A 72,089-nucleotide genomic window follows, 5' to 3' on the forward strand; every position below is an offset into this window, starting at 1 on the left:
ATGTCAAATTTTTCGGCGCTCGCTTTGCGCATCACAGACCTCGGTGATTTTAAAATGTTGGCTACGGCCCTGCGTGCTGCCTTCTCCTCTGGAACTCGAGAGAGCCCATCGTGCACTCAAACCCAAACCAGCTGAGGGAGAAAGGCCCAGAGCAGTGATCATCTGTTTTCATAAGTTTCAGACTAAGGACACTGTAGTATTTCGTTCATTTGAAAAATCAACACAGCCAACAAGAGCAAGTGATGATGAAGTGTGCAAAAGTGTCAGAAAAAGCACTGAAAGCTACCTATTGAGGTATTTCACTCACGTGACCAAGTCATGTGATGCTGCCATTTTGGACGTCACGGCTCAAATCAGTTTGAGTGCGAGGAAGGCGACAAACGAAAAACATAAAAGAAAAAGGAGCGAGATGCAGAAAACACCTTCACTATCCAGCGACGTAGGGCATTTACAGGGCGAGCAGAGGGAGAGGTATTTGCAAAAATTGAGGTTAGCAGGCTTAGAGAATGACGTTTACCTGCTTCCACCAGGATTGTTCACTGACGTAAGGAAGTACACGAAGCCCTCGTCTTTACCTGACTTCGGCCCACATGATCTGTATACCTATGTCGTTAAAAACCCATCGCCATACACAGGTATTGATCTGAAAGCGTATACGAGTTTGGATACCTACAAATATTTTGTGTCAGGCTGGGTAACATGCCTACATCAGCGGGTCGTCCCTGGAGCCGGTGGTCGCCATCTTTATTACAGCTAAGGTTTGTTCACATTTTCATTTACTTTTGGTCCTCAGGATAAACAAAATGTTATTAAATGTCATTGAAAGAACTTCTTAGTCTGTTGAGACATGGCCCGTTATAAATTTGCTGTTACCAGGCAATGACTAAGAACTGTATTATTAGGGTCAGTGTAGTTGTAGCAGTCTATTAGCAACTAGCTGTTAGCACTAGCTAATGTCAACAACATCATAGCTGGTATGTTACTGTAGCAATGTTTACGTTCAGTAATTTGGATGACTGTTAAAACCTTTCAGTCTCAAGTTTTTCCTTTACTGGATTTACTAGTTTACTGAGCTAGCGCGCGCTAGCCAGCCTGTCGGCCGGGAGCTAGCGCGCGCTAGCCAGCCTGCCGGCCGGGAGCTAGCACGCGCTAGCTCAGTAAACTAGTAAATCCAGTAAAGGAAAAACTTGAGACTGAAAGGTTTTAACAGTCATCCAAATGACTGAACGTAAACATTGCTACAGTAACATACCAGCTACTGTTGTTGACATTAGCTAGCTTGCCGTCCAAAATGGCGGACACCAGGGCGTCACGTGACCCTGTGACGTCAGGTGAAATACCTCAATAGTGGCTGAGATAGTAGCTAAGTCTAAGAAGCCACACACGATTGCTGAGACGGTCATACTGCCAGCATGCACAGCCATCGTAGACAAAATGCTCGGCCTGCAAGCAGCAAAAGAAATTGCAAAGGTACCACTGTTGGCTGTACAACTGGAAGGCGAATCAATTATATGTCTGCATAATATCTGAAGAAGAAACTAAAAGTAGATAAACTAAGAACACACTGTCTTTTCAAAGCACATCTTGTGAACGAACCACTCAAATTTTTTAGTTAAAATATCTTGCACATGGAGTACTGGTGAAAGGAAAGGGCTACATTTCTATTGCACATTTTTGGTATTAAGATTTAACATGGGGCGGCATGGTGGTGTAGTGGTTAGCGCTGTCACCTCACAGCAAGAAGGTCCGGGTTCGAGCCCCGTGGCCGTCGAGGGCCTTTCTGTGCTGAGTTTGCATGTTCTCCCCGTGTCCACGTGGGTTTCCTCCGGGTGCTCCGGTTTCCCCCACAGTCCAAAGACATGCAGGTTAGATTAACTGGTGACTCTAAATTGACCGTAGGTGTGAATGTGAGTGTGAATGGTTGTCTGTGTCTATGTGTCAGTCCTGTGATGACCTGGCGACTTGTCCAGGGTGTACCCCGCCTTTCGCCCGTAGTCAGCTGGGATAGGCTCCAGCTTGCCTGCGACTCTGTAGAACAGGATAAAGCAGCTCGAGATAATGAGATAAGATTTAACACAGCATGTTAATGTTAAAGTCTAAAATGGCCACTGTACATTTAACACAGCATGTAGGTCATTTAGACTTTAAACACTTTAAAAAAGAATTTAAAAAGAGAAATCAAGATTTCAACTCTGTATGTGCCTTTGTGGATCTGTCTCCTGTCTAAATCTTATATCACAACCAACTGGCACTGAGAATAACACAGGTTATTAAGTTTATTGTGATAATATGAGACAGACAGCTGAATGTCAGAATACATATTCCATATTGTTTTGGGAAAAGAATAGTTTAATTTGGAACCAAAAACCACAACCCCTTAAAAATGCAACATGTCATTTAATGACAATAAGGTTATACGTTTTAATATTATTATTTATAATCTATTCCATGAACAGTGAGAAAAATATAACTATAATTACAACCCCGATTCCAAAAAAGTTGGGACAAAGTACAAATTGTAAATAAAAACTGTTAGGACTGGGACTGTTTTGGCCTCTAGAGGCCGCTGTTATTTCATTTTCGTGTCATGTTTGTTTTGGCCTTTAAAGGCCGCCACTGTTCCTGTGTTTTGTGTTTGTGTTAATTGCCTGTTTAGTCCTGATTATTTTCACCTGTGTTCAATTTAGTTTGTGTATTTATACCCCCTGAGTTCAGTCCTCTTGTCACGGAGTCTTTGTGCTGTTATGTTTATCTCCAGTTTCCTCTGTACCGTGTTCTTTGTTTTGCACTTTGCTTTTCTTTTGGACCTAAGTATTTACTGTGTTTTTGGATCTTCTGAGCGTTCTGCATTTTGTCTTTCCTTTTGTTTTTGGACTTTGCACCTTTTGATATTTTCATTTTTGTTATCTTCTGTGCTTTTGGATTTTTTTTTTTCATCGGATTGTAAATATTGTACATAGTGTAAATAAACTGTTGTTTGATACTTTTTCTACTTGCGCCTCTGCATTTGAGTCATCCCCCTGGTGGCCTAGTGGGGGTTTGCTGGATTATCACACCAACGAACCAGGTTTGAATCCCAGCAAATCCCTAACAAAAACAGAATGCAATAATTTACAAATCTCAAAAACTGATATTGTATTCACAATAGAACATAGACAACATATCAAATGTCGAAAGTGAGACATTTTGAAATTTCATGCCAAATATTGGCTCATTTGAAATTTCATGACAGCAACACATCTCAAAAAAGTTGGGACAGGGGCAATAAGAGGCTGGAAAAGTTAAAGGTACAAAAAAGGAACAGCTGGAGGACCAAATTGCAACTCATTAGGTCAATTGGCAATAGGTCATTAACATGACTGGGTATAAAAAGAGCATCTTGGAGTGGCAGCGACTCTCAGAAGTAAAGATGGGAAGAGGATCACCAATCCCCCTAATTCTGCGCCGACAAATAGTGGAGCAATATCAGAAAGGAGTTTGAAAGTGTAAAATTGCAAAGAGTTTGAACATATCATCTACAGTGCATAATATCATCAAAAGATTCAGAGAATCTGGAAGAATCTCTGTGCGTAAGGGTCAAGGCCGGAAAACCATACTGGGTGCCCGTGATCTTCGGGCCCTTAGACGGCACTGCATCACATACAGGCATGCTTCTGTATTGGAAATCACAAAATGGGCTCAGGAATATTTCCAGAGAACATTATCTGTGAACACAATTCACCGTGCCATCCGCCGTTGCCAGCTAAAACTCTATAGTTCAAAGAAGAAGCCATATCTAAACATGATCCAGAAGCGCAGACGTCTTCTCTGGGCCAAGGCTCATTTAAAATGGACTGTGGCAAAGTGGAAAACTGTTCTGTGGTCAGACGAATCAAAATTTGAAGTTCTTTATGGAAATCAGGGACGCCGTGTCATTCGGACTAAAGAGGAGAAGGACGACCCAAGTTGTTATCAGCGCTCAGTTCAGAAGCCTGCATCTCTGATGGTATGGGGTTGCATTAGTGCGTGTGGCATGGGCAGCTTACACATCTGGAAAGACACCATCAATGCTGAAAGGTATATCCAGGTTCTAGTCTTTTGGATTGCTACTGGCTAGGTAACTAACGTTAGCTGATTTGACTGTGTTTGAGTATAGATATTGAGTACCGGTGAAATACCAGGATGTTTTAAATCAAACTCTGGCTGCCTCTGTCAGGAAACTAAAACTGGGTTGCCAGTGGATCCTCCAGCAGGACAATGATCTGAAGCACATGTCCAAATCAGCACAAAAATGGTTCACTGAGCACAGAATTAAGCTTCTGCCCTGGCCATCTCAGTCCCCTGAGCTGAACTCCATTGAAAGCTTGTGGGGTGAGCTGAATAGGAGACAGCACACGAGAGGGCTGAGGACCCTGGATGATCTGGAAAGACTGTGTAAAGAGGAATGGTCTCCGATGCCCTGCTCTGTATCTCCAACCGTATAAAATGTTATAGGAGAGACTCAGTGTTGTTTTACTGGCAAAGGGAGATTTTGCCAAGTATTATACAGGGTTGTTTTTGTTGAAAATAATTATTTCTTGATGAGGGATTTGTTTTTCCTCTGAATAAATTTATTTCAATTAAAGACTGGATGTTTCTCATTTTTGTAGCGCAAGATGAAGCAACGTCACCAAAATGTGTTTTTTTTTTCTTCTCACCCCCTTTCCAGGGGTTGCCAATAATCATGATGGGTAGTGTAACTTAGATTATGTCAGGTAAACAAATATTCATATTTATTAAAGTTATGTATTCATAAGAAAGTAAAATATTTATCATTATCAAACTTTGTATACATTTATATGAGATTAAAGCTAAATTTGTATTGTTCATCTGTCTTCTATAAATATGCAGGCCATGTCCTTTCCCTGGTGCTTTTACTTTCAGTTGTACAAAACTGCAAGATTGGTTTATCAAAACGTATAATTCACACTGCAACTTTGAACAACTCGGGTGATGCATTGGATTCTGAATGCTATTTTTGTACATAAATGTGCAACTTACAAGTAAATTAGCAAAATGTGAATATTTTAATAAAGGCAATTAAAAACAGAATTGTAACACCTAGAAATTTACTTAATTGTTTAACTTTACAACAAGCACTTTTTTTTAAATAAATTTTCATTTCCAAAATGACAGTATAAACAAAATATGAAAAAACATACTTAGAAAGTGATTGCAGAGGGTAAGCTTAAATATACTAGTGCATCTCAAAAAATTAGAATATTGTGAAAAAGTTCGAAATTTTCCATCAGTTATTGAAGAAAGTGAAAATGTTATACATTATAGACTCATTACACAAACAAATGTTTCAAGCATTCTTCAACTTTAATCAGTATGGCATACAGTACAAAAACAAAGCCATCTCAAAATTTTAGAATATTTAATTTCGAGTTTGAGTAAAACAGTATGAACACAGTGTATCTCTCGGTCTAGTTCAGTACACACAACCACAATCATGGGGAAGACTGCTGACTTGACTGTTGTCCAGAAGATGATCACTGACGCCCTCCACAAGGAGGGTAAGCCACAAAAGGTCATTGCTGAAAAGGGTGGCTGGAAAAGGTGCACAAGCAACAGGGATGGCCGCAGTCTTGAGAGGATTGTCAAGAAAAGTTGATTCAAGAACTTGGGAGAGCTTCACAAGGAGTGGACTGAGGCTGGTGTCAGTGTATCAAGACCCATCACGAACAGACATCTTCAAGAAAGGGGATACAACTTTCGCATTCCTAATATCATGCTACTCCTGAGCCAGAGACAATGTCAGAAGTGTCTTATCTGGGCTAAGGAGAGAAAGAAATGGACTGTTGCTCAGTGGTCCAAAGTCCTCTTTTCAGATGAAAGTACATTTTGCATTTAATTTGGAAATCACGGTTCTAGAGTCTGGAGGAAGAGTGGAGAGGCACAGAATCCAAGGTGTTTGAAGCCCAGTGTGAAGTTTCCAGTCTGTGACGATTTGGGATGCCATGTCATCTGCTGGTGTTGGTCCACTGTATTTTATCAAGTCCAAAGTCAACACAGCCATCTACTAGGAGATTTTAGAGCACTTCATGCTTCCATCTGTTGACAAGCTTTTTAGAGATGCTGATTTCCTTTTCCAGCAGGACTTAGCACCTACCCACAGTGCCAAAACTACTGCCAAATGGTTTGCTGACTATGATATTACTGTGTTTGATTGGCCAGCCAACTTGCCTGACCTGAACCCCATAGAGAATCTACGGGGTATTGTCAAGAGGAAGATGAGAAACACCCGACCCAAAAATACGGATACGCTGAAGGCCACCATCAAAGCAGCCTGGGCTTCAGTAACACCTCAGCAGTGCCACAGACTGATCACCTCCATGCCACACCGCATTGATACAGTAACTCATGGTAAAGGAGCCCAACCAAGTATTGAGTGTATAAATGAATATACTTTTCAGAAGTTGGACATTTCTGTATTGTAAATCCTTTTTGAGATTGATCTTAGGGAATATTCTAATAATTTAAGATACTGGATTTCTGATTTTCATGAGCTATAAGCCATAATCAAAATTAAAACAAAAAAGGCTTTAAATATTTCACTTTACATGTAATGAATAGGGCGGCACGGTGGTGTAGTGGTTAGCACTGTCGCCTCACAGCGAGAAAGTCCGGGTTCAAGCCCCGTGGCCGGCGAGGGCCTTTCTGTGCGGAGTTTGCATGTTCTCCCCGTGTCCGCGTGGGTTTCCTCCGGGTGCTCCGGTTTCCCCCACAGTCCAAAGACATGCAGGTTAGGTTAACTGGTGACTCTAAACTGACCGTAGGTGTGAATGTGAGTGTGAATGGTTGTCTGTGTCTATGTGTCAGCCCTGTGATGACCTGGCGACTTGTCCAGGGTGTACCCCGCCTTTCGCCCGTAGTCAGCTGGGATAGGCTCCAGCTTGCCTGTGACCCTGTAGAACAGGATAAAGCGGCTAGAGATAATGAGATGAGATGTAATGAATATAGAATATATGAAAGTTTACCTTTTTGAATTAAATTATGAAAAAAAAGGAACTTTTTCATGGTATTCTAATTTTTTGAGATGCACTAGTATTATGAAAACTATTAACCTACTAAAGTATTTTGATATGAAAGCACATTTTTAATTTAACCAAGTGTCCTGTATCATAAATACACGTCTGCCATTTTGCAACAAACTAAAATACCTCTGGATCCCCTACGTTTGTGTGAAGCCCCAAATGTTTACAACATCTCGCTTTGCCCCTGATTAACACATTGTTTTAGAGGAACAAAATGAAAAACGTGATCAATACAAAAAAAGCAAATGTTTAGATAACTTCGTATAATTTGTAACCGAAGTTACGATAAACTTTTCAATGACCGTATGATTCAACCAGAGCAATAGAAAATACATCCTGATGAAACTCAGAGAAAAATATAGAAATGTATGAGAAAACAAAGAGGATGGGGTTTTATGCCATTTTATATTTTAACGCATGTATTGGAAAAAAAGTAAACCATGACTGTTTTGGAATAATAAGCATCATTTAAGAATAACCTACAGTGCTGAAATGTTACTCGAATAAAAACTTAGTTTGCCCACATAAAGTAGCACTAATCATCGATCAAGCATCCACAGAATACAGCTTGTTCTGTGGTTGACATCTCTGCATGTTATTTAAAAGTACACTGGTCACCACCAGCCCTCTGCATACAGGAAAGCGTCTATTGTGGTATCATGACTCATTTTAGCACGTCTCAACATCGAACTTAGACCAAAAAAAGGCAGCAAGTGTGACTGAGAAATACAACACAGCAATGCAGAATAAAACAAAGCACACGCTAACCATCTGCCTTAATGTGTAGTGCATCAAGATGCTTTTCTGCTCACCGCAGGTATAGAGTGGATATTTGATTTACTGTCGTCTTCCTGTCAGCTTGAACCGGTCTGGACACTCGCCTCTGTCCTCTCTCTTCAGTGAGGCATTTCTGCCCACAGATCAGGCACATTCCCCTCCCCTGCATGGTAGAAGCTCCACAGTGTTGTGCATGAAAACCCCAGATCAAAAGTTAATGAACTGTCTAAATAGGTCACCGACGTCACATTCTCATGTAAATTGAACATTAAAGTTCTTGATCTGCACGTGCATAATTTTATGCATTGTGTTGCCCCTTAGCAAAAAGTAGTATACTTAAAGTTCATTTTGTAAAGTATTCTGAAGTGTAAGTATAAGTATATCAAGTGTACTACAGGCCATGTACTTCAAGTGTATTAGAAAGCATACTAATTTAATACTTCTTCGGACTAAATTGGAACATTTTAAGTTTATAAAAGTATACTTTCAAGTCCGTTTTAAGTTTACAAAAGTACACTTTCAAGTATACTCATTTATATACTATCAATGCAGTTGGTATATCCCTATTGTGTACTTGAAGTATATCATAAGTACACTTATTTATGTACTGCCATTGTACTAGTTATATACTGTAAGTATACAAGAGGGATATACCAAGTACATTTACAGTATAGATATAGTATAGATGAGAGTACTTAAAGAGTACTTTTGCTAACTTAAAAGTAACTTTGAAGTATACTTTTATAAACTTAAAATGTTCCAATTTAGTCCGAAGAAGTATTAAATTAGTATGCTTTCTAGTACACTTGAAGTACATGGCCTGTAGTACACTTGATATACTTATATGTACACTTCAGAATACTTTACAAAATGAACTTTAAGTATACTACTTTTTGCTAAGGGAAACCAGTATAAAAATGTCATATAGGCTTGCCATTGAAAAGTTGTGTGGGAAACTAAGTAACTGCTTTTGGTCTTACAACCGTTTTTTGGTTGATGGAGTTACGTACCACAGTAAAACCTATGACAGACTAAAGAAGAGATTCAACAGTGCTGCATACTTGAAAGATGGTACATTTTGTTGTATTATAGAATTGGTTGTTTAAACAAATATGTTCACATGAAATCTCTGCTTTTTGTCCATGTCGCAAACTATGTTGTGTTTTAGTTGACGTACTTAGTAAATCAGGCAGGCCTGTATGTAAAGATTCGCAAATAAATGTACAAAGTCATTTTGTATATGATGTTCAAAAAACTGAAACTGTTCATGCTGTCTCGCCTGACATGATCAAAACAAAATGTGTCCTTGTTGAAACAGCTGACACACTGTACATAACACCATTGCCAAACCCTTTTGAAAGGGACTAGTTAAATAAATAAAGTCAAGCCAAACTTTTTTCTGTTTTCCTGTTTTTGTGTATGATGAAGTGTAAGGTACATGAAGATAATGCAATTCAGTACACATAATGACTAAGTGTTAATCTCCAGAATTATAATAAGACATTAAACAAGACATGCATGTTGACGGTTGGGTTGGCTGGTAATGTTCATCATGTGCTGTTGAGTAAGGCTGCTGCAGAGGGGATGAAGGACTTTTTGTTTATAGTGGTACATTGTAGCGCCAGCCTGATGGGAGCAGTTGGAAGGAGTGATGGAGGGGGTGAGAGGGGCCCTCTGATCAGGTTGGATTCCCTAATCACTTACCAGCTGTATAGCTCAGCTAATGTAATATAAATTATCTCATCTCATTATCTCTAGCCGCTTTGTCCTTCTACAGGGTCGCAGGCAAGCTGGAGCCTATCCCAGCTGACTACGGGCGAAAGGCGGGGTACACCCTGGACAAGTCGCCAGGTCATCACAGGGCTGACACATAGACACAGACAACCATTCACACTCACATTCACACCTACGGTCAATTTAGAGTCACCAGTTAACCTAACCTGCATGTCTTTGGACTGTGGGGGAAACCGGAGCACCCGGAGGAAACCCACGCAGACACGGGGAGAACATGCAAACTCCGCACAGAAAGGCCCTCGCCGGCCCCGGGGCTCGAACCCAGGACCTTCTTGCTGTGAGGCGACAGCGCTAACCACTACACCACCGTGCCGCCGTAATATAAATTATAAATATAATATATATATATAAAATATAATGTAATATAAATTATAAATATAATATATACATATAGTATAAATATATAAATTAAACGTTGAGTCAATTAATGAGTTGACCTTATTGTGCTCTTGAAGCAAGATATATGCTAAGCATTCCTATTTTGTGGCAAAAAGATTTACAAAGTATACTTAGGTCCAAGTATAAGTTTTAGTATTAAAGTAATGTATAAGTGTAAGTCTTAGTATTGATATAGGTCTACTTATACTTTTTTATACTTGGTTCAGTATAAACCAAGTATACTTCCCTGTACTATGTTGTAAGTGTATCAAGAATTAGTTTATAAGAAGTAACCTTCAAGTACACTTCCTCGATTTTAGTATAAAATAAGTATACTTGTAGCACACTTGATTAAACTTCTTTTTGCTAAGGGGCTGCCTCATTGCCGTTATAAAATAATAAAATGGCCAGTCAGTTTTCTCTTATAAAAACCTTCAGTAACTAAAGCAAGTACATGCAACATCAACGATTCTCCAGCAAGTACATTTACAAACCGCATAAAAAAAAAAGCCACAAGCAAATGTTAAGACTCATTTTTTTTATTAAAAAAGGGGAAAAAAGATTTCATAAACAAGACTACCAATTCGGGCGGCACGGTGGTGTAGTGGTTAGCGCTGTCGCCTCACAGCAAGAAGGTCCTGGGTTCGAGCCCCGTGGCCGGCGAGGGCCTTTCTGTGCGGAGTTTGCATGTTCTCCCCGTGTCCGCGTGGGTTTCCTCCGGGTGCTCCGGTTTCCCCCACAGTCCAAAGACATGCAGGTTAGGTTAACTGGTGACTCTAAATTGACCGTAGGTGTGAATGTGAGTGTGAATGGTTGTCTGTGTCTATGTGTCAGCCCTGTGATGACCTGGCGACTTGTCCAGGGTGTACCCCGCCTTTCGCCCGTAGTCAGCTGGGATGGGCTCCAGCTTGCCTGCGACCCTGTAGAACAGGATAAAGCGGCTACAGATAATGAGATGAGATGAGAAGACTACCAATTCAGAATGAAGAAAATGGTGGGGGGGAGGGGGGAAATGTTCACATGTTTGAAAATTGGTCATCTGTGTCCACTTCTGTCCATTCCTCTTCCATCGCCTTACAACTTAACTCCTCAAACAAAACAAAAAAGGCCTGGGGTGAATTCAGGAATCAAAGTGAATCTATACATACTTTTCTTCAATCTGTTCTTTAAGAATGAACTATGGGGAAACGAGATGGAAGGACACAGTGACAGAAATGGAGAGAATAATTTAATAAAGCACAAGGAACAAGGAAGGGAAAAAGAAAAAAAAGGGGGAAAATACACCCCTCACTATGGGTAACAAAAAAGCTTGATGAAATTTACAAAAGAAAACCTATTTACCTATTTAGGTTTACAAAAGAAAACCTAACTCTACAGGGTCAGAGGCAAGCTATGTACGAGAGGCGGGGCACACCCTGAACAAGTCGCCAGGTCATCACAGGGCTGACACATCGAAACAAACAACCATTCACACCTACGGTCAATTTAGAGCCACCAGTTAACCTAACCTGCATGTCTTTGGACTGTGGGGGAAACCGGAGCACCCGGAGGAAACCCACGCGGACACGGGGAGAACATGCAAACTCCACACAGAACTCGGAGCTCGAACCCAGACCTTCTTGCTGTGAGGCGACAGCGCTAACCACTACACCACCGTGCCACCCGTTCCCACTTCATCTAATTTTTTTTTTTGACACAGATCAGAGAAGTAGCACATAACGTGATTAAGCTTCCTCAGAAAACCACCAAAAAAATAAATAAATAAAACAAACTATGAAAGCTAACAGCTTATTTGCTTCACTTCATAACTACTGCTTGGAAATAAAGCCATTTCTCTCACTATATTAAAAAAATGCAGCATGTTTATGCAGATATAGTTTAATAAGTTTAAAAAAAAAGTTAAAAACGTACAAGACACTCCTCTACTGAACTCCATAATGGGAAATTCAGGTATTGCAGCAGCTCAAGTACAGAGTAAAATATAGATAAAATGTAGGTTAAATTATTACCCCCCACTCCAAATTTTTTTTTGAATAAATAAAAAATGTGAAAAGTGTGGACAGCCAGTTAAATTCATCTTTATTTGTATTATTAATCAATTTGTTTTTTTTAAATCATGTCTTAAAAGTAATAAGGGACTTAGTTGAGCGGCTCTTGACATTATGGATCACTACAGTTGTGGAACAGGGTTACTGCATTTTTTTTTTTTATTCCCTGAAAGATACCATTTCCTGATATTTACTAGATCTCAAAATATAGAAATTCCACTAATTAACTTTTGACAAGGCACAGCTATGAACTGAAAAGCATTCCAGGTGACTAAGCTGGATAAGATAATGCCCAAGTGTGCGCAAAGCTGTCATTCCACAAAATCATGAAACTGGTACTGCGACTCAAACCATACCGGTGTTCTTACACCCCTATTTATATTTTACAATAAAGAAAAACAGGCCGACTGAAAGAAACCAAGACAATTTTTGTTCACACATTTTTGTAAGCTGGTGTCCACTCTGAACTAACTGAACCACCCTGACATAAGGTGTGTCCACTCAGTAACGCCCTTATTTGTTTTGAATTTTTCACACTCACCCATTCCGTCACATTGCAGAGTGCACTAGACGTTGGCTGTAGGAGACAAGTACTTCTGTAAGGAGCACCCTGGAACCTGCACACAGATGCAAAAAACAGTTTGATACCAAGTTCCTCAACAGAAAACAACCCCCACCCCACCCCGGCTCATGGTTGTTACAGTCTCACCCCAGATCTCGGAAAGGGACTTCGAACTCAAGCTCCTCCTTTGTAAGCGTCTCAACTTTCTCAATGAAGTTCTTAAAGGCCGATTTGAGCTTGTGTCTCATTTCACGCTCCATCTGCTCAGCATACAGGTCGTCTCGGTCGTGCATGTGTTGGTGCTTGCCCAGGTCTGTAGTGATCTCTCCCACCTCTGTGTAGAATTGTACATCTGTGTGGCGTTTCTTCCCAAACATGATGGCATTCTGGACACACACAAAAAAAAAGTGAGGAAAGATGGAAAAAGACTGCAAAAGTGTTTGTTCTCCCTCATCCTTGGTTCAATCACACATTATATAAGCACTGGTTACCGCTTGCCAGGGCATATTACTTAACCAGAGCTCAACCAACCAATCTAATTTTCAGGGTCATCTTATGATTTGAGTTCCATCTAACCAGCTGTTGTTACAGCTGCTTTTTGGAAGACAACCTACTCTTGAAATAATGTGTAGAAAATACATTTTATATTAAAAGATATTAAAGCAGATACGCAGAGCCATGGCCTCACTTTCGTTTATAAATGCCTTGAGACCTCAAGAATGGCACAGGAACAGTTTTAAGCGTTAACAATAAATCTAATATAGTAATTTTTATGATTAAAGTGATTCATATAGGTAGCGGTCTGAGTGAATGACCTTGATGTCCATAACGTCACAGCAGGAAGTCTATCAGTCTCATCGCCATTTCCGCTATACTAAAACAGAGATGACTGCAACTCCGATCCTCCATTTTGAGCTAATTTATCGCCATGCCACGCAGATGTTTTTGGCCAGTGCAGCAACACGACATAAGGTGGATTTACGTTGCATTCATAGCCCAAGAACGTTCAAACTGCATAGATTTGGACATGTTAAGCGAGAAGTTCACAGGCACATTGGGCAGCTACGAAGTGGTCTCTCATCTGCACATTTTACTGAAGACTCATATGAAACCTCTGATATGTTGAGGAGCGTTGGCTATAAGCCCGTATTGATGGAGGGTGCAGTACCAACAATTAAAACTACAAGAAAAGGAAAGTGAGTTTAGTTGCACCAGTTTTCCCGGAGTGAGCCGAGGGTTGTTAGTAAAACCCGGGACGGAACATATCGCTCGGGCAGTGACCTCCCCGTGGCTGTTGCTAAAACTGGTGACGTTCCATTCCATCCCTGGTTTTAGTAATTGCCTGAGCCGAGCAGTAATGGCAGAGTACTCAGTCATGGAGAATGAGTGGAGCAGCCATCTGATTTCTCTGCTGGATATTGCTGCCATCTCGCCCAAACGTGGAAGAAGTGAATGAACGGAGAACTGAATGAACTGAAAGTCAGATTGTTTCGAAACAAATCAGCCACAAGGTCGGCCTTCAAGAAGCGAGAACACAGATGGGTAAACTCCAACCGTCATTTGGATATAAAACACACACGTTGTTTACCTGCATTTAGATTAATACATGTAACTTGTGCGTTTAAGTTACTGGTATAAGATTATTTAATTTGCTTCAGAATGTGATTGTCTCAGTTCATCTGATTATTCAATTAGCCTTTTACGTTTTATCAGTGAAAATGCATGCATGTACATGTGTGTTGCATAAGTTATAACACCCATCCTGTTTTAATGAGAGTCAACCCACAATCAGTGAAGTCAAATCAGTCTTAGTTGAGCAAGTCGGTGACGGGATTTCTTACTTTCACCATAAATTTATTGATATCACTTTGGTCTATAGCTGTCAAAGGCCTCGGCCTTAAAACCGGTTCCTGCTGTGACGTCACGCACTCAGGGCTGGCTGGCTCAGAAGGGCAGCTCGAATGCCAACTTTGCGGTCGATTTTAACCCTCAAATATCTCGTCTCGTCTCGTCTCGTCTTCTTCCGCTTATCCAGGACCGGGTCGCGGAGGCAGCAGTCTAAGCATGGAAGCCCAAACTTCCCTTTCCCCAGACACCTCGGCCAGCTCCTCGGGAAGAACACCGAGGCGTTCCCAGGCCAGCCGAGAGACATAGTCCCCTCCAGCGTGTCCTGGGTCTTCCCCGGGGCCTCCTCCCGGGGGGACATGCCTGGAACACCTCCCCAGGGAGGCGTCCAGGAGGCATCCGAAAAAGATGCCCGAGCCACCTCAGCTGGTTCCTCTCGATGTGGAGGAGCAGCGGCTCTACTCCGAGCTCCTCCCGAGTGACTGTGCTTCTCACCCTATCTCTAAGGGAGCGCCCAGCCACCCTGCGAAGGAAACTCATTTCAGCCGCTTGTATCCGTGATCTTGTTCTTTCTGTCATTACCCAAAGCTCATGACCATAGGTGAGAGTCGGAACGTAGATCGACCGGTAAATTGAGAGCTTCGCCTTTTGGCTCAGCTCCTTCTTCACCACGACGGACCGGTAAAGCGACCGCATCACTGCGGAGGCTGCACCGATCCGCCTGTCGATCTCACGCTCCATCCTTCCCTCACTCGTGAACAAGATCCCGAGATACTTAAACTCCTCCACTTGAGGCAGGACTTCTCCACCAACCTGGAGAGGGCAAGCCACCCTTTTCCGGTCGAGAACCATGGCCTCGGACTTGGAGGTGCTGATTCTCATCCCAGCCGCTTCACACTCGACTGCAAACCGCCCCAGTGCATGCTGAAGGTCCTGGTTTGAAGAAGCCAACAGGACAACATCATCCGCAAAAAGCAGAGATGAAATCCTGTGGTTCCCAAACAGGATTCCTTCCGGCCCCTGGCTGCGCCTAGAAATTCTGTCCATAAAAATTATGAACAGAACCGGTGACAAAGGGCAGCCCTGACGGAGTCCAACATGCACTGGGAACAGGTCTGACTTACTGCCGGCAATGCGAACCAGACTCCTGCTCCGTTCGTACAGGGACCGGACAGCCCTTAGCAAAGAGCCCCGAACCCCATACTCCCGAAGCACCCCCCACAGAATACCACGGGGGACACGGTCGAATGCCTTCTCCAGATCCACAAAGCACATGTGGACTGGTTGGGCAAACTCCCATGAACCCTCGAGCACCCTATGAAGGGTATAGAGCTGGTCCAGTGTTCCGCGACCAGGACGAAAACCGCATTGTTCCTCCTGGATCCGAGGTTCGACTATCGGTCGAATTCTCCTCTCCAGTACCCTGGAGTAAACTTTCCCTGGGAGGCTGAGAAGTGTGATTCCCCTATAATTGGAGCACACTCTCCGGTCCCCTTTCTTAAAAAGAGGGACCACCACCCCAGTCTGCCACTCCAGAGGCACTGTCCCCGACCGCCACGCGATGTTGCAGAGGCGTGTCAACCAAGACAGCCCCACAACATCCAGAGACTTGAGATACTCAGGGCGGATCTCATCCACCCCCGGTGCCTTGCCACCGAGGAGCTTGCAAACCACCTCAGTGACTTCGGCTTGGGTAATGGACGAGTCCACCTCTGAGTCATCAGCCTCAGTCTCCTCAGTGGAAGACATGACGGTGGGATTGAGGAGATCCTCAAAGTATTCCTTCCACCGCCCGACAATGTCCCCAGTCGAGGTCAACAGCTCCCCACCCGCACTGTAAACAGTGTTGGCAGAGTACTGCTTCCCCCTCCTGAGGCGCCGGACGGTTTGCCAGAATTTCTTCGAGGCCGACCGATAGTCCTTCTCCATGGCCTCCCCGAACTCCTCCCAGTTCCGAGTTTTTGCCTCCGCAACTGCCCGAGCTGCAGCACGCCTGGCCTGCCGATACCCGTCGGCTGCCTCAGGAGTCCCGGAGGTCAACATGGCCCGATAGGACTCCTTCTTCAGCTTGACGGCATCCCTTACTTCCGGTGTCCACCACCGGGTTCGGGGATTGCCGCCACGACAGGCACCGGAGACCTTGCGGCCACAGCTCCGAACAGCTGCGTCCACAATGGAGGTAGAGAACATGGTCCACTCAGACTCAATGTCCCCCGCCTCCCTCGGAAGCTGGGAAAAGCTCTCCCCGGAGGTGGGAGTTAAAGACCTCCCCAACAGAGTGCTCGGCCAGACGTTCCCAGCAGACCCTCACCATACGTTTGGGCCTGCCAGGTCTGTCCAGCTTCCTCCTCCGCCAGCGGATCCAACTCACCACCAGGTGGTGATCAGTTGACAACTCAGCCCCCTCTCTTCACCCGAGTGTCCAAGACATAGGGTCGGAGATCAGATGACACGACTACAAAGTCGATCATCGACCTCCGACCTAAGGTGTCCTGGTGCCACGTGCACTTATGGACACCCCTATGCTCGAACATGGTGTTCGTTATGGACAAACTGTGACTAGCACAGAAGTCCAATAACAAAACACCACTCGGGTTCAGATCGGGGAGGCCGTTCCTCCCAACCACGCCCCTCCAGGTGTCACTGTCATCGCCCACGTGAGCATTGAAGTCCCCCAGTAGCACAATGGAGTCCCCAGTCTGAGCACCCCTCAGTACCTCTCCCAGGGACTCCAAGAAGGCCGGATACTCTATACTGCTATTTGGCCCGTAGGCACAAACAACAGCAAGAGCCCTCTCCCCAATCCGAAGGCGCAGAGAGGCGACCCTCTCGTTCACTGGGGTAAACTCCAACACATGGCGGCTGAGCTGGGGAGCTATAAGGAAGCCCACACCAGCCCGCCGCCGCTCACCATGGGCGACTCCAGAGAAGTGGAAAGTCCAGCCCCTCTCGAGGAGCTGGGTTCCAGAGCCCAAGCTGTGCGTGGAGGTGAGCCCGACTATCTCTAGCCGGTACCTCTCAACCTCCCGCACAAGCTCAGGCTCCTTCCCCCCCAGCGAAGTGACATTCCATGTCCCAACAGCCAGCCGCTGTGTCCGGGGGTCAGGTCGTCGAGGCCCCTGCCTTCGACTGCCACCCAATCCACACTGCACCAAACCCCTACTGCTACCTCTGTGGGTGGTGAACCCACAGGAGGTCGGGCCCACGTCGCCTCTTCGGGCTGAGCCCGGCCGGGCCCCATGGGCAAAGGCCCGACCACCAAGCGCTCGCATACGAGCCCCAACCCCGGGCCTGGCTCCAGGGTGGGGCCCCGGCTGCGTCCTACCCGGGCGACGTCACGGTCCTGGATTTTTTCTCCATAGGGGTTTTTTTGGTGAAAAAAAAAAAAAAAAAAAAACCCTCAAATATAATTTTTTTAAATTCCCATTTCATGCAGCATACAAGAGTCAAGGATGGAGATACTATCCACTCAAATTTATTAAAAAAAAAAGGTTCTGCGCATCTCCTTTAAATAGTTGTTTTTGCTTGGTATTTAGGCTAGTCTATTTCAAATGTGCAGTGAATCAATAGTTCGAGTTGAGCAATCATTCAAACATCTACCTTGAAATTTTAACTACCATAGTCTGCTACAATAGGGTCAGAAATTATTATACATATTCTTCCTTCTTGCAAAACTGGTCAAAGAATCAGCAAGAGAGAATGGTGACCCCAAATCTAACCCAAAAACTAAGACAGCCATTTTATCAAGAACTCTGCAGCCTTACATTACTGATCTTAATAGCCTGATGAAAACGGCATCTCTAGACAACTGAGAAGGAAAAAACACAAACACTAACTGCTCCAAACTGTAGCAACATTTCCAATTTTACTGACTAGTTTCATGCTTGGGAAACCATGTGGAAATTGTCCTGCACCAACATAAAAAGCATATACAGATGTGCACCTTGAGGTGGAAATGCAATACGATGATCATCTCTCCATCACATGGCTGGAATATGGCGTGCTTTATGTTGTTGTACAGGATGTCTACTTTATCACCGCGCACTGATGTGAAACGGAAACCTGTGAACAGGCAGATATGTTAGAATGTGACCCATCACAGGTGACATTACCATCCATGTGGAAGTTCCTTTTAACAGAAGACACCTACCTGTCCTTTATCAGCGAAAGCATACGTAGCCGCTTGTCACAGCTACAATTTACAGGTAACGAGTGTCCATAGTGCTGTGCAACCAATGACTTTAAAGGAAATGGTGCAGCCAAATTATTCTATTTATATACTCAGTCAGTTAAGCTGTTTTAGCTAGTCAGTTCGTGGCCAACATCGTGTGTTTTGTGAATTATCTATATTTTCACATTTGCACTGTTAAGAACAACTTTATTCATCACATGTACACTTGTGAAATTCCTCTCTGCATTTAACCCATCTGAAGCAGTGAACACACACCAGAGCAGTGGGCAGCCATGCTACAGCACCCAGGGAGCAGTTAGGGGTTCGGTGCCTCGCTCAAGACTGCCCCATGTTAACCTCTCTGCATGTCTTTGAGCTGTGGGGAAACCGGAGCACCCGGAGGAAACCCACGTAGACACAGGGAGAATATACAAACTCTACACAGAAAGGCCCCCGTCGGCTGCTAGGCTTTCAGAAGACTGAAATTTTTGTTCACTCTTGGCATATAATACATTGCCAGATATGGCTTTTTATTCTCTAAACTGGTTTAGGTTTGCATCATTAATAGGGATTGGTATTACAACCAAGGGCTTAGCCAGAAACCCATCACCCAGTCATTGTGACAGGCAGTTGCCAGTGGGTGACGGGCCAAAAATCTGACATGACGGGAATTTTTTTCGTCCTGCCCGTCACTGCTTTGTTAAAGCATTTACTCTCTGATCCATTGTATATTTTCGTTTCCATGGGAGATTTGACAACTCGTTTCATTTTTGGAGTGGTTATGGAAAAGACCGACTGCCGAAATACAGATACATCATTGGTCAATTGTATCATGTGACCAGCACAGAGTGCGTTCGCACCAGAGAACAGCCGACTTTGTTTCAAGCTATTCCAAAGATGATAGCAGGTGATGGCGAAAATCACAGGGTTTTTTGGGGGGCTCGTTGAAAGAAACTGCTTCCGTTTCACATGAGGGTCCTGTATGACCACCACCGTGTGAATTGACATCAGCATCAGAGAGCGAAGTGGAACAAGAAGAGTCGCCCGGGGGGGAAATAGTGTATTATTTATTTCCCCTGACAAGAGAAGAGGCAAAGCACATTGGTCCTTGGACAAATGGAGGGACTAGAAACTTCAGGTGAGCCCAAACAGATCACAATTCTCTTTACTTCAATTTCTTTCTTGCTAAAGTTTTCATATTTCACCATTTAGCCACTAGACAGTTCACTGCTAAGTGAAACCCCAATTACAAGTTGCAGGTGTTGAGAAACTTTATGCTGGTTAATAAATGACCATAGTGATATTTTGTATGCTTCGTTTGCATCATTTTAGCAGAAACCCCACATTATGGTACTGCCAGCATTTATTACGATGTCAAAACCTCCTTTGAAGCATGAAAGTACAGTGGGGCAAAAAAAGTATTAAGTCAGCCACCAATTGTGCAAGTTCCCCCACTTAAAAAGATGAGAGAGGCCTGTAATTTTCATCATAGGTACACTTCAACTATGAGAGACAGAATGGGGGGAAAGAATCCAGGAAATCACATTGTAGGATTTTTAATGAATTAATTGGTAAATTCCTCGGTAAAATAAGTATTTGGTCACCTACAAACAAGCAAGATTTCTGGCTCTCACAGACCTGTAACAACTTCTTTAAGAGGCTCCTCTGTCCTCCACTCGTTACCTGTATTAATGGCACCTGTTTGAACTCGTTATCAGTATAAAAGACACCTGTCCACAACCTCAAACAGTCACACTCCAAACTCCACTATGGCCAAGACCAAAGAGCTGTCAAAGGACACCAGAAACAAAATTGTAGACTTGCACCAGGCTGGGAAGACTGAATCTGCAATCGGTAAGCAGCTTGGTGTGAAGAAATCAACTGTGGGAGCAATTATTAGAAAATGGAAGACATACAAGACCACTGATAATCTCCCTCGATCTGGGGCTCCACGCAAGATCTCACCCAGTGGGGTCAAAATGATCACAAGAACGGTGAGCAAAAATCCCAGAACCACACGGGGGGACCTAGTGAATGACCTGCAGAGAGCTGGGACCAAAGTAACAAAGGCTACCATCAGTAACACACTACGCCGCCAGGGACTCAAATCCTGCAGTGCCAGACGTGTCCCCCTGCTTAAGCCAGTACATGTCCAGGCCCGTCTGAAGTTTGCTAGAGAACATTTGGATGATCCAGAAGAGGATTGGGAGAATGTCATATGGTCAGATGAAACCAAAATAGAACTTTCTGGTAAAAACTCAACTTGTCATGTTTGGAGGAGAAAGAATGCTGAGTTGCATCCAAAGAACACCATACCTACTGTGAAGCATGGGGGTGGAAACATCATGCTTTGGGGCTGTTTTTCTGCAAAGGGACCAGGACGACTGATCCGTGTAAAGGAAAGAATGAATGGGGCCATGTATCGTGAGATTTTGAGTGAAAACCTCCTTCCATCAGCAAGGGCATTGAAGATGAAACGTGGCTGGGTCTTTCAGCATGACAATGATCCCAAACACACCACCCGGGCAACGAAGGAGTGGCTTCGTAAGAAGCATTTCAAGGTCCTGGAGTGGCCTAGCCAGTCTCCAGATCTCAACCCCATAGAAAATCTTTGGAGGGAGTTGAAAGTCCATGTTGCCCAGCGACAGTCCCAAAACATCACTGCTCTAGAGGAGATTTGCATGGAGGAATGGGCCAAAATGCCAGCAACAGTGTGTGAAAACCTTGTGAAGAGTTACAGAAAACGTTTGACCTCTGTCATTGCCAACAAAGGGTTTATAACAAAGTATTGAGATGAACTTTTGTTATTGACCAAATACTTATTTTCCACCATAATTTGCAAATAAATTCTTTAAAAATCAGACAAATGTGATTTTCTGGATTTTTTTTTCTCATTCTGTCTCTCATAGTTGAAGTGTACTTATGATGAAAATTACAGGCCTCTCATCTTTTTAAGTGGGAGAACTTGCACAATTGATGACTGACTAAATACTTTTTTGCTGCACTGTATGTACGGTAAAATTAAGTCAGATTTTTGTTCACACTGTATAAGCTCATTTCATGTTTTTAGTGATGCTATTTTGAAATGTATGCTGACGGATGTTCTTAGTAAGCTAGATTTCTATTAAAAAAAAAACTTTTTTTATAGAATTCATTTTAACAGTGTTGTTACAGTTTTAGAAAAAAAAAAAGTTAATTAAACCCCGCCAAGCACATTCACACTGATTGTTCACGACTCCCACGTTTTCATTTCTGGCTAAGCCCTTGATTACAATCCAGTATTCAATGGCACCTGAATTATCAGATCTGCTTTCAATCTTGGAGAAATTAAGAAAATACATCTGATTATTATTGCTATACAAAACGTTACCTTGTACATTTGATCTCACAGCTCCATTTCTGATTAAGACATTCGTCTACGATGCATTTTCATTATTCCTACTTAAGAGAGCTCTCCCACTCGGAGCCTGTGCGCAAGGGGCGGGCCAGGGGCAGCTCTCACTCTCATACTGCAGCACAAACAGTAACCCTGCTCTCAGTGACGACAGCAGAGAGAACTGAAAATTCAAGTGTGGTTATACTTAGAGTTGATGTCGACGATGCGCAGCGTCAAGTCTTCTGCATGCAAGGGCGGAAACATGAGCGATCTGACGAAACATCTAGTCAGAGTCCATCCGATACAGATATTACACAAGTACCAATAAGAGTACCAGATTGATGAGGAGTATTCTAAGAGTGGTACCACCATTAAAATCTTCATGACACCCATCCCTAGTCATTATAGGCTGGCCTGTGGTCATGTTGTTGATATACTGTACTATTCTGCAGCTTTAGTTTCATGTGTGACGGTGCAGAAATTCCTGAAAAAAGTATAAAAATTAAAAGGACAATTAAAGAAAAGAAAAAAAAAAAAAACCTCGCTCTCACCATTGGTGTGTGCCTCTAATGAGCCCTGCATCCTCTTCTGCACAATATTAGGCCGAATGTAAAGGTCTTTGAGCTTAGGGTTACTGCGGTTCAAGTTGATGACTAGCGAGTCCTGCTTGACGATGCCTTCTTTCTCCTTTTCTTCAGCCTCACGCGTCTTGTAGCGTTTCTGCACCTCCTTGATTATACGGAAGGCATTTTGCAGGTTGGTGGAGGGCACGGACGTGTAACCAGGAGACTTCAGGTTTGAGGCACGGTACGTGCTAAGAGAAGGCAAAAACATCAATCACTATCAAATAAAAAAACTGGTCAAATATTATTTTGCCCAAGTAGAAAATTTAAGACAATGAAGGTACAGCCCTGAAAAAGCAGGTTTATAATTTCCAAATCAGTTTCACCACTTCACATCGCTCGAACCAAGACACCATGAAACGAAACTGCTACATTTACAGCCCTGGGCACATTATGAATTGTACACAACCACCATTCTCTTGAATTGAATACATTTTTGCCTTCTAAACTTCCAGAGGGGTGGGGGTGAGCCCAATAACACGACATTCCATCTTCCTCTCTCATCAGCCCCCCAGCAATCATCAAGCAAAAACTATAGGCTCAACCTGTTATTACATGCAAGTAGATAAATTTACAAAACACCGCATCCTGATGTCTGTTTTGCATGATCTTTAACCCAACTAGCGCAAACATAAAACAAAATGTAACAAAAGAGCACTCACATCTCTTTAACAAAGGTGGCCTCAGGGTTGGGGAAGATGTTGCCCTCGTGCCTCCCCAGAGAGCTGCCAGGCACGAAGAAGTTTATTCTCAAGTAGGTGTAGTCTCCCTCGACTGACATACTGATGTTCTAAAACACACAAACAAGACAATTTGGGCACATACCGTATTTTTCAGGCGATAAGGCACACCGGATTATATGCAGGGATCCCAGCAGTAATTGAAAAAAATAGAGGAATGTAAGAAACTATCAGCAGGGGTCAAAGGGGCTGCAAGCCCCCTGAAGCTGTTGAGATTTTAACATTTCAAAGATGCTATAGAGGTTTTCGACCCATGTGACCGTTGCCATGTCAACAAGTAGCCGGCGCCATTTTGACGGTCACAAATATGGCGACTACCGGTAGCGATACACTGTTGATCATGACGAAGTCTCATTGTCGAGTATTTTATCCGGCCTAGATGACGTGAGTAAGAAGCGATATCACCAGAAAATCAATGATGCTGGTGTACGTGATCCGTACACGTTACCAGGCTATCTTTTTCTGGCTTTGCAGCGCGGGTGATCTTCCTGACCTGCAGTCAGGTGTATGGGAAATACCAGGGAAAAAACATAAAAGAAAAAGGAGCGAGATGCAGAAAACACCTTCACTATCCAGCGACGTAGGGCATTTACAGGGCGAGCAGAGGGAGAGGTATTTGCAAAAATTGAGGTTAGCAGGCTTAGAGAACGACATTTACCTGCTTCCACCAGGATTGTTCACTGACGTGCGGAAGTACACGAAGCCCTCGTCTTTGGCCCACATGATCTGTATACCTATGTCGTTAAAAACCAGGTTGGGTAACATGCCTACATCAGCGGGTCGTCCCTGGAGCCGGTGGTCGCCATCTTATTACAGCTAAGGTTTGTTCACATTTTCATTTACTTTCGGTCCTCAGGATAAACAAAATGTTATTAAATGTCATTGAAATAACTCCTTAGTCTGTTGAGACATGGCCCGTTATAAATTTGCTGTTACCAGGCAATGACCAAGAACTGTATTATTAGGGTCGGTGTCTGTGTTGTAGCAGTGTACTAGCAGCTAGCTGTTAGCACTAGCTAATGTCAACAACAACAACAGTAGCTGGTATGTTACTGTAGCAATGTTTACGTTCAGTCATTTGGATGACTGTTAAAACCTTTCAGTCTCAAGTTTTTCCTTTACTGTATTTACTAGTTTACTGAGCTAGCGCGCTTGGGCAGGCTGGGAGCGAGCGCGCTAGCTCGGGCAGGCTGGGAGCATTAGCTTGACCTTCAAAATGGCGGGCACTGGGGCGTCACGTCACCTGTGACGTCACATCGAAAACCTCTATAGAACACATTTTTTACATAGATTTAACATAGAAAAGCAACAGAATTTAACAATAATGTGTATCTATTTGATGCCATATTTTGTAATCAATGACAATGACCCTAGGTAAGAGGCCAATAAGAGCTCATCACTGATGTCCAGCTGGACCTGAACATGCTAAGTTTTGATAATTATATTGCTTTGTCAAATATTAACTTGATCTATAAATGCCTGCATGGCCAAGCCCCTCAAGTGCTCTGTGACCTTATCCAACCAATGCAGGTTGTTGGGCGGTCCACCAGGGGTGCTGTAGCAGGGAACTGTAGGATACCCCACCGTAAAACATCCTTTGGTCAATCCTCATTCCTAATTAAAGGACTACATTTATGGAATAGTTTGCCCCCTGAAATCAAGGCCATTCATAATCATGGGTGGTTCAGGAGTCAGATGAAGGAGTTCCTAAAAAGCAACCAGGTATGTAGCCATGTGTGAATATGCATGTGTGTGCGTGTTGGGTGAGTAGGGTGGGGGATGTCGATTTTATGTGTGTGTGTGTAAGTGTGTGTGTGGTGATCTTAAGTGTGCTGGTGGGTTGGGGGATGTTAATTTTGAGTGTGTGTGTGTTTGAATTAGTGGGTGTGCGTGTGTGTTCGTGACAGTATGTTTATTATGTAGAGCAGGTGTAAAGAAAGGTAGGTAATGTCTGACCATTTTTATTAATTTTACTAATTTTATATTTAGTGGATGAATGGCTATGCAGATGGACATTGACATATGGTTAGTTATGTATATTGGCTGTATTTTAGATTGAATGAATGGCCTGGATTAATGGATAGGCTGCTTTTTAAAATAAATAGTTTTTTATATATTATTTTAAAAGCCCTTCTAGGGACGGGCATTGGAAATTAGCCTATGGCTATAAATGCTATGATGCCTACTGTTAGGCTGTTGCACAGCCTGCATGATCTGTATCTGTCCCTATCAAATAAACCATAACTAAACTAAACATAAGTGGCAAAAAAAAAAAATTATAAAAATTAGATGAAAATGTAGCTTTGAAGAATATACTTCTTCTAACCCGGACACTGTTACGCTATCTCTTTTATGGACGATATCTTTTTTCCACAACATATTCAGGGCTGTGAAATTGTAAATAAGAAATCCGAGGAAAAGGGGGGGGCATAGCCCCCCCAGCATAAGCCGGGGGTGTAACACCAAGCCATTTTAGGTGTTATATGGTGTATTCTGAGCATTGCCTGCAAGTAAAAAATTTATCTCAACAAGTAAATATTTGACTAGTCTTGGTCTTCATTTTGCCATATAAAATACCTATCAACAGTTTTCTCTTTTAAAATGAAAGATCCATGTAAAATACCTTGAAATATCTAATAAGTGCCCATGTATTTTATCTCTTAATCAAAATAAAAGTAAAAAAAATGTGTAAATAACAATTTAAAGAAATGTTAAAAGAAAACTTTGATAGGCCTTTCAAAATGACTGTGAAAAATCATGCTCAATATTTAAGTGAGAGATACCTGTTGTCTTCCAAATTACACTTAATTCTTGTATTATGTCCTGGCTTTTTCCAAGAATCTGTCACAATGTCTCTTGTCTACAGAGCAAAAGTTTAAAAAAAAACTAATGTTTCTTATCTAATATATTATTTACATCTTTTCTTTTACTTCTGGCTCCTTCTATTCCTCTTTGCGTCACTCCCAGCTATTTCTTTCAATTCATCTTTCAGTAAGGCTATTAGTTATTAGTTCTATAGTATTTGCATTCCTCTATTAAAGCTATTTACAAAAATGTTCATAGTCTGTCAAACAGCATCTAATGAAAGTCTTTTCATTTTCTTTTCTTTAACACCATCTCTTTCAGTTTTGCAAACTTGTTCTTTTTCATCTTTTCCTTCAGTCTGTCTGTGTGTTCTTTTCTAGCCCTCTTTGCATCTCTCTCAAACACCTCCTTAGCTTTCCTTTTTGATGGCATCTTAACTATGTCTGATCTTGCACCCTGTAAGTACAAAATTCACGTACGCGGTGCCAGGTCACGCAATAGCTATTTTTAGCTCTGTCATGCACTCCTGAGCAGTGTTGCCAGATACTGCTGACGTTTTCCAGCCCAAAATATGTTCAAAACCCACCAAAATGCACTTGAAACTGCCCAATCTGGCAACACTGCTCCTGAGTCACAGTCAAGACGTGTTCCACGCTCAGCTGGCATAAAACTCCACGAGTCCGGCTGTATTGAGCCGCCGGTCTCGTGCAAGGCGATTAAAACCGACTAGACCCCCCCCCCCCCCCCCCAATGATTTTAATGCAAAAATAGACGTTTTGTGGAGATGATATTTTTCGCGACAGAATCTGTGGAAATTTCACAGCCCTGCATATTGAATTAAGTTCAACGCATTAGAAACAAAAGCACGAATGGAGTTCAAACACATTTTCTAGCAAATGGGCGCAGCCATATTGTTTTCTCGTTCTATCGCATAGTCTCGCGGTATTTACATCAATTTAACTTCCGAGTGTTCCCGAATGTCAGCGAGAACAAACGAAGCTGACAAAAACATCGCTAAACAAGCAAACCAAATCAGAACGTATTCTGCTGGTCATTTTACTTAAACAAACATATTTTTAACGGATATACAAGAGATTTAAAAAAAAAAACACACAACACACCACCACTTTGGCTAGAAAAATAGCGGAATTCCGCTAAATAGCGGACGTCTGGGATCCCTGTATATGGCGCACTGAATTAACGTGTCTATGTTCACACATAAGGTGCACCGGATTGTAAGGCGCATTAAGCAAAACAACACAGTCCGGTAAATCAAACTTTATTCCACTCAGTTGTAACAACAAATACCGGTAGATGGTAGACTGTAGAGACGCTTCTTCCTGCTGGTCTCTGTTCAATAACCCACTGTTCAATTTTGTCCTCTAACTGTGGCCATCTCGCTTTGTTCCCGCGGAAGCTCTGTTTGGTCTTCTTTACTTGGCGCAATTCATCTTCTTGCTTCCTCCACTTCCGTACCATTGATTCATTGATGTTGAATTCTTTCGCGGCTGCTCTATTCCCATGTTCTGCTGCGTAGCTGATAGCTTGGAGTTTGAAACCCGCTTCGTAAGCATGCCTCTTAACAGGTGCCATTTTGGGGGTCCTTTTACGTACACACAAATGTACTGTAATATAATGTTGAAGCACAGTACGTATTACATATAAAAAGTGGCGGGGGTAAGCGTACTAAATACTGTTCTCTGATCAGTTTATTGTTGCTAGCGTGTACTCCGGGCCTGGGCTGCCTTACATGAATGCACTTCTAGTTTAGACATTACAGTCAGGCAGTCTTGTAGACTGCTCAGGGGTCCTGTTACAGGGCTGATCAGGTAGTGGCACAGCGTACCGTAATGCTCCGAATATCCATTGAGCGGAGCAGCTTCATTGCTTACCAAAGTCGTACTTGCACATTTCGACAAATTTTTGAGCGCATTGTACCCCATAAATTCGGTCAGTAAGCACAACAAGTAATCATACATAAGGCGTGCTGGATTATAAGGTGCGCTGTTAATTTTTGAGAAAATTTAAGGATTTTAAGTGCACCTTATAGTCCCAAAAATACGGTAATTTAAATTTTAACGCAGCCCTGATGTCACAGGACTGCGTTTAGCTACGCAAACAAAGATGACCACTCATCTTCAGAGAATATTACGACGCTGATAATATCCTTGAAGTCATCAACAATTATTTTGGAATGAATAAAACATCTGAAGTCAAAAACAGACAGAACAACAATGTTAATCCAAACACTTCTGATGCTCATCTTCACGGCATCATGTAGTACAAAAACGTAGTTGCTTTTGCCACCATGGACAAATCAAGTTAGTTAATAATATTAGAGCTTCTTTTTTCATCAAGAACAAACTCGTTCTTGTTTTCAAACGTAGGGTGGACAAAAACTCCTAGTGGTGCTTGTGGCAGCGGGGGCGTGGTCAAGCACCGGTCTGTGACAGGAGGGCGGAGTTGGGGAAGGTAAGTGGCAGAATCGCTTCACCTGAGTGTCATTAACCTGTGTTTTGTGTGTTCTCCCCAGTAAACCGCCCTATTTAAGGAGGGAGAGCGAGAGCAGAGGGAGAACCGGACGAGACGCTGTGTGTGTGTGTGTCTCTCGCGCTAGTGAAAACAGTGTTGCAACTCTGAAAAGTGTGGCAATAAAGCCGGTTAACAAACCTGATCTCTGTCCTGCCGTCCTCTGTGCTCCACCCACCCGCGATTCACTCTACAGTGGTGCCGAAACCCGGGACCGTGGAGCACCTGTCCTGCAGCCCCATGGAATCCTCCCCGTTCGCGGACTTGGTCCACGCCCTCGCCACGGCCCAGCAGAGCCAGCACCAGGCGCTCGTCACACTCCGGAAGGAGCAGGAGCGCCGCTTCGAAGCCCTGGTACTGGCTCAACAGGAAGACCGCGAGGCGTTCCGGCGCCTCCTCGCGTCGGCGGGGTCCACCAGCGCCCCGGCCGCGGGCCCATCTCCCATCACCTTGACTAAGATGGGCCCGCAGGACGACCCCGAGGCGTTCATCGCATTATTCGAACAGGTCGCCGAAGCCTCGGGGTGGCCGATGGAACAGCGCGCGGCGCGCCTCCTCCCCCTCCTGACGGGAGAGGCGCAGTTAGCCGCACTACAGCTCCCCGCCGACCACCGGCTGGCCTACGCCGACCTTCGCCGGGCTGTCCTCCAGCGCGTGGGGCGGACGCCGGAGCAGCAGCGCCAGCGCTTCCGCGCGCTGCGAATGGAGGAAGTCGGCAGCCCGTTTGCGTTCGGCCAGCAGCTCCGGGACGCCTGCTGGCGGTGGCTGAGGGCCGAAGATCGCGACGCCGAGGGGATCATCAACCAGGTGGCGCTGGAGCAGTTCATCGCCCGCCTACCCGCCGGAACCGCGGAGTGGGTCCAGTGCCACCGCCCGGCGTCGCTGGATCAGGCCGTAGGACTGGCGGAGGATCATCTGGCGGCTGTCCCGGCGGCAGGACAACGGATGTCTTCTTCTCTCTCCTCTTCTCTCTCTCTCTCTCTTCCCCCTCCTCCCGTGTCCCGTCCTCGCCCCATTCCCCCACCACGGAGGCGGGGGCCGGCCCCACCCCAGCCGGCCCGCCGCACCCGTGGTGCCCTCCCGTTTCTCCCTTCTATGTCTGTCTCTCCCCCCCCTCAGGTGAGTGACCCCCAGTCCACAGCTGCAGAGGGGAGGCCCGGGCCGGTTTGCTGGCGCTGCGGGGAACCGGGCCACCTGCAGCAACAGTGTGCCGCGATGGAGGTGGGGGCGGTGGTGCGGATCCCCGACGCGCCAGAGGCTGCCCTCGATCAGGCCGGAGCATATCGCATACCGGTAAGTGTACAAGGGGCGACCTATCAGGCGTTGGTGGATTCGGGTTGCAACCAGACCTCGATCCGCCAAAGCCTGGTGCAAGACGAGGCATTGGGGGGAGCACAAGGGGTGAAGGTGTTGTGTGTGCACGGGGATGTTCACTGCTACCCGTTGGTGTCGGTCCACATACATTTCAGAGGGGACAAATCTATAGTGAAGGCGGCGGTTAATCCTCGCCTTACCCACTCTTTAATCTTGGGGACTGATTGGCCGGGATTCCGGGGGTTGATGGCACACCTAGTAAAGAGTGGGTCCTGCCGGTTAGCCGGGGGGGGTCCCGGTGTCGTTTTGGCTGGAGCTGCGGTCGCAGGGCCGTCTACGTCATCTCCGCGACAGAGTGAGGGGCCCCCGGCTCCTCCTCTTTCTATTGGGGAATCCCTCGCGGATTTCCCACTGGAACAATCGCGAGACGAAACTCTGCGACACGCGTTTGACCAAGTGAGAGTAATCGATGGTCAAACGCTCCAGCCGAATGCCACCCCGACCTTCCCCTATTTTTCCATTTTAAAAGATAGGTTATACCGAGTGACGCAGGACACTCAGACGAAGGAGCGTGTCACCCAGTTGTTAATTCCAAAGAGCCGTCGGGAATTGGTATTCCAGGCGGCTCACTTTAATCCCATGGCGGGACACCTCGGGCAGGATAAAACACTCGCCCGGATAATGGCCCGATTCTATTGGCCGGGGATTCGCGGCGACGTCCGTAAGTGGTGTACGGCGTGCCGCGAATGTCAGTTAGTAAACCCAGCGGCCATTCCAAAAGCGCCCTTGCGCCCCCTACCATTAATCGAGACCCCGTTTGAACGAATTGGGATGGATCTCGTCGGGCCATTAGATCGGTCAACACGAGGGTACCGCTTTATATTGGTTCTGGTGGACTATGCAACGCGATACCCGGAAGCGGTGCCTCTTCGCAATATCTCCGCACGTAGTATTGCAGAGGCTCTCTTCCACGTCATCTCCCGGGTCGGAATCCCGAAAGAGATTCTGACTGATCAAGGCACCTCGTTTATGTCACGAACACTGGCCGAACTGTATGGGCTACTGGGTATTAAGCCGATCCGCACCAGCGTGTATCACCCACAAACGGACGGTTTAGTCGAACGGTTCAACCGCACCCTCAAGAATATTATCAAAAAATTCGTAAGTGAGGACGCACGTAACTGGGATAAGTGGCTCGAACCCTTGTTGTTTGCAGTGCGAGAGGTCCCCCAAGCCTCCACGGGGTTCTCCCCATTTGAATTACTGTATGGGCGTAAGCCGCGCGGCATCTTAGATGTACTGCGGGAAAATTGGGAGGAGGGACCTTCGCAGAGCAAAAATGAAATTCAATACGTTATGGATCTGCGTGCAAAACTCCACACGCTCACCCACTTAACTCAGGAGAATTTGCGGCAGGCCCAGGAACGGCAAACCCGCCTGTACAACAAGGGCACGCGCCTTAGAGAGTTCACTCCGGGAGATAAGGTACTCGTCCTGTTGCCCACGTCGAGCTCCAAATTAATCGCCAAGTGGCAAGGGCCCTTCGAGGTCACACGGCGAGTCGGGGATGTCGACTATGAGGTTAGGCGAACGGACAGGGAGGGGGCGCTACAGATCTACCACCTCAATCTGCTGAAGCTCTGGAATGAGGAGGTCCCCGTGGCGTTGGTGTCGGTAGTTCCGGAGAAGGCGGAGCTGGGGCCGGAGATCCAAAAAGGGTCATTGGCATCTCGCACCTCTCCGGTCCCCTGTGGAGACCACCTCTCCCCGACCCAACTCACGGAGGTCGCCCAGTTGCAGGCCGAGTTTTCGGATGTGTTCTCGCCCCGGCCCGGACGCACCAACCTCATAGAACACCACATAGAGACGCCCCCGGGGGTGGTAGTGCGTAGCCGACCTTATAGATTACCCGAACACAAAAAAAAGGTGGTTCGGGAAGAACTTCAGGCCACGCTCGAAATGGGCATCGTCGAGGAGTCCCACAGTGACTGGAGCAGCCCGGTGGTCTTGGTTCCCAAGGCCGACGGCTCGGTCCGGTTCTGCGTGGACTATAGAAAAGTCAATGCGGTGTCTAAATTCGACGCGTACCCAATGCCTCGTATTGATGAGCTGCTTGATCGACTAGGCACGGCTCGCTTTTACTCGACACTGGATTTGACGAAGGGATATTGGCAGATCCCCTTGACTCCATTATCCCGGGAAAAAACGGCCTTTTCCACACCGTTCGGCTTACACCAGTTCGTCACACTTCCGTTTGGGCTGTTTGGGGCGCCCGCTACGTTTCAGCGGCTGATGGACCGGATCCTCCGGCCCCACGCCACCTATGCGGCCGCTTATTTAGACGACATAATCATTTATAGTAATGACTGGCAGCGGCACCTGCAACACCTGAGGGCCGTCCTTAGGTCGCTGAGGCGGGCGGGGCTCACTGCCAACCCGAAGAAGTGTGCGATTGGGCGGGTGGAAGTATGGTATCTGGGCTTCCACTTGGGTAACGGGCAGGTGCGTCCCCAAATTAATAAGACAGCAGCGATTGCGGCCTGCCCGAGACCCAAGACCAAAAAGGGGGTGAGACAGTTCCTGGGGCTGGCTGGCTATTATCGTAGGTTCATACCTAATTATTCGGACGTCACCAGCCCGCTGACTGACCTCACTAAAAAGGGGGCGCCAGACCCGGTCCAGTGGACGGAGCAGTGCCAGCGGGCTTTCTCTGAGGTAAAGGCTGCACTGTGTGGGGGGCCACTTTTGCACTCCCCTGACTTCTCTCTCCCCTTTTTGTTGCAGACGGATGCGTCGGACAGAGGGCTGGGGGCCGTTTTGTCCCAGCAGGTGGGGGGAGAGGACCGCCCAGTGTTGTACATCAGCCGGAAGCTGTCAGTGCGTGAGGGGCGCTACAGCACTATCGAGAAGGAGTGCCTGGCCATCAAGTGGGCGGTCCTCGCCCTCCGTTACTACCTGCTGGGGCGCTCTTTCACCCTCTGTTCGGACCACGCGCCCCTCCAGTGGCTCCACCGCATGAAGGATGCCAACGCGCGGATCACCCGTTGGTATCTGGCGCTCCAACTTTTCAACTTCAAGGTGGTCCACAGGCCGGGGGCGCAGATGGTCGTGGCGGACTTCCTCTCCCGTCAAGGGGGGGGGAGTCGGCTGCGGGCCGGACGGGCGCCCGGCCTGAGTCGGGCGGTGGGGGTATGTGGCAGCGGGGGCGTGGTCAAGCACCGGTCTGTGACAGGAGGGCGGAGTTGGAGAAGGTAAGTGGCAGAATCGCTTCACCTGAGTGTCATTAACCTGTGTTTTGTGTGTTCTCCCCAGTAAACCGCCCTATTTAAGGAGGGAGAGCGAGAGCAGAGGGAGAACCGGACGAGACGCTGTGTGTGTGTGTGTCTCTCGCGCTATTGAAAACAGTGTTGCAACTCTGAAAAGTGTGGCAATAAAGCCGGTTAACAAACCTGATCTCTGTCCTGCCGTCCTCTGTGCTCCACCCACCCGCGATTCACTCTACAGTGCTATATTGCTTTAAGAGAATGGGACTTTCGATATAGCCCAGTCTGTGCAGATCATCATGAGATTACACAATACTACTGCTGCTCCTCAGAACAGACGTGCTGTACAGGATACCTTAATGGTGGCGATGTGGAAGGGTGTTGCTATGCCAAACACCGGCATGATGACGGTCTCGTACTTCTTGTCGATATAAAGCTTCATGTCCCGAATATCCTTCTCGCGAGGCATCTGGGAAACGTTCTTGTAAGACACGTTCGACTTTCTGGCCCTAAGAATATTGAAAAGCGAGGGTGTTAAACACTGCTATGGAACCCATGAAGACAATCTATATTCAGTGTTAGTAAGCTGGGTAAGTGAACAGAGATTCAATTCAAAAGCACTTTCGGCTTTGCTGTTCATATTGTTGAGCAAAGTAAACGTGCGTTCTCTTACTTTTGAACCTGCTGTTCGCCCTTCTGTTCTGTTAGACGCCTCTTGGCCTCTTCGTTCATCTGATTAGCCAATTCCCTTTGATGGGCTCGCCGCTTCTCTTCTGCCGTCATCTCATTCTAACCAATTTAAATAAAGTGTTCGTTCTTTTATCGACTTGAGTATTATACACAGCTTCGTGAATAAGAAACAGCAAAACACAAAAAGGCGCTCACCCTGGTCCTGTCAGCCAACAGGGCAGCACGTGCTCCTTTACCCAGTAGTTCCTCAGCATTATTTTCTTCTTCCTCTTCATCTTCCTCATCATCATTCTACATGAAGAGAGAGAATATGGATGGTATATAATACCAGGGTGTCTACAGGTTTGTTCAAGTTAAATTTAAGACTTTTTCATACCATGTTCCAAAAAAAAATTAAGACCAAATCTAAGGCCGAATCCCATTTCACCCCTTGGACCAACCCCTTGGCCCTTCCCCTCCATTTTGCGCGTTCACGTGAAGGGGTAGGGGTATCCCAATCCCAGTTAACGCGGAGGGGTAGGGGAAGGGGTAGGGCTTCTGTACCCCTCCAAACGGAGATTTTCCTGGAGCTGACTCCGAACGAAGGGGTTTGAGTGATTTCCCACAATGCCATGCGGATTTCAGCGAGATTTCATGCGGATTTCAGGAAGATGGCGGTTCCCGCGGCGAAAGATTGTCATAAATGTATTTTCTCCATTATTTACGTGTTTTAAGTTGTTATCCAGAGGAAACACGCTGCTTGATTCGCTTTCGAGCTGAGAATGAGCAGCGATTTCTGAAATCCAAGCTGCTGCTAAAAAGCTTTGGGAGTGAGTATTGTTTTCGGTTGCTTTACTGCGTACGTTTTGTTCTGTTATTCTCGCTTTTATTGTTTACATGAGTGTTCTGACACCTCATTCTGTTGGATGTGGTGCACGAAGCGCCAAAGATATCCCATTCAGTGGTGTTAGTTAACAAATCACACCCTGCCAGCAGAGATTTCTGGTTCTGGCTCTGACTGTAGCGGCTGGTCGCAGCCAATGACGCATTTGGTCGCGTTTTGCTAACGTAAACGCTGACGGAGGTACGCGATGACGTATGCGATCGTTGAAGGGCTATCCCAATACGTAAGGGTTGAATTTCAAGCCCTATCCCTTGTAGCTCAGTTTCAAGGGGAAGGGCCAAGGGGAAGGCGGAGGGGAAGGGGTAGGGGTAGAAATTAGAATTGGGATTGGGCCTAAAAGTCACGCAAAAAACATACTCTTTTGAAAAAAAAAAAACTATACAATTTAATGTAACTTACTGTTCTTGTAAACGTTCACCAGAAAACACTATTCTAGTAGCCTAATAAACTAGACCCACCCGCCTAACGGCCAAAAATATTTTTTGCCTACAAGTGGGTCTAGCCTCGCCCCATATCAACAAAACACCCCGGGCATCAAATCGTGCCCGCCAATCACAACGCAAGGTTTTTGTTTGGATTCTTTGGGCGGGCTTTTGCAGGAGTGACAAGGCTGCGCGACGCTGGAGAAAGCACAACAGGAAAGATGGCTACAGCTAGTGAACAGTGCGCGTTTGACTCCGCTTTGGAATCAGTTTTAGAAGAATTAGACTTGGAGTTTTCATTGAAACATGAGCAGGAAGAGGCTCTCCGCTCATTCCTTTTCAAGAAGGACGTTTTCGCTGTTTTGACGACCGGCTATGGCAAAAGTCTGATCTACCAGCTGGCTCCACTGGTAGCCAAAAGGATGGGGCTAGTTTGTGCAGTACGAAGAATTAATAAACAGCTTTGAAACATTACTTTTTGATTGTTTCTTATTTTCCCGTTATTTTAAATTTAAGGGAAATTATTTCACCAAACACCACTAAATAAAAATAAAAACTCTCAAACAGTTTAAGCAAACCCTTGAAAAACACTTGGAAAAAAAAAAGTGTATGTTAAGTATGTGGTACAGACTCCAAACTTGGTCATTATCTCCAGACTTCTTAATATCTAGAACCTGTTAATTAATACGCATTTTGAAAAAATATTTATTTCAAGGCCTCCCCCACTGCTTTCTGTCGCTCTGACTACGTCACAGTTGCGCTGATTGGTCAGAGCGTTGGCCTATACGCACAGAGACAGTTTGAAAGACAGCGGGTTGTTCCTCCCACACCCTTCGGAAATGTCTACGAGCGAGGCCAGACTAAATATTCACATTTAGTCTGGCTTGCCAGGCTACTATTCTAGTAGAAGTACTTCATTTCTTTTCCTTGACAGGCATTCACACACTCAGAACACAATATAATGATAAACTTGTAACTATGTGACAATCAGAATGCAGTCACAACGTTTGAATCCAATGCAACAATGTGAAAATGTGAATGAAGTCTCACAGAATCCAATGCAACAGTTTTCTTTAACTATTATTTTCCTTGCTTGGGGAGTCAGATTGTAAGCAGAATTGTTCAATTCCATTTTTGGTCAAACAACAATGCAGAAAACAACAGTTAAACAATGTGAATGCACATACACCTGAAACTTCGGCTCACTCACTTGAAAGGTATGCTCACTTGCACTTCTTAAAACACTTGGAACGATACCCACACACAAACAATACTATTCTCTCACATGCACACAATAGAACATATTCTCTCTCTCACACACACACACACACACACACAATATTCTCTTACATCTCGCAGATCTGTCCTCTTCTCCATGACCGTTAGTGGTGGCAGCGCTGAAGTCAGATATTTGAGGCTGATGCTCGCGGCCTTTAGCAAAAGCAACGTGCTTGGCGCTCTTCATATGAGAGTCCACCGCTCTTATCCCCATTGTGCCCAACTTAAAAGTCTTACAGCATGCTACACAGTATGCCTCGCTGGCATCTTGGGGTACAGCTTTCAGCCACCACGAGTATTTTGCATCTTGCAGCCAGTTATCATTAAATTTACATGTACCCATTGTGGCTCGGACTACCCTCCATCAACAGATCAGGCACGGAGTGGTTGTCAAGCACGCGTGTGTCTAGCAACCGGTGGATTCGGAGCCTGTGTGGTATAATTGTGAGCATCAAAAACGATTAAACTTTTTCCCCATCCAAAGTGTACCACATTTTAACGATATGACTGAGTAAAATCTCCATAAATTTAAGATTGAAAATTTAAGACCACGGGGTTTGAAATTTAAGACAACTTAAGACTTTATGGCCTTATTTTAGGAAAATTAAACTTAAGACTTTTTAAGGACCCGCGGCCACCCTGAATACACACACAACTTCAAGTTGCCTCCGTACACGGAACATTTTTATAAAATAACGTACCTTGAGGAAAATTCCAACATTCTTGATCTTCTTTTTGACAGGCGTTAGAATGATGGCTGGATCCTCCTACAAGATATCAGAAAGATGCCATTTGCACCCAACCATGTGATACATTTTGTATTTACAAACGCATGTTCAGTTAGCTAGACTTCATTTCCCCTTCAATTACATGAAAGATGGCAGCCATAAACTTCATCTGGAGAGGTCAATGCAGCTTACCTCGTTGATCAAAACCGTGTCTCCAATGAACAGGGCATACTTCTTCTGTTCCTCCTTCTTTCCCTCGCTGTTCATCATGTCCGCAAATCCCAGACTCACGCTCAACACCATGCCTACACACATACAAGTCACAATAAAAGCTTACTGCTGAATCACTTTACTTCACGACAACCACCGTTTTGTTGAATCGGACACACCAACAAACCTGCTTCTGATTCACAGACCTACTGTACAGCATGGAAGCAAGCAGTGATTTGATCACAACTGATGACAGTTTCAGCTAAGAGGCAGTAAGCCAATTAAAAAGGGGGGGGGGGAGAAATCACAGGAAATAAGCCAGTTGACAACCATTACTGACATAGGCAACATCTAACCGTGTGTGGACGGTTACAGATCATATTGAATCAAATGTGTGATTATCAAGCTATTTGGAACACCCTGAATGATGAACAAGAGTACTCTAAGAGCGCAATATCCCCCGCTGGCAACTATGCCATAACTCTGGTAAAATGCGACCGAATTGAACAAAATTGCAATATGTATACTACCGACATATACCAAAGAATCCTGTCAAGTTTCGTGAAATTGCTCCAAAAACAGAGAGGAGTTGATTTCTGTTCAGCCTGCCGGCCGGGAGCTAGCACACGCTAGCTCAGTAAACTAGTAAATCCAGTAAAGGAAAAACTTGAGACTGAAAGGTTTTAACAGTCATCCAAATGACTGAACGTAAACATTGCTACAGTAACATACCAGCTACTGTTGTTGACATTAGCTAGCTTGCCGTCCAAAATGGCGGACACCGGGGCGTCACGTGACCCTGTGATGTCAGGTGAAATACCTCAATAGTGGCCGAGATAGTAGCTAAGTCTAAGAAGCCACACACGATTGCTGAGACGGTCATACTGCCAGCATGCACAGCCATCGTAGACAAAATGCTCGGCCTGCAAGCAGCAAAAGAAATTGCAAAGGTACCACTGTTGGCTGTACAACTGGAAGGCGAATCAATGATATGTCTGCATAATATCTGAAGAAGAAACTAAAAGTAGATAAACTAAGAACATACTGTCTTTTCAAAGCACATCTTGTGAACAAACCACTCAAATTTTTTAGTTAAAATATCTTGCACATGGAGTACTGATGAAAGGAAAGGGCTACATTTCTATTGCACATTTTTGGTATTAAGATTTAACACGGGGCGGCATGGTGGTGTAGTGGTTAGCGCTGTCACCTCACAGCAAGAAGGTCCTGGGTTCGAGCCCTGTGACTGGCGAGAGCCTTTCTGTGCGGAGTTTGCATGTTCTCCCCGTGTCCGCGTGGGTTTCCTCCGGGTGCTCTGGTTTCCCCCACAGTCCAAAGACATGCAGGTTAGGTTAACTGGTGACTCTAAATTGACCGTAGGTGTGAATGTGAGTGTGAATGGTTGTCTGTGTCTATGTGTCAGCCCTGTGATGACCTGGCGACTTGTCCAGGGTGTACCCCGCCTTTCGCCCGTAGTCAGCTGGGATAGGCTCCAGCTTGCCTGCGACCCTGTAGAACAGGATAAAGCGGCTAGAGATAATGAGATGAGATGTAATGAATATAGAATATATGAAAGTTTACCTTTTTGAATTAAATTATGAAAAAAAGGAACTTTTTCATGGTATTCTAATTTTTTGAGATGCACTAGTATTATGAAAACTATTAACCTACTATCTACATAAAGTATTTTGATATGAAAGCACATTTTTAATTTAACCAAGTGTCCTGTATCATAAATACATGTCTGCCATTTTGCAACAAACTAAAACACCTCTGGATCCCCTACGTTTGTGTGAAGCCCCAAACGTTTACAACATCTCGCTTTGCCCCTGATTAACACATTGTTTTAGAGGAACAAAATGAAAAACGTGATCAAAACAAAAAAAAAGCAAATGTTTAGATAACTTCATATAATTTGTAACCGAAGTTACGATAAACTTTTCAATGACCGTATGATTCAACCAGAGCAATAGAAAATACATCCTGATGAAACTCAGGGAAAAATATAGCCTGGCAAGCCAGACTAAACGTGAATATTTAGTCTGGCCTCGATCCGTAGACATTTCCGACCGGTGACCACAAATTTGGAGTCTGTACCACATACTTAACATACACTCATTTTTTTCAAGGGTTTGCTTAAAGTGTTTTTGAGAGTTTTTATTTAGTGGTGTTTGGTGAAATAATTTCCCTTAAATTTAAAATAACGGGAAAATAAGAAACAATCAAAAAGTAATGTTTCAAAGCTGTTTATTAATTCTTTGTCCTGCACAAACTAGCCCCATCCTTTTGGCTACGAGCGGAGCCAGCTGGTAGATCAGACTTTTGCCATAGCCGGTCGGCAAAACAGCGAAAACGTCCTTCTTGAAAAGGAATGAGCGGAGAGCCTCTTCCTGCTCATGTTTCAACGAAAACTCCAAGTCTAATTCTTCTAAAACTGATTCCAAAGCGGAGTCAAATGCGCGCTGTTCAATAGCCGTAGCCATCTTTCCTGCTGTGCTTTCTCCAGCGTCGCGCAGCTTTGTCGTCACTTCTGCAAAAGCCCGCCCAAAGAATCCAAACAAAAACCTTGCGTTGTGATTGGTGGGCACGATTTGATGCCCGGGGTGTTTTTTGTTTATATGGTGCGAGGCTAGACCCATTCGCTAGGCAAAAATATTTTTGGCCGCTAGGCAGGTGGGTCTAGTTTACTAGGCTAGGAAAAATATCGAAATGTATGAGAAAACAAAGAGGATGGGGTTTTATGCCATTTTATATTTTAACACATGTACTGGAAAAAAGTAAACCATGACTGTTTTGGAATAATAAGCCTCATTTAAGAATAACCTACAGTGCTGAAATGTTACTTGAATACAAATTTAGTTTGCCCACATAAAGTAGCACTAATCATCGATCAAGCATCCACAGAATACAGTTTGTTCTGTGGTTGACATCTCTGCATGTTATTTAAAAGTACACTGGTCACCACCAGCCCTCTGCATACAGGAAAAGCGTCTATTGTGGTATCATGACTCATTTTAGCACTTGTCTCATCAACATCGAACTTAGACCAAAAAAAGGCAGCAAGTGTGACTGAGAAATACAACACAGCAATGCAGAATAAAACAAAGCACACGCTAACCATCTGCCTTAATGTGTAGTGCATCAAGATGCTTTTCTGCACACCACAGGTATAGACCCCTTTCACATGACGTCACCGCGCCGCGAGATTTTGTTAGGCGCCATATTGGAAGACCAAGTACATGCACTCACAATATAAAACAAAGTACGAGCGAGAGTAAAGTGACACGATGGCTGATAATTCGGGTTATGTGAGTACATTACCAGCTGCAGAAAGGGCACAGTATGTGGAGAAACTGGCTGTGATTGATGGGTTTGACCCATATGATAAGACTCAGAAAAAATTATGTGAATCCAAGCACACAGTTTAACGCAAAAGTTCGTTTATATCCCGACCTTGTCAGCTGTCAGATTTATGTTAATGGACCCGGTAAGCTGGTAAATAATATTTTTTTTTTTCTTTACCAAATTCTAACAGAAAACGAGAGCGCCCGAAAGGGAAAACCTAGCCGAGCCGCCTCACGGCTGTAATGCAAATTGTTTTCCTCCTTGGTATACAAGTGCGCTTCCATGGCAGGGAAAAAGAAACTACATTCTGCCACCTATGTAGTCCCCTATTTAAACAAATAGGAGTCATTCAGGATTCAGCCATGTTTTTACTCGACCAAAGTTATACAGTATTATGAGCTTTAAATTGCATAAATAAAACCATTTGGTGAAACTTTGAAGAGGAGATTGTACTGGTTTAAAGTTTTTACCGAACGTTTTCATGTCGACTCCAATTAATATACTAGTAGAATCGATGACTAGTTTAGTAGGCCAAAACTTTTTTCAATTTTTGACTGTACCAGCCTGAAAAAACTTGCGACAGTCAAATGGAAAAAAAGCAAGCTGGTCATGTTGTACTGGACTAATCTATGGCTGATGAGTATAGTAAGTGATACTAGTACTGATACAAATATAGCTGCAAGCAGCAATGTGGGGGCCAAGCAGGATATGAGTCTAGTCGTCAGGCCAGCAGAATGCACTTGGGCCAGGTAATGCCCTTGTGCAGCTTAGTCCAAAGTTGCTATCTACCAAGTTTGGGAGAAATTGGTCAAAAATTGAGGGAGGAGAAGCATTTTAATTGATTTTTACAAAATTAAAAATGGCGGAAAATCCTAAAGGCTGAATATGACTTCATAGGGTGCGATGGATTCGGCTTGAGCCAAGGATTCCAGAGATAGTGGAATTTTGTTTCTACCCCAAACGCTTCATGAGATATGAGCCAAAAGTCATTTTTCCTAATTATAGCGCCCCCTAGGGGCCAAGTTGTTCCAAATTTTTTGTGGGTCTTTCTGGTGGCGTCTGGCATAATTCCACCAAGTTTCGTTAAGATCTGTCAAAGGGCGGCCAAGATATGAGCACACATCCTCTTTCACGTCTGCGCAGCCAAATTTGATTGGCTGCCACGGCCAAACGCTTATGAAATTCGAAAATCTGTGTAAGTTTCTTGTGCACGTTCGTCCGCAGTTGCTATCTACCAAGTCTGGGACAAATTGGTCAAAAATTGAGGGAGGAGAAGCATTTTAATTGATTTTCACTTAATTCAAAATGGCGGAAAATCTCCTGGGTGCAATATGACGAGACAGGGCGCGTTGGATTCGGTTTGACCCAAGCATTCCAGAGATACTAAGATTTTGACGATCAGACGTATGGTTCAAAAGTATCAACCAGAAATGTACCTGCGACTTTGACCTGTTGGTGGCGCTAGAGAGTTTGAGGTGGTGAGTTGAAATTTGGTGACAAGACCCTTGAGGCAGCCTAGAATCAGTCTGCCAAATTTGAAAACCTCTAGTCATACGGTTCTATGGGTTGCCATCGAATTTCATTGATTTTATCAAAATTCAAAATGGCGGAAAATCCTTAAGGCAGAATATGACATCATAGGATCCGATGGATTCGGCTTGACCCAAGGATTCCAGCGATAGTGGAAATTTGTTTCTACCCAAAAAGCATCATGAAATATGAGCCAAAAGTCATTTTTCCTAGTTATAGCGCCACCTAGCGGCCAATTTGTTCCAATTGATTTGTGGGCCTTTTTGGAGGGGTGTGGCATCATGCCACCAAGTTTCGTTAAGATAAGCCAAAGGGCGGCCGAGATATGAGCACACTTCTTGTTTTGCGTCTGCGCAGCCAAATTTGATTGGCTGCCACGGCCAAACGCTTATGAAATTCAAAACACTGAGCATAACTTTTGTGTGGCTTGGTCCAGCTATCAACCAAGTCTGGGAATAATTGGTCAAAAATTGAGGGAGAAGCATTTTAATTGATTTTCACAAAATTCAAAATGGCGTGAAAAATATCCTGCGGCAAATGACGTCAAATCTTGTGTGTATTGACTCCAAAGAGTTCAGTTCCTCAAACAAGTGTGTGCATACTGATTCCAAAATTTCAGTTCCTTGAACATGGACAGGATGTACTCTTATGACTATTCTACCTGTTGTAGAGTCAACAGTATGGATACTCTTATCAGATATCTCGATGAACGAATCAACAAGTCAGGTTCCTTCTCTGGGACAGATTGCATGGTTGGCTACACCGCTTCCACGATCGTCCAGTCTCACTGGGCTGGGCTCGCCATCTTGGATCCAGATTCTATCTTGTCATTCAAAAAACCAGTCAGAGTTCCAATGACTGAAAAACTCAACAAAACTTCTTCACCTTCATGCTCACAGCTGAATTTCTGGCAGAGGGTAAACTGAGAAGTACAGTGAAATGAAAATAATAATTTCATTTATGTTCTTTACAATTTAATTCCAGAAACCAGGAGCTGATTAAAGGCATGTTCACGGGAAAAAAGATTCAAGTGGAAGAGTGAGTGCAGAGGAAGCGCATACTTGAAAGATGCTCTACTCTGAGATGCATAATGTGCCCTCTATAGGAAGTTGCATACCACTACATCTATGGTATATTAGTTGCCCTATTTTCATAGGGGTTACAGAATTCACAGAACTGTTGATGGTAACAATACCAAAGGTGAGGAATACCCGAGAATCCAAAAAGAATAGAACGATGGCATTAATTGTACATGCATCTAAGATCATGCTGCGTATATTGAAGAGAAGGGCAGAAACAAAAGCAATGAGTTACATCGGGATGACACAGTTTGGGTTCAAGAAAGGATGTGGGACTTGAGAAGTAATAGGTTGTAGCAGTTCGTAGGGGTGGAGCACAGAAAAGACGGCAGGCCAGAATTAAGTTCCACAAGAAAACTCTTTATTTAGTACTTTTCAGTAACGATTCACTCTCTCAGCCACACACACACACACACACACACACGAGTTGTCATGTCAGGGAGAGAGCTTCCTTCCTCTGCTCTCTCTCTCCTTATATAGGGCGTGGTCACTGGGGAAGACACACAAACATAGATTAACCAACATCAGGTGCAGTGATTCTGTTACTTACCCTCCCTGGCTCCGCCCTCCGGGCACAGACCGATGCTTGACCACGCCCCCGCTGCCACATACCCCCACCGCCCGACTCAGGCCAGGCAGCCGTCCGGCCTGCAGCTGACACACACACACCCCCCCCCTTTGACGGGAGAGGAAGTCCTCCACGACCATCTGCGCCTCCGGCCTGTAGACCACCTTGAAATTAAAGGGCTGGAGTGCCAGATACCAACGGGTGATCCGCGCATTGGCATCCTTCATGCGGTGGAGCCACTGGAGGGGCGCGTGGTCCGAACAGAGGGTGAAAGAGCGCCCCAGGAGGTAGTAGCGGAGGGCGAGGACTGCACACTTGATTGCCAGGCACTCCTTTTCGATGGTGCTGTAGTGCCCCTCATGCACCGACAGCTTCCTGCTTATGTACAGGACGGGGCGGTCCTCCCCCTCCACCTCCTGGGACAGAACGGCCCCCAGCCCTCTGTCCGATGCGTCCGTCTGCAATGTAAAGGGGAGAGAAAAGTCAGGGGAGTGTAACAGTGGCCCCCCGCACAGTGCAGCCTTCACCTCAGAGAAAGCCCGCTGGCATTGCCCCATCCACTGGACCGGATCCGGTGCCCCCTTTTTAGTCAGATCAGTCAGCGGGCTGGTGACGTCCGAATAATTAGGTATAAACCTATGATAGCCAGCCCCAGGAACTGTCTCACCCCCTTTTTGGTCTTGGGCCTCAGGCAGGCCCCAGTTGCTGCTGTCTTGTTAATTTGGGGACGCACCTGCCCATTGCCCAAGTGGAAGCCCAGATACCGTACTTCCACCCACCCAATCGCACACTTCTTCGGGTTGGCTGTGAGACCCGCCTGCCTCAGCGACCTAAGGACGGCCCTCAGGTGTTGTAGGTGCCGCTGCCAGTCATTACTATAAATAATAATGTTGTCTAGGTACGCGGCGGCATAGGTGGCGTGGGGGCAGAGGACCCTATCCATCAGTCGCTGGAATGTAGCGGGCACCCCAAACAGCCCAAAAGGAAGTGTGACAAACTGGTGTAAGCCGAACGGTGTGGAAAAGGCCGTTTTTTCTCGGGATAATGGAGTCAAGGGGATCTGCAAATAACCCTTTGTCAAATCCAGTGTTGAGTAAAAGCGAGCCATGCCTAGTTGATCGAGCAACTCATCAATACGAGGCATTGGGTACGCATTGAATTTAGACACCGCGTTGACTTTTCCACACAGAAACGGATAGTCCACACAGAACCGGACCGACCTGTTGGTCTTGGGTACCAAGACCACCAGGCTGCTCCAGTCACTGTGGGACTCATCGTTGATGCCCATTTCGAGCATGGCTTCGAGTTCTTCCTGAACCATTTTTTTCTTGTGTTCGGGTAACCTATAAGGGCGGCTGCGCACTACCACCCCCGGGGGCGTCTCAATGTGGTGCTCTGTGAGGTCGGTGCAGCCGGGCAGGGGCGAGAACACATCCGAAAACTCGGTCTGCAACTGGGCGACCTCCGCGAGTTTGGTCAGGGAGAGGTGGTCTCCACAGGGGACCGGAGAGGTACGCGATGCCAATGTTCCCTTTTGAACCTCCGGCCCCAGCTCCGCCTTCTCTGGAACCACTGACACCAACACCATGGGGACCTCCTCGTTCCAGAGTTTGAGCAGATTGAGGTGGTAAATCTGTAGTGCCCCACCCCTGTCCATTTGCCTCACCTCGTAGTCGACATTCCCGACTCGCTGTGTGACCTCAAAGAGTCCTTGCCACTTGGCGATTAATTTGGAGCTCGATGTGGGCAACAGTACGAGAACTTTATCTCCCGGTGCAAACTCCCTAAGGCACGTACCCCTATCATACAGGCGGGTTTGCCGTTCTTGGGCCTGCCATAAATTCTCCTGGGTTAGGTGTGTGAGTGGGTGGAGTTTTGCGCGCAGGTCCATAACGTATTGAATTTGATTTTTACTAGGTGAAGGTCCCTCCTCCCAATTTTCTCACAGCACATCTAGAATGCTGCGCGGCTTATGCCCATACAACAATTCGAATGGGGAGAACCCTGTGGAGGCTTGGGGGACCTCTCGCACTGCAAATAACAAGGGTTCGAGCCATTTATCCCAATTCCGTGCATCCTCACTTATGAATTTTTTTAATTATATTCTTGAGGGTGCGATTGAACCATTCAACTAAACCGTCCGTTTGTGGGTGATAAACGCTGGTGCGGATCGGCTTAATACCTAATAACCCATACAGTTCCTTCAGAGTATGTGACATAAACGAGGTGTCTTGGTCAGTCAGAATCTCTTTCGGGATTCCAACTCGGGAGATGACGTGGAAGAGCACTTCCACAATACTGCGTGCTGAGACATTGCGAAGAGGCACTGCTTCTGGGTATCACGTTGCATAGTCCACCAGAACTAAAATAAAGCGGTACCCTCGTGTTGACCGATCTAATGGCCCAACGAGATCCATCCCAATTCTTTCGAACGGGGTCTTGATTAATGGGAGAGGGCGCAAATGCGCTTTTGGAATGGCCGCTGGATTTACTAACTGGCATTCGCGGCATGCCGTACACTACCTATGGACATCGCCGCGAATCCCTGGCCAATAGAACCGGGCCGTTAGTCGGGCTAGTGTCTGATCCTGCCCTAAGTGTCCAGCCATGGGATTAAAGTGCACCGCCTGGAATGCCAATTCCCGGCGGCTCTTTGGAATCAAAAGCTGCGTGACTTGCTCTTTAGTCTGAGTGTCCTGCGTCACTCGGTATAACCTATCCTTCATAATAGAAAAATAGGGGAAGGACGGGGTGGCGTTTGGCTGGAGCGTTTGACCATTGATTACTCTCACTTGGTCAAACGCATGCCGCAGAGACTCGTCTCGCGATTGCTCTAACGGAAAATCCACAAGGAATTCCCCAAGAGAGGGAGGAGGAGCCTGCTGCCTCACTCTGACGTGGAGATGACGTAGACGGCTCTGTGACAGCTGCTCCCGCCAAAGCAACACTGGGACCTCCCCCTGCTAAACTACGGCAGGACCCACTCTTCACTAGATGGCTCATTAACTCCCCGAATCCTGGCCAATTAGTCCCCAAAATTATCGAGTAGGTGAGGCGAGGATTAACCACCGCCTTTACTCTAAATTTTTCCCCTCGAAAAAGAATGTGGACCGACACTAAAGGGTAGCTGTGAACATCCCTGTGCACACACAACACCTTCACACCCTGTGCTCCCCCCAGTGCCTCGTCTTGCACCAGGCTTTGGTGAATTGAGGTCTGATTACAGCCAGAGTCCACCAAAGCCTGATATGTATCCCCTTGGATACTCACCGGTATGTGATACGCTCCGGCCTGATCGAGGGTGGCTCCTGGCACATTGGGGATCCGAACCACTGCGCCCACTTCCATCGCCGAGCACTGCTGCGCCAGCAAACCGGCCCAGGCTTCCTCTCTGTACCGGCACTCTGGGGCTCACTCACCTGGGGGGGGGGGGAGAGAGACAGACATAGAAGGGAAAAACGGGAGGGCACCACGGGTGCAACGGGCCGGCACCTTGGGTGCAACAGACCGGCTGGGGTGGGGCCGGCCCCCGCCTCCTCGTTGGGGGAACGGGGCGAGGACGAGACACAGGAGGAGAGAAGGAGAGAGAGAGAAGAGGGAAGAAGAGGCTGTCCGCTGTCCTGCCATCGGAACAGCCGCCAAATGGTCCTCCACCAACTCAACAGCCTGATCCAGCGACGCTGGGTGGTGGCACTGGACCCACTCCACGGTTCCCTCTGGTAGGCAGGCGATGAATTGCTCCAGTACCACCTGATCGATGATCCCCTTGGCGTTGTGGTTGTCAGCCCTCACCCACCGCCAGCAGGCGTCCTGGAGCTGCTGGCCAAACGCGAACGGTCAGCCGACTTCCTCCAGACGCAGAGCGTGGAAGCGCTGTCGCTGTTGTTCAGGGGTGCACCCCACCCACTGGAGGACGGCCTGGCGGAGGTCCGCATAGACCAGCCGGCGGGGAGCTGTAGTGTGGCCAGCTGCGCCTCGCCCGTTAGCAGGGGGCGGAGGCGCACCGCGCGCTGTTCCACCGGCCAGCCCGAGGCCTCTGCTGCCTGCTCGAAGAGCGTGAGGAAGGCCTCGGGGTCGTCATGCGGGCCCATCTTGGTGAGGGGAGAAGGGCCCGCGGCGGTGGAGGTGGTGGACCCCGCCGACGCGAGGAGGTGCCGGAATGCCTGTCGGTCTTCCTGCTGCGCCAGCAACAGGGCGTCGAACCGGTGCTCCTGCTCCTTTCGGAGGGTGACTAGCACCGGGTGCTGGTTCTGCTGGGCCGTGGCGAGGGTGTAGACCTGGTCCGCGAAGGGGGATGACTCTATGGGGCTGTTCTTTTTCCTGTGCTCGAATCCCGGGTTTCGGCACCACTGTAGCAGTTTGTAGGGGGGGAGCACAGAAAAGACGGCAGGCCAGAATTCAGTTCCACAAGAAAACTCTTTATTTATTACTTTTCAGTAACTATATTCACCATCTCTGCCGCATACACGCACACGATTCGTCAGGTCAGGGAGAGAGCTTCCTTCCTCTGCACTCTTTCTCTCTTTATGTAGGGCACGGTCACTGGGGAAGACACACAAACATAGATTAACCATCATCAGGTGCAGTGATTCTGCCACTTACCTTCCCTGACTCCGCCCTCTGGTCACAGACCGATGCTTGACCACGCCCCCGCTGCCACATAGGTATTATGAGAAGGGTATGTAAAAGATCATCAGAACATGACAATGACATCTATGCTTTGCTGATTTTGAAAAAGCTTTCGACAGAGTGAACTGGGTCAAAATGATGGAAGTATTAAAAAGAAATTGGGATTGACTGGACGGATAGACAGATGATCATGAAACTATCCCTTGACCAGAGTGCAAGAGTAAAAGTGGGAGGAGAATATCACAACCATGCAGTGTAAGCAGAGGTGTGAGACAGGGCTGCTTGTTGTCACCATTGTTATTTTCAGTTGATGCTTAAAAAAATATGAATGAGTTACTTGAAAAGTTGAAAATAAGTTCAATGGAATTAAGGTAGGTGGCAGAGTACTAACAGATGTGAGATTTGCTGATGAGCAGGCAATGTTAGCAACATCAGAAGAGGGGTTACAAAGAATCATGAATGCACTTAATGATGTGGCCAAGAGATGGGGCATGAAGATTAACATCAAGAAAACAAACGGAATGAATGTGTCGAGACAGTGGTGGCACACTGAACATCTACATAGAGAGAGAGAAAGTGGAACAAGTAAGTTCAAATACGTAGGAGCACTAATGACAGATGATGGAAAATGTGAAGAAGAAATTAGAGCAAGAATCGCCATGGCAAATAATGCATTTACAAAGAGAAAGGAACAACTCACTAAAGGTCTGAATATAAAGTTAAAGAAAAGAATGGTACAGTAAAAACACTAGTGTGGAGTGTATTACTGTATGGTGCAGAGACTTGGCCCTTGAGGAAAGCAGATATAAAGCAGCTGAAGGCTTTTGAAATGTGGGTTTGGAGATGAATGGGGGAAATCAGCTGGAAGACCAATGAGGAGGTGCTACATATGGTAGATGAAAATAGAACTATGTGAGAATAAGTAGAAAGAAAAACTGGGTGGGACATATCCTAAGAGGAAACGGACTATTAAAAAAAGTGATTGAAGGTAGAACGACAGGCAAAAATCCCAGAGGAGAGAAAAGACTTGGAATGCTGGATGTGATAAAGGAAAACATCTACAGTGAAATGAAAAGGAAGGCAGAAGATAGAAAAGGATGGAGAGAATGGATGCCATGGACCTGCCATCAGGCAGAACACTAAAGAAGAAGACATGCATGGCCAGTGTATTAGAATAGTCATGTGAAATGCGTTTTCAGGTATGTTATTATGGATGAAGATTATTTCTAATACAAAGCTAAAATACTCATCTGGATGGAGATCCTTTTCATTTTAAAATGCCATTTTAATTAAAGCATATAAGTATGGACATAACCTATGTGTTTTCCTCCTAACCTTACTTGTCAGAATCACAATCATTTGTAGCTTTGAGATCTAAGATCTTGTTTGGACAAACTCAAGTAGCCACATCTTTCTCGAATTGTTAATAGGTTTCTACTGGTAGGTTAGTCCAACCTGCTGATAAGCAATCTGTGTTAAAATGTAGCGAGTTGAATGTAAATAAATAAATAAAAATTAAAAATAAAAGGGGGGTGTCATAAAGATACTATATAAATACTGGTTATGGGATTATGGGACTACTTCAGAACAAGTGTAACAGTTCTAGACAAAAGCATATGTGATTCAAAAGCATTGATTTAGAGCTGAACTGTTGCCTTTTTTTTGTTTGTTTTTTTAACAAATATAAAATTTTTAATGTTGCTCATATATCCCAGTGGAAATCATTATATGATGTGTAATATGTCATAGGATAATCCACTACTTTCTTCATGAACATTTTTAACTGCATCTGGGCAAGGTGTACTGTAAAAAAGCAATACAGCTTCCATCTTCTATCATTGTGGGTGCGAAACCAGCAATGTAACTCAGAAATCATTAAATAGCTGTACTTATTCTTGTGAACAAGAAATGAATCACTGTTATAACTCAGTCTTACAAGATGATTTATCATCAGGCTGTGACATTAAAAGGAAATGAGAACACAATTAAATGGACAGGATAAATAACCAAAACAAATATGAGTGTCTCATCAGCCTGTGATATCACGCCTTCTAGTCAGCAGAGGTCATTCTTACCTTAGTATGAAGTAAGATTAGTATGAATGATGACCTGCACTCATCCCTCTACCTGTCCTGCAGCTGCAGGGTTCTTCTTTGTGGGGGAAAAAGGACAGAGTCTGCAGTAACAGTGAAGTACAGGTATCGATGGCCAGTGGTTCCATCAGCTCTCGAACAGATAAGAAGTGCTATCTTTGCAAAGTTACACATAGGAGGTTCATATAACACATCACAGAGAGGAATGAGTGAGAGCCTTCATTCCAGGCACTATGAATGTCGAGCAATGTCTCATGTCACTATGAATGTTGCAATGTCCAATGCCCCTTCCATCATCCAGGCTTTTGTGAATTCCTGAACGACCTTGGCATGACGTATGATTTTATGATCATCTTATCCACTGAGCAAGAATACACAAATCATGCATCAGAGAGAAGAAATGTGAATTTTCCACGCTTCAGTGAGTGGAGCTGGACCAAACAAAGGTAGAAGCAGTAATTTCATGGCCACAACCTGAAAAAAAAAGTTTTTGTTTTGATCATCACTGATCACAGAAACCTTGAATGCATTAAATTATTAAAGACACTGAATCCAAGAATCATGAATCTGAATGTCTTCATTAACTCAAGCTGGGGTCCAAGAACACCAAAACGGATACCTTGGTGAGACTCCATAATGGCCCCAAAGGACACCGAGCTGAACAAACAAATAGGCTGTGCCCGAATAAGCATACCTACATACTATTAGCACATAAAAAGCAGAATGGAGGGTGTCTTAATAGCCAGTAGGCATTTAATAGTAGTTGAATGGTACCCGGATGATCCACGACATCCACAGTATGCAAATGTACCACACTATGCTATAGCATCCATCTATTCATCCATTAGCCATAACTGCTTATCCTGTGCAGGGTCACAGGCAAACTGGAGCCTATCCCAAGTGACTATGGGTGAGAGGCAGGGTACACCCTGGACTAATCGCCAGATCATCGCAGATATGTTATAGCATGCTATCCCATCTTCCAGCTGGAGTCTCCGAATAATGGAAGAAAAATTCCACTCGGAAAAATAATGTATCAGGAATTGTTTATACACATACATATACTGTACACACACATACACACTATATATATATATATATATATATATATATATATATATATATATATATATATATATATATATATATATGCACCTGAACTGATGCAGTGTGCATTTCATGAACAAACGTGGGAAAATGTATCCCTTGCTCATGGGAAAGATGTTACTGTGTTTCAGAAGGGTCAAATTATTGGCCTGTATTAAGCAAAGAAAACAACCCCGTTTACTTGTGATATATACATTCAGGGGCGGTCCTGGGGGCGGTCCGACCGGGCAGCGGCATCGCGGGTGGGGCGGCACGAGCGCGGGCGCAAAAAAAAAACAAAAACGGTCCCCCCCCCCAAAAAAGGTCCCCCAATAAACCCCCCCGAAATTAAAAAAAGGTGACGTCATCAGTGTGTGTGTGTGTGTGTGTGTGTGTGTGTGTGTGTGCCTAACTTGTCGTCGCCCCATAATATGCACAATCCCGCCAGCGGAACGTTGTACTAGTCATCAAAAAGACTTTACTACCATAGTACTACACTACTATGACATTACACAGAGTCTTATGTAATACATTACGACTTGATCATTGCCATTCTGGTAACAGCAAATTTATAACGGGCCGTGTCCGCGACGTACAACACATGACGAGAAATGTTTAAGCGACCATGTAAAGCTGTTAACATTCTGTTGGCTAATACAGAGACCAACGCCGGGGGGGGGGGGGGGGCGCACGAGTGCGGGCGCGAAAAAAAAAACGGTCAGAAAAAAAAAACCCGAAAAAAAAAACAAGACGGGCGGGGCGCGGGCGGGGGGGGGCCGCCAGCAGGGGGTTTCGCCCGTGGAGTAAATCACTCTAGGATCGCCACTGTATACATTCACCATTCAAACATAAACTTCATCTCTTTGCGCCACCATGCAAAGGGCAGAGTCGAGCACTTCCACACCGACACTGGTTTAAGATGTCTAATGCTGTCAGATGAGAGGAAATGCTCAGAGCAACAAATTGTACTTGACAGTAGAGAGTGTAGCCTAAATTTGGGCAACTATACATTTAATAGGCCACTGTATAATACTATTTTATTGCAAGTAAAAGATATATTTATCTTAGTTTTTATATAACACCTTGTATTTATACTTATTCGCCAGTTTACAGTTATACCTGGTGTGCTTTGTAAGTGTACAGTTACTGACTGTAATGGATCTATTGCTCTGCAGTATTTGTCACCCACCTTCTTCCTGTCCAACAGTGGAAAGGAACCACCACAGCTGACTAGATATTATTTTCATGGTGGATATTTCTTAACACAGCAGTGACACTGACAAGTTATTTGAATGTTAATGGATGTGGCACTGGTACAAGTGAATCTGAGATTTTTAACTTCAGTGTTATGGCTGAGCTGAGAAACAATCCACAAACAAAAATATCCGGTCAGGAGTGATGCTGTGGTTCGACACTGACCTCTGATGAAGAATCAGGGGAAATTTAAAATAAATTATGCTCTTTTCTTCTTAATATAGTTGCATGTTTTATACCACTTTGTTTGATGACTGTATAGGAGCGAGATATTCCTGTATGACCTCAGAGATAAAGGTGTGTGCATCTGGAAGGGAGCTCTTTGTGTGGCAGCATTTCAGCTGCTTACAAGCCATGTAGATACAATCTACAAAATTAAATACACCCAGACACATATACCCCTCTCTTTATTACCTCCAATCATTTTTCATATACACAAGTGTCTAAGCGTGCATGTATTGGTGTGCTTTCAAAAAATAAAATAAAATAAATAGGCATTCACCTCCACATGTTGCTGACAGTACTTGTGGTGTTTATGTACTTATGTTCACTGCTAAATTGTAAGCGAGAAAGGAAGAGTGTATTAATTTCTACCACTCACCACTGAATTCAGGTAAGGGAAAACTTCAAGCCATTTATGATTCAAAATAATGTGTTGTATTTTTCTGAATATAAATATTTGTCTAAAATTAATTTTACAATAATCATTGCTAATATTTTTTAAAAATATTTTTGTCATAATTAATCACTGTTTTATGCTTTTCATAATAATTATTATATATTTCATAATTATTTAACTGATTCAAATTAGCTTCATTTACCTTACATTTTAATGTACAAATTTACTCAAATATAATATTCTGGTAATCTAAATATTTTAGGTAAAGGATTTATTCATATTTTCTGAAATTATATAGCAAATCTTGCTGATTGTGAAACAAAGAACAACATCAAGTTTATTTTAGTCCGCTAATTTGATTGGACAAGTGCCATTCCATAGATGCTGGTATTTAGTATAACAGCACTGTTAAATTTCACTGTTTGTGTCACTCAGCTTGTCTGTTCCCCACATACATTTCCAATTATAGCAAAAGATCTTTACATTGAAACTGATAATACACTCAGTGCGGGCTGTTAGTCACTCTTTGCATCTCATGGCAATCTGCAACTCTCTATCCAGCTGTGGCTTCATTGGGAAATATTTTAGCTGACGTAGCAAAAATAAACAAAATATTTAGCCATATTGTGTCTGAAATGTAAGTAACTGAATAATAAGTTCTTGTTTAGTGAACTGTTATATAAAAGCAACATCACATTCACAATAATGCTGTTGTACTGAGTATTCACATAGCTGATTACCTGCAGCGAAATCACAGTCACGCTGTGTCATATTCAGTACAACAGCACTCTTTTTCATGTGATATTACTTAATTCAGACTCTAAATTGACCGTAGGTGTGAATGTGAGTGTGAATGGTTGTCTGTGTCTATGTGTCAGCCCTGTGATGACCTGGCGACTTGTCCAGGGTGTACCCCGCCTTTCACCCGTAGTCAGCTGGGATAGGCTCCAGCTTGCCTTCGACCCTGTAGAACAGGATAAAGCGGCTAGAGATAATGAGATGAGATGAGATTACTTAATTCACTGGTTAGTGTGAATGCAGTTTGATATCATTTTACCAAAATGTTATGAACTGAATGTTTCTTACATATGTTTCATTGTGTCATGTCAAATAACCACCGATGACTGTAACAGTTTTTCATGTGTAGAAGCCTGAATACTTACTGTAGCAGATAACAGCTTTGTTAATCATCATTTTGCATTTGCTTGTTCATTTTAACTCAGCCAGAAAAGGCATTAGAAAGAAAAAGAAAAATTCGAAGAGCAGCACTTTTCACCATGTCATTTTCATCTAGGTTTCCTTGTGGTGCATCCTTCTAGCGGCTTTTGCAGATTTTCATCTCAGTGGCCTGTCTGTGACTTTAGTAAGTGGCCGTTATAAACTTGTAGAAACCTTGCACTTTACACAAGCTACACAGTACACACTCTGTCTCATTGTGATTTGTTTTTCAAGGCTGCTCTGCTACGATACCACTTCATGGCTTGTGATCATAGACAACATATATTTTGAGGAATATTATCAAGGCGTGATCATGAACAACTCATCAATGTCGATGGTAGACAATTATTCGTACTATTATAACCCGATTCCCTATGACTACTGGTACGGTATAACAGACATTCTTCTTCATGTTCATCATGATGGCCTGATGATCAGCGTCTCCCTCGTCGCTGGTGTGTGTGTAAGCCTGCTGCTTTTCATTTGGGCTTTTCTTGTTCTTTACACTCTCCACAAACAAGGAGGCCAAATTTCAACCTTCATCATCCTCAGCATCATCAATGACTTGGCTGAGCTGCTCCTGAGTGCAATTATAGCATCATATTTAATAGACAGCCTTGTATAGACAGATCTTGTAGTCCAGTGCTACAAGATCTTTCAATTCTTCCACTGAAGCGTATTTTACAGATATCAGGATTTTTATTCGTTTATTTATTACATGTAGAATCTGTGGTCTTTTCCTCCACCAGCTTGTGGCTCTGAAGAGTGTGCTTTCTCTCAAACACCAGCTCTGCTCTGCTCATGTCTTCTCTCCTCTCTGCTCCACCATTTCCTGCATCATTCTGTGGCTGATTGTCTTCGGATTGCAGTTCATAAATATGTGGTTCAATGTGATTTTTAGCTTTTTGCCTTGTTGCATTTTAGTCATCACATGCATACTCACTTGCAAAGCCTCTCCTGCATCTGACCACATCAAGCCCAGCTCAGCAGTGCTGATTGTTTCCACATTCACACATCACTTTCTGCACAACAGCTGGCCTTGTGCTTATCTTCAAATTTAACTCTGGTCCATTTTACTTTTATAAACCAGAGTCACATCTCTCAGTCTATTTGATCAGAGTGATCTCGGACCCCCTGCTGTGTGTACTGGTCTGTAAGGAGCAGCTCAGGGTTCATAAACAGCAAACTCATACAGACATGAACACTGATCAGAGATCAGTTTGAGGTGAAGACCTGAGTCTATGAAGATATCAGAAAATACCAGAAATGTTCTTATGGTTGTCATCATCAGGCAGCTACCTTCTTGAGAATTGTGGATAAAATGGCAGTTTGTAAATGAAAAGAGAAGTGAAAAATCTATGACATATCAAACAACAGCAACACCAGGAAAAAATCTTTTGTGTGTGTGTGTGTGTGTGTGTGTGTGTGTGTGTGTGTGTGTGTGTGTGTGTGTGTGTGTGTGTCATTGTAACTGTCTACATTACAACATCGCAAATATTACAGCAGATATTTGCACCACTGGAACTTAAGCTCCCTCAGAGCCAAGATTGAATATAAATTTCCATCAAAATACTGCTTTTAATTTTTAAAATTTTGTTATTATTCTGCACATACAGTATTTATTCTTCCTCAGCGACTGGGATTATATCTACATTAAATTTTTTTAGTTAATCATAGGACAGGGAGATGGCTTAATTTGGGATTAGGGGACTCTTGATATATATTTTTTTAATTGTGTCAACAATGTGTGTACAGTAGAATTAATTCCATGTGCTTTATGGAAATTTTCACATTGCCTTCATGGAAATTATGATTATTGTGTTTTAATTAACTTCAATTAACCACAATTGCCTGGCCAGATATTAATTCTTATAATCTTATTCTGCTTGCTATTCACATCGATTAATAGCAGTCCTTAGTGCTTTTAGGAACAGCATTTTCTTTCATCATTTGCAATTCTTCCTCACTTACAGTGACCGAGCGATTGGCCAACATTTTACTGAGTTGCTCGGGGTGATTATTGAGAAATAGTCTGAATTTCTCAAACAATCAGTGCACACAATATTCTTTCATCGCTTGTGTATTTCTACTGACACCAATTAATTTGATGTGGATGCCAAAAAATAAACATTTTATTTTACGATAGCGATGTATTTTTTATCACTGTAAGACGTGGCTTACTCCTTCTAACACAGTTATACCAACTCCCCCTGATTATTGCTTTCAAAAAGATGTGGAATTGTAACAAAAATAGATTTGCTCATTGGGGGATAAATGTTGATATTTCACATCAAAAATAAAATCAGAAAATGTATAGAAGAGGATTGTATATTCAATTCTTGTGTAAATTGCTGCTGTTATGAAGGACATCCAGTCAATAAACTGCTGTGTAAAAATGGTGTTGCACTTGAAGAAACCTGAACTAATTTTACTGATGTGTTGAAATTATTGTTTGCTCGGGACACAATACCAGAAAAGATTCACCAATTATAGTCATTACATCTTGGAAAAAAAGGGGGAAAAAAGTTTCACAGGTTTGTCACATTGGACTGCACTGGTAGCTCAGAGATTTAGGTTCAAACTTAACAAGGTTTTTAACTCTCAGCCGCTCAGTTCTATTCTTGATGGTATTGTACCACACATAAGTTGTTTGTGATAAAATCATCTTCTGAATAAATAAACATTATCTGTTGCTCAAGAGCATAAAGAGGTTACAGTGATCCCCAGAACACAACAAGACACAGAAGAGTTAAAAAAAAGTGTATTTTATATAAAAAGGAGAAGAGATGTAAAAGTAGAAAAACAAAAACAAACAAACAAACAAAAACAACAAAGTAATTTAGTCAGGTTTGGCTATAATTTTCGAGCAGTTGTCGTGTGGTTCAGTGAGGGACCAATAGGCTTTGGATCAACTGCAATAAAGTAGCAACTGAAGATTATTATTATTATTATTATTATTATTATTATTATTATTTATTATTATTATTCCCACTGCATTACTAGTTATTCTCTTTTGTTCTGAGTGTTTTAAAATGCATCAATGACAAGAGCTCTTCGAAACATTATAATCATTTACCATTTAATGTCACTGATGCAAAGGGCAGATTAATGACGGTGTTTTATTTGAAACATAAACCCACAAATTCAGCAAGTATTTCATGCAGTAAATACCACAGATTACATTAAAAAATATATTTTAAAACTTAAATGAATTTAAAATAACTTAATTTTGCAGAAATGGAAGTTTGGTTGTCTGTGTGTCAGCCCTGTGATGACCTGGTGACTTGTCCAGGGTGTACCCCGCCTTTCGCCCGTAGTCAGCTGGGATAGGCTCCAGCTTGCCTGCGACCATGTAGAATGATAAAGCGGCTAGAGATAATGAGATGAGATGAGAAATGGAAGTTGATAAATGAATAAAATAACACATGGATAATAATAATAATAATAATAATAATAATAATAATAATTGTTGTCTTCATTGTCATCATCATTTCCATTGCATATTTTTCACCCTCAAGTCTAAGGCTTTAATAAGTGTTTAAAAAATGATCATAAGTATTTTGATAAACATCATCAGCACGAATACCTCTGAAAAAAAGAACACGACAACAAAATAAAACTATATTTAATTGATTATAACTATGTGTAATATATATATATATATATATATATACTTGGATTAGACTCTAATACACTGATACTGTATATCAGTTTATATAAAAGTGTTAGTAAAATGAAATATTTAGAAAAACACCACGATTTCACAAAAGTTGAATCACAGAATCAACAGTTTAAAGACATGTGGTTAAGTTAACATGGGGCAGCCTTCGGCTGAGGTGCCCTTGAGTGAGGCACCTAACCCCAACTGCTCCCCGGGCCCTGTTAGCATGGCTGCCCACTGCTCTGGGTATGAGTGTGTGTGTGCATGTGTGTGTGTGTGTGTGTTCACTGTTTCAGATGGGTTAAATGCAGAGAGGAATTTCACAAGTATGCATGCGATGAATAAAGTTCTTCTTTCTGACCAATCAGATTCAAGAATTCAGCAGTGGTGTGGTATAAATGACACATGATACCATCTTTCTCTTTTCCTCTTTCAAATTTTTATTCCATCTTCTACAGGCTTTCACTCACAGATGAAACATTCTGTTCGGTTTAAGTTCAATCCAGGTTACCAGAGTTCTGCACAAAACTGTGAGTTATTTCACATAACAGTGATTTTTTAAATGAATGACTATTTGTAGACAGGATATCAAATCCTGATGAATTATTTTCAGAAATATGTTGCAAACAGTATTGATGAAATTGCATTGTGTTGATGTTTCGAATGCCAGATTTTTTCAGCTATTAGAAAACAACTTTTGATTTGTCCAGCTCCATTTGTACTTAGTTACATTATGAAGGTTTCATTGGTGTGCTTGTGTAGTGTGATGTGAATGTGGAGGTGAAGTGTTTGGAAGTTATGCAAAACAATTTATTTTAAATGACAAAAAAAGAAACTACTTTTAAATGAATGCTCTTATTCTGGAACATTAAAAAACATGGGCGTTTCGACTAATACACACACACACACACACACACATTTGGACACACCTTGTAATTCATTGTTTTTTTCTCTTTATATTCATTAAAAGACACTTCATGTTTTAAAATTAGACTGTCATTTCTCTTTATTTAGTTGAGCGGCTCTTGACATCATAAAAATCAATGCCGTTGTGGAACAGGGCTATTTACTGGATTTTATTATTCACTATTTATTAACCGGGCGTCATGGTGGTGTAGTGGTTAGCGCTGTTGCCTCACAGCAAGAAGGTCCGGGTTCGAGCCCTGTGGCCGGTGAGGGCCTTTCTGTGCGGAGTTTGCATGTTCTCCCCGTGTCCGCGTGGGTTTCCTCCGGGTGCTCCGGTTTCCCCCACAGTCCAAAGACATGCAGGTTAGGTTAACTGGTGACTCTAAATTGACCGTAGGTGTGAATGTGAGTCTGTGTCTATGTGTCAGCCCTGTGATGACCTGGCGACTTGTCCAGGGTGTACCCCGCCTTTCGCCCGTAGTCAGCTGGCATAGGCTCCAGCTTGCCTGCGACGCTGTAGAACAGGATAAAGAGGCTAGAGATAATGAGATGAGAATGAGATGAGACTGTTTATTAACCTCAAATGCATTAAGAAGGCAAGAAGTTACACTAATTAACTTTTGATTCGGCACACCTGTTAATTAAAATGCATTCCTGGTGACTACCTCATGAAGCTGGTTAAGATAATGCCAATAGTGTGTAAAGCGGCATCAAGGTAAACATTGGCAACTTTGAAAAATTTTAACTATGAAATATGTTTTGTGTTTTTAATGTTTTTTTTTCTTTACCGCATAATACCATATATGTACCATATGTTATGTCATAGTTTTGGTATGTTTTCCAGGTAAACATATTGTGTGACTCCAGTTTGGTTTTCAGTCAGTTATTTTCCTCTGGGTCATCAGTGGTGTTGGTAAGTGTTGTAACTGAAATACAAACATAATTCTAGATATAAGTATAATTGTAAAATTATTGTACCATAGCACTTTTGAATTCTTAAGTTTGATTGGTAAAGATTTTTGATTAATTTTCTGTATTGTAGCTCTGATGATAGTTCTGACTATAATTCAAATCACAGTTTATATTAATGCGCTCCTTTTAATCCATTATCATTTCCATAGTAACAGCTCTTTCACAGGGACCTGTATGTAGTACATTCTACATCACTGACAGTTAATGATAAATTAATAAAAGAAAGTTATGTCATTCAAGAAAGAAAAATGTAATTATTGATATGGTGAATGAGACATTTATTTAACATTAATGGAAACAGTTTTCAGCGTCAGGGCTTTGTAACCATGGGAAAATCCACAGAACAAAGGCAAAGACTGCTTTACAATTTCTCTGTCTCATGACAAGCTGCATTTTCTGTTTTGTTAACTTAAAACCAGAGAGAAAACAGAGGCTGCTGAGGGAATGTTTGTATATAGTGACGATAACAGAAATGTACAGGATGTAGTCATGTGGACTTTCCACAACATGAAGTGGAAATAAAAATGTCTAAAAATAAGACATACCTTTCTTTTGCAAATTTAAAATGGTAAACACTGCAAACTGCTGTGGTGTAAATGCAATAAAACACTTCTGAACATACTTTTGATAAAAAGTCATCAGCTTCATGTTATGTTGGTCTGTTTCAGGACTTAAGTATTGATTATTTATAACCGGGTGTTCCAAAATGTTTTATTTCTTACACATACCATACTTTATTACAGCACTTAAAGAAGCAGAAGAGAGAACAAGCCATGGACATGTACGGCTGTTACCGACCTTTTCCCAGATGGTATTTTTATAAAAACAAAATGATAATCCGTGATTCCATCTTCTTCATCACTGGTGAATGTGCGGGTTTTCCAGCTCTGCTTTGGGCTTTCAGTATTCTGTTCCAACATCATAAGAGTGGAGGTGGAATCTCCTTCATTGCCATCTTCCTCCTCCTCAGTGACCTGCTGGAGCTGATTCTGAGTCCAGTTTTAATGTACATTTGCAAAGGAGAGAGTATTTGTATAATTGTGAGAGAACTGTTATTGGGAGTGAGGCTCTGTGGGCATCTACTTCACCAGCTGGTGGCATTAGAAAGTATTCTTACTCAAAAACATCCATCACTTGCTGTTCTTTTCTCCCGAACCTGCTCTGTTATCCTATGCATCTTTGTGTGTGTGTTAGCAATTGGGTTCCAGTTCCTTCCAATATACTTGCCTGTTATAAATGTATTTTTGTGTGTGTTACCTGTAAATGTGTGTGTAGTCACCTGTATAGTGACTTGTAACGCCTCTGCTGACACCAACCAGGCCACAGACAGGAAGCCAGGCGTGTTAGTGCTAAGTGTTGCCATGTTTACTCTGATCATTTTATATGTGCCATTTTACTTGCATTGTTTTTTTTATCTACCTTTTATGTTTGAGGTTCTGGTGAGTATGAGGCTGATTTCAGAGCCCCTCCTCTGTGCTCTCGTCTGCAGGGAAAATCGCAGACATCCCAAGTCTCCTGGAAGTTCCGGGAGTCTCCCGCATATTGATAGCGGCTCCCTGATGCCCGCAAACCGGAGAATATCTCCCGGAATCTAGAGCAAGAGCGCGCACGCGCAACATTAATGTCTGCATCGCGCATGTGACGGAGCGCGAGAGAGACTGCGTGTGCGCCTGTTCCTGTAGCGCATGCTCGACAAAGAGCATCCTGATTGGCTTATTTTGCTGAGTCAACCAATCAGCTTTTTTTTTGGGGGGGGGGCATAGATATACATAGAAGACTAGATGCCTCGTCCCCGTTGCCCGTCAGCGAAGTCGAACGTCCGCACATGGCGGCCATCTTACCTCAGACAGCTGGCTTACCCATTACATTGTGTTGGTAGCGATATGTACTTTTCAGATGACCGTAACTTCCTCAAATTTCAATCGATATTCAAAGGAATATCGATTGTTATATATATAAAACATATATATATATGTTTGTTATATATATATAAAAAAAACGGAAGTATGTATTTATGATATTAATGATGAATAATCATTTTATGTTTAAAAAAAAATACATGCTGAAATTCCTATGCTGTGAGAAGCCCAACACTGCATACTTATGGATAACTGCGGCCTTAGGACAAATAACCATACAATTTATTTCCATTTTTTAGTGAAAATATTTTTACATGTGATAGGGCTGTAGGGGAAGCTAAAGTTAAATAAACAGCTTACTCACTTCTGAAACTTCAGAAATACTTCATCCACCTCAAAAACCTAATGCACTCACATCATAGCATAATAACAAATGCACTGTCCGAGTAAGTAATAGTATAAAACAGTGACAGCGACTCACGGTAGTTTGTGACAAAAAAAGCCCGGCTGCTCATATCAGGAACTGTATTGGACATTATTTCACTAAGTAAATAATGCTACCGATTATCCTTAAAAAAAAATGATGTATTATCTTACTGGTGAAAGGTGATCCCGCGTGCCCTACTTTCCAGACATCGCCGGTTCGAGCAACCGAAAGCCGCGCAGAAGTCTGGCATCTCGTCACAGTCAGTAATTTAATTTCCTCTAGAAATCATAATGTAAGTTGTTTTAAATTAACCAACCCGAAAATGAAAACCATGTGCAAGTGCAACTTCAGTTATTGAAAATATTATCTCATGACCTTCCATGTAAAATTACTTGATGCTACGAGCTAGCCTAGCATGAAACACAACTTTGACAAAGCTGCAGTAAGTCGTTTTGAAGAGAAAAGGTACGATTTTAGCATGTTCAAGCACCCAGAATTACAACCACATTAATAATGTTTTAAGAAATCAAACCATTTGTATATACGTCAAAATTTCAGCGAGATAAGAGTATAAACATTTAAGCATCTCAATGGTCTTACCTCATTGTACCACAAATTCTGTGGAAAAGCTTGCCTGTGGTAAGATGGCCGCCCTGTGCGGACATTCTGGAATACGCGGTGAGGCATCTAGTCTTCTATGTATATCTATGGGGGGGCATGACTTTTTTTCCCATCGGGGGGTCACGGCACCTCCCTGAAATGAGTTTCTGCAGGTTGGGATGTCTGAAATCATTTGGTTCAAACCAAAGCATGTTCAGTGTTGCCAGATTGGGCGGTTTCGAATTCTACTTTGCGGGCGAAAAATGGTTCGGGCTGGTTGACAAAAATTTGACGTTAGTTTGGCGGGTTTTTATCAGATGTTTATAAATATTTCGCACCAACATTCTGTGTGAGAATGCAGCCAGAGACACTTATAGCCTTAGAAGGACTTTGATGCAGCACATTCTATGTACTATCTACGTCCACTGGTCTACATCCAATCCAATCCATATTAAACACTCCTGTGACCCAATCAGAGCCGACATAATATTCTGCGTGTGCGTCACCTACTGGTGCATGTAGGATTCAGAACACAGCAGATGATTGCAAAGTTATAATCTGATTCAACCATACAGAGCTGAGTACCAGACAGCAGATTTTTCACCTCCAGCACTGACGGTCTCATGTTGCCATTTAGAAGTTGTTTGCATTGTTGTTCGATTTACAAATAGTATACTGGTCTTTAGCTGCATATTTTTACTTTACAAGATAGGCATCGAGTACATTTTACATTTTGGCGGTTTTAAGTGCATTTTGGCGGGTTTTGAACATATTTTGGGCTGGAAAACGTCAGCAGTATCTGGCAACACTGAACATGTTTTGCCGCACAATGAGAGATCCCTTATTTACTGGTTGGTGATGAAATGAATTATATATGTATATGTTATTTACCAGCTGGGAGGTCCGACCTTAAGCTGGTAAATAATTTTTTTTTTCTTTCCCAAATTCTCACAGCAAATGAGAGCGTCCGAAAGGGAGAGCCGAGCCGCCATTTTGAATCCTCATTCATGGCTGTAATGTAAATTGCTTTCTCCTCGGTATACAAGTGCACTTCCATGGCAGGAAAAAAACATTTTGCTGCCTATGTAGTCCCCTATTTATACAAAATTGAGTCATTCAGGATTCAGACATGTTTTTGCTCAGCATTACCAACCGTTACAGGTTTAATAAAAAAAATGTTAATGAAATAATTAAATTTTTTTCGCAGTCCGGTTTCCATCAAATCCTGTGCTCTGATTGGCTGGCGAGCGGGTCCGTATCCTACGATACAGACCCCGGTTATGGACCTCTGGCGACTCGCTCGTTCACAACAACAACAAACACAGTAGCAATTTTTGTCAACATTTATTTTCGCATTTCTCAGGAGAATATCATTAATTTTACATCATGGATAGTGATAACGACAGTCTTCACAGCAAAAGCGAGTTTTAAAAACATTTAGGAGAAAGCTAAAAGCCTTGGCTGAATCCTGAATTACTCAATTTTGTATAAATAGGGGACTACATAGGCAGCAAAATGTAGTTTTTTTCCTGCCATGGAAGTGCACGTGTATACCGAGGACGAAACCATTTGCATTACAGCCGTGAATGAGGATTCAAAATGGTGGCTCGGCTTGGTTTTCCCTTTCAGGCGCTTACGTTTTCTGTTTAGAATTTTGTAAATAAAAAAATAAATATATTATTTACCATCTTAAGATCGGTCCGTATGGTGAAATACCGTGACCTCGGCCTTGAATACTGACCTCAGCCCAGAGGGCCTCGCTCAGCACTTTCAAGACCTCGGTCACGGTATTTCACTATACGGACCTCCCAGCTGGTAAATAACATATATTTATTTCCAGGAGAAATGAAAAGTTACTGTTTAAACTGTTCATGTTTATTGTTCATGCAATAAATACAAAACAACAATATGATATTAAATATTATGGTATATAATATTACATTAAATGTCACTTCTGTTGCTCTTTTTTCCACATTTGATGGCTTCTAGTTTGATGGTTCCTTTGTAAGCTTTTGCTTTACCACAAATATGCAATACGTATTCTGACGTTAATCTGTCTGTGTTAAATTGTCATAATAAACATTGCTGTAAGTCCTGTGTGTTATTCACTGCATGATATAAGAGGCTAAACTCTAAATATATATATATATATTTAACCCCCTGATCAATGAATTGCAGGGCATTGTTTTATTTGGTCAGGATGTGAATCCGAGCTTCTTTCTTCTGGAATATACCTTGAAATGTGGGCTGGGTGGTCAGCCAAATGCCAAAGTAGACTTCATTTTCATAAATTACTGTGTGGGGGGTTATAAAATAAAATATCTGTATCGATGTGTTTCTGACCCACATTCCTCATAATTATCTGCTTTAATACTTTACAAGTTACACTTGTATGCGGACTGTCAAAGCACTTATTCCAGTGTTTATGGAGGTTGCAGCAGTGGTACTGCAGGTTTCATTTATTTAACATATCATTTGGGGACCATTATTTTCACACTCTTCTAATGTGCACCCAATAACATTTTATAAAGGTGTTAAAAAGAAGGAATACAACAACAAAAGTCACCAAGAATGTTGTTACTGGGAATCAGGAGTTCAGTCTGTGGTGCAATTTATCCTGCAGTATTTTGAAAAATAAGGATTAATGTCAGGCTTTTCTCACTTTGCATAATTTGACATGTGTCTTGGGAGTCTCATAGCATTGTTCTGCCAAAATCTTCACTGAGTCTTTCAGCTTTTTTTACCTGGTACTTCAGGATGAACTTCTTATACTTCAGCTGACCACTGGACTCAAGAGCAATCTTTGCTCTTTCCTCAGCTTCAGCCTGAGAGTCCTGGAAGCTCAGTGAATAAATAAAAGCTTTATTTACTTCTACACACGTTCATTTTGAAGGGCAGTATCATCACCCATGAAAATAGCTGAAAGGTTTATATGTTACAATGTTTAGAGACTGTTCACTATTACCTAACAGATTTTCTGAAATAAAAACTGAATAATAGTACACATCGACTGACCAGATCAGTTCCTCTTCAGTCACAACATGGCAAAGATGATTTTGTGGAGCAATTCAGTTTTGGGATGTGGATTCTCCTCTCAAAGACCACTTTTTTCTTTCTTTTTTTTTTGGCCATGGTGTGATGGTGTCACAAGAAAAACACAACTGAAGGCATATGAACATGTCAACCAAAAGAAAACTATAGCACATCATCCGTTGTGCGGGTCAACAAAGGGCATGTCTCTCAGTGACCAGCCAGGCTGAGGTTGGCGAAAAGCATGCTACTGACTGTGACAGCTTGTCCCTGTCCTCCAACCATCTGGTAATGAGAACTCAAAATGGAAACAAGTTAACAAGCATAACAGGTTAAGAATAGCATTCATCAATGTTTGAACACTGCATGATGATATCAAACTAGCAACGATCATCAAGGTTACAGAGCCACTTGGTATTGATGCATTAGCCCTGCAGGAAGTGAGACGCATGGGAAAAGGCAGCTTTGAGCTTGATGATGACTCAATGAAAGGATGGCAAATCATCTGGAATGGATACGACTGTAAAAAGGAGCATGGTGTAGCCATACTATATGCTCCTTATGTGGCAATGGATGAGTCCCAAGAACACCTGAAAGGTAGAATTATATCTACTACTGTTATCATCAAAGGGATGCATCTTGCACTACTGAATTCATATGCGGCAACAGACAAGGCTTCCGAATCATTAAAACTGTTGTTCTATCGTTGCTTGACAAAGGCAAAAAAAAAAATCTCAACAAAAATTGTTCCAAATTCAAACAGATAATTTTAGGTCATGTCAATGCCACTATCTCTTCAAAGAGTAAGGATTCCAATGCATGGGACTCTGTTCTAGGTCACAACTCTGACAGAGTAGAAAATAATGATAATGGAGAAAGATTCCTTACCTGGTGCCATCAAAATCAATTGATTATGAACACAATATTTAGATGCAAATGGATCCACCATGGAACATGGTTTGATCCTGAAACTTGGAAGTGGAAACATGTAGCTGCAGATTCTTTGGGTGTGTGTGTGTGTGCTTTGCTGCTCTGATGGCCTGAGACAGTTTGGCCCTAGCTGCTCTCAGGGCCACACTGTCACCCGCTCTGAAGGCAGCATCTGGGGCTTCTGTAGTGTACACACCTCTGCAGTAATCCACGGCTTTTGGTTGGGGTGACTGGTGATGGTCTTAGAGACAGTAACATCATCAATGCACTTGCTGATGTAGCTGGTCACTGATGCTGTGTACTTTTCTAAGTTAGTGCAGTCACCATTGGCTACAGCCTCCCTAAACATGTCCCAGTCAGTTCTCTCAAAACAGTCCTGGGAGAGCAGAGATAGCTCCTTTTGGCCAGGTTTTCACCAATCTTAGAACTGGTTTGGAGCATCTGACTAGCGGTCTGTATACTGGAAATAGCATAACAGAGATGTGGTCTGAGTTGCTGAGGTGGGGCGGGGCTCCACACGGTATGCACCGGGAATCTCATCTCATCTCATCATCTCTAGCCGCTTTATCCTGTTCTATAGGGTCGCAGACAAGATGGAGCCTATCCCAGCTGACTACGGGTGAAAGGCAGGATACACCCTGGATAAGTCGCTAGGTCATCACAGGGCTGACACATGGATGCAGACAACCATTCACACTCACGTTCACACCTACGGTCAATTTAGAGTCACCAGTTAACCTAACCTGCATGTCTTTGGACTGTGGGGGAAACCGGAGCACCCGGAGGAAACCCACGCGGACATGGGGAGAACATGCAAACTCCACACAGAAAGGCCCTCGCCGGCCACGGGGCTTGAACCTGGACCTTCTTGCTGTGAGGCGACAGCGCTAACCACTACACCACCGTGCTGCCTGCACCGGGAATGTTTGTGTAAACAAGATCCAGCGTGTTCACCCCTCTCGTTGCAAAGTCCACATACTGATGGAATTTAGGGAGCACTGACCTGAGATTTCTATGGTTGAAATCTCCGGTGACAATAAACAGTCCATCTGGGTGTGCATTCTGCAGTTCGCTGATAGCACCATACAGTATACAGAGCACAGTGGTAAATAAAATGGTCTACATCTAACAGTCACAAACTCCACTAACAATGAGCAATAACCAGAGACTAGCACCAAATTCCTGCACCATTGTGTGTTAATGGAAATACACAAGCCACCTCCACAAGTCTTACCACACAGAGGTACATCTCTGTTGGCTCGGAATGAAGCGAGCCCATCTGGCTGAATGGCGGTGTCTGGAATTCGGTTGCTGAGCCACATCTCCGTGAAAACAAGGATGCAGCAGTCTCTAAACTCACACTGGGTAGTCCATTGGAGTCGGATATAGTCAAGTTTATTTTCTAGGGAACAGAGTAGAATGGATGGGAGAGTCGGACAGCTAGGGTTAGCTGCTAGCCTAGCACAAACACCCCCATGCTTGCCACGTTTCTGCCTCCTTGCACACTGCTTCCGATGACTCCTCCCCATGTCACGGGCCTCAGGCGAGGCCGAGGACTGGAGGCCTGGTCCTCACAGCTGGCCGAGGTTGCGTAATTTGTCCAGCAGATAATCTTTTATGATGTTTTCTGCAATGGTATCTGTATGGTAGGAGTGTCTGGTGATGGTAGACATGAACACCAGTTGATCTGGGTTCCACGTGCTCTACAGGGTCGATCAAAGGAACAAAATGACGACCCCCCCCATTTTGGATCCGGAGAGGCCGCTGTGTACGTGTTACCACCACACCGCTATCTTGGATTTTCACCATGGGTAACTAATTATGTGACAAAGTGCCAAGCATATCCTGACCCCTTGCATCTATTTGATACAGATAATAGATTGTTAGCAATGGATATCAGTTTTCCATCATTAAAAAGGAAGTTAAAGCAAAAACTGAGCAGAGCAAAAGCATGCAACCCAAAGCCAAGTTGACTTTAGTTGTTGACTTTAAGCCTCACTCACAACCCACCATATGTACTGCTATAGGCAGTCCACGGTAAAAAAAATTGGCAAAACCGTACTTGAGACTTGCACGACACTTACATGTGTTCAGCGCCGTAGAAGGTCGCAGACTGCCCGTGGAGACTTTTGGTCCTGCACATGCAAATTCTATGGGTCTTGCAACAAATCAAGAACGCATATACTACTTAAGGGACCTGTACTCCTTTTGTACGCCTGAACCAAGTCAACAGAATGGCTAGTAGGGGCTTTTTGCAATGACAGTAAGACGCAAGAGTGACGCATGGTCATTGTATGAGTGACGTGCCTCAGAAATACTACACAATTATTCCACACTTGCTATGTGTGCGGCCCGTAAGACAGAGATACATCTCACTTTCTACCCCTATGTGTGGCGTGCACGCAGCTCACGCGACCTGCACGCGGTGCATGCGACCCGCACGCGACACGAGGGGCAAGACTCTGGGTATAGAGTGCCTTGCAAAAGTATTCATACCCCTTGAACTTTTTCACATTTTTCCACCTTAAAACCACGAACTTAAAAGTTTTTTATTGAGATTTTATGTGATAGACCAACACAGAGTAGCACATAATTGTGAAGTGAAATGAAAATGATAAATGGTCTTCAAAATTTTAAACAAATAAAAATCTGAAAAATGTGGTGTGCATTAGTATTCAGCCCCCTGTCCTCTGATACCTCTAAATACAATCCAGTGCAATCAATTGCCTTCAGAAGTCATCTAATTAGTGAATAGAGTCCTACTGTGTGTAATTTACTCTCAGCATAAATACACTTGTTCTGTGAAGGCGTCAGTGGTTTGTTAGAGAACACTGAAGAACAAACAGCATCATGAAGACCAAAGAACTCACCAGACAGGTCAGGGATAAAGTTCTGGAGAAGTTTAAAGCAGGGTTAGGTTATAAAAAAATATCCCAAGTTCTGAACATTTCAAGAAGCACTGTTCAATACATCATTCAAAAATGGAAAAAGTATGGCACAACTGCAAACCTACCAAGACATGGCCGTCCACCTAAACTGACAGAGCGAGCAAGGAGAGCACTGGTCAGAGAAGCAGCCAAGAGGCCCATGATCACTCTGGAGGAGCTGCAGAAATCCACAGCTCAGGTGGGAGAATCTGTGCACAGGACAACTATAAGTCGTACACTCCACAAATCTGGCCTTTTTGGAAGAGTGGCAAGAAGAAAGCCATTGTTGAAAGACAGGCATAAGAAGCCATGTAGGGGACACAGCAAACATGTGGAAGAAGGTGCTTTGGTCAGATGAGACCAAAGTTGAACTTTTTGGCCTAAATGCAAAGCGCTATGTGTGGCGGAAAACTAACACTGCTCATCACCTTGCACACACCATCCCCACTGTGAAACATGGTGGTGGCAGCATCATGCTATGGGGATGCTTTTCTTCAGCAGGGACAGGGAAGCTGGTCAGAGTTGATGGGAAGATGGATGGAGCTAAATACAGGGCAATCCTGGAAGAAAACCTGTTGGAGGCTGCAAAAGACTTGAGACTGGGAAGGAGATTCACCTTCCAGCAAGACAATGACCCTAAACATGCAGCCAGGGCTACAAGGGAATGATTTAGATCAAAGAATATTCATGTGTTAGAATGGCCCAGTCAAAGTCCAGTCCTAAATCCCATTGAGCATCTGTGGCAAGACTTGAAAATTGCTGTTCACAGACGCTCTCCATCCAATCTGGCTGAGCTTGAGCTATTTTGCAAAGAAGAATGGGCAAAAATTTCAGTGTCTAGATGTGCAAAGCTGGTAGAGACATACCACAAAAGACTTGCAGCTGTAATTGCAGCAAAAGGTGGCTCTACAAAGTATTGACGCAGGGGGGCTGAATACTAATGCACATCACATTTTTCCGATTTTTATTTGTTTAAAATTTTGAAGACCATTTATCATTTTCGTTTCACTTCACAATTATGTGCTACTCTGTGTTGGTCTATCACATAAAATCTCAATAAAAAACTTTTAAGTTCGTGGTTGTAAGGTGGAAAAATGTGAAAAAGTTCAAGGGGTATGAATACTTTTGCAAGGCACTGTATATATTGGGGAGAAACCAAGGAATCGATCATGTAGCCTGTAGCATTGTAGAAAGTAAGACCACCTCATTTGCTATTTTTATATGAGTATATGTTAATTGACCATGCAAACATCAAATAATAAAACATGAGTATAAGGGAATAACGCATTTCATTACATTGTAAAAAATCCCAACTAAATAGCCCAACAGTTTGAGCACTGAAACACACTTTGACTCCGAGCTACTGTCCTGCTCCTACTCCTGCTGAGTGGTGGGACGGGATGTCCTTGTCCTCATCACTGAGCATGACACAATGGCGTGACAGTGATGATGGGATTGCAATGTCCGAACTTCTGGGCATCGTTAGCTGAAACATACATGAAAATCAGCAGATATAATATTAATTACATTAGCATATAGATACTGAAATGAATGTTTAAAGCATGTGTATTTACTTATGAAAATACCTCTGGCGGGGTGCTGTGCCTTCTGCCGGCTTGAAGACATACTTCTCTCTGTCCGTGCAGGGCTTGCCGGTGCATCATCATCAAATTCTTCCTCCTCCCCCTCTGCTGTTTCAGGCTGGGTTACTTCACTTTTGCTCGCTTCTTTGGTCCCATTTTCTAAACTTTAAACTGAAAATTTTTAAAAATTTTCCCACAAAATATCCAATGTTCTTCAGCTGAAAGACAGATGCAGAATGCTGCAGACATGCTGGTTTTATACCCACTCCTGGCTTGCAT

The 72,089-nt window shown here is 43.7% G+C and overlaps 1 protein-coding gene and 1 long non-coding RNA gene across 2 annotated transcripts; one reads left to right on the top strand and one right to left on the bottom strand.

Annotated features, from left to right (window-relative positions):
• Nucleotides 1-2,230: 2,230 nt before the first annotated feature.
• Nucleotides 2,231-38,398, bottom strand: LOC132882571 (FACT complex subunit SPT16-like). The gene is made up of 12 exons (XM_060915663.1): nucleotides 38,380-38,398; nucleotides 37,477-37,589; nucleotides 37,258-37,323; nucleotides 34,169-34,264; nucleotides 33,957-34,072; nucleotides 33,639-33,792; nucleotides 23,295-23,422; nucleotides 22,561-22,823; nucleotides 18,406-18,524; nucleotides 12,765-13,003; nucleotides 12,597-12,672; nucleotides 2,231-2,251 (listed from the first exon to the last, which is right to left on the bottom strand). The coding sequence occupies exons 1-12, from the start codon at nucleotides 38,396-38,398 to the stop codon at nucleotides 2,231-2,233; spliced, it is 1,410 nt and encodes a 469-aa protein (XP_060771646.1).
• A 20,627-nt stretch (nucleotides 38,399-59,025) lies between these two features.
• Nucleotides 59,026-62,355, top strand: LOC132883393 (uncharacterized). Its single transcript, XR_009654314.1, has 3 exons — nucleotides 59,026-59,106; nucleotides 60,327-60,395; nucleotides 61,198-62,355. It is a non-coding gene; the product is annotated as an uncharacterized LOC132883393 (long non-coding RNA).
• The last annotated feature ends 9,734 nt before the right edge of the window (nucleotides 62,356-72,089 follow it).

This window comes from Neoarius graeffei, chromosome 3, assembly GCF_027579695.1.
Source record: "Neoarius graeffei isolate fNeoGra1 chromosome 3, fNeoGra1.pri, whole genome shotgun sequence".
Taxonomy (NCBI): domain Eukaryota; kingdom Metazoa; phylum Chordata; class Actinopteri; order Siluriformes; family Ariidae; genus Neoarius; species Neoarius graeffei.

Excerpts from the sequence above, each read along its gene's own strand:
- LOC132882571 (XM_060915663.1), bottom strand. Across the intron at positions 18,525-22,560 it reads ATTAGAGGCACACACCAATG|GTTTCCGTTTCACATCAGTG; the intron begins GTGAGAGCGAGG and ends GCCTGTTCACAG. Across the intron at positions 13,004-18,405 it reads TATTGCATTTCCACCTCAAG|AATGCCATCATGTTTGGGAA; the intron begins GTGCACATCTGT and ends GTGTGTGTCCAG.